We start from the raw sequence: 71,536 nt of genomic DNA, 5'->3' as shown, positions 1-71,536 counted from the left end.
GGTCAGTGAAACTCGGGATAGGGATTAGGAACGATGCTGCGCGAAGCAAGTATTTTGTAGACTCAAGCACTAGGTACAAGATTATTGCAGCAGAGTATCTTGGAGATGGAGTCGTTACAGAACCATGTTGGTTGAATTACATGAGAGAATGGGGTCCAACCATAGTATACGATTCACGATCTGAACTGGATAGGATAATTAATATGCTTCCGTTTTTTGTTCGATTTTCAGTGGAGAACATCTTTGACCTGTTTCCTACGGAACTTTATGGCGAGGAAGGACCAACCGGGCCAAAAGAAAAGGATAATTGGGAAGGTGATGAAAGATGTTAGTTTCAACATATATACATTTACACGCTTGTATAGTCATACTAAAGCACGGTTTTGGTATATTGGAGGACCTCCAAGAGGCAGATTGTAATTTGGTTTCGGAACAGCAATAGTCAAATTCATGTTGCAGATTATCTATGCATGTTGAAAGTAGTTTCCAATGCACCCAGAGCGCTCGATCTCGTTCAGCACATAGATAAAGAAGTCTGAAGTAGTATAAAAACTCTGCAGTTCCCCATACATCCTGGTTGTGCATATATAGCTCCTGTTGTAGTGCTTGTGCTTGTTAAGGGACTTGCGGATTTGCCATGAAATCTTGCAAAATTTGAAAAAGAAAAAGAGTTGAAAGCTCTCAAATTGTATGTAAAATCTGGTGTGTTTGATCAGTTCATGTCTTATTCATCAGTGTAATGAATGGTTTAGATGACTTTGCTGTATATACTCATTACTGGCTATGAATGCAAAAACCTCAATCAAATTAATACCTTCTAATGGTTTATTCATAGGATTGCACTAGATAATGAAAGGACATTCGATTCGTATCATCTGATTTGTTTTTTCGAATTCTTATATTAAATTCTTTAGCATCATAAATCGGGTTCAAGATCTATTATATGTAATTATATGTATAGGTCCGACTCTCGTTATGTTTACAAATTTTAGTTTAATTTATTGGATTTAATCTGAATTATATTAGTAATCGGTTATTTGTACTATAATAATTTGATTTTACTTAATAATTATTCGATAGTCTGATTATAATAATTTAATACTTGAAAGAAAATTATAAAATATTTATAAATAACCCATACTAAGAATATTTTTAGTGACAATTCAAATTACTACCTTTTTTCCATAACCTTAAAATAACTTTTTTTATATAACTCTATTGTATATTAATTTCAAAACTTTTAATAATTAGAAAATTACAGAAGTAATTAAATTAAGAAATAGAGGAAATTAAATTAAATTTCGAACAAAATAAAAGTAATTAGTTTTTTCTTTAGGTTGAATATTCCTCCATTTTCTTTTTTGTAAAATTCAAAAAGAGTTGGCAACTAAAACGATAAAAAAAAAAAGTCTATGGTCAAAAACGACATCGCAAATTGAATAAAACGAAGAATCTTATTCCTCTTCTTCTTCTTCTTCTTCAAAGCTTCTCGTGTTTATCAACCTTTAATTCAATCCTAAAGGGAAAAAAAATTCAAATAAACAAAGTAATTTTATCCTCGAGGAAATCCGGATCATTTTTTCGAGAAAATCGAATACTATGAAATTACCAAAACTCTCGATCCTGTTTCTGCTTCTTTTGATTACTATACAAACAAAGGCGGCGTTGGGGGTTAAAGCTCAATCTTCATCGAAAGAAGCTTATGTGACGCTGCTGTACGGAGATGAGTTCCTCTTAGGGGTTAGGGTTTTAGGGAAATCGATAAGGGACACTGGATCAACTAAAGACATGGTCGTTTTGGTCTCTGATGGCGTCTCTGATTATGCTAAAAAGCTTCTAAAGGTAAAATTAGGCAATCCTTTTGTTTCCCAAATTACTAGCCTCAAAATTAGTTACTTTGGTTTCCTAATCCTATCTATGGTCAGTTATAAGCTTTACATTTAATGATCTATTAGTTTACTGAGGAAGATTAGGCAAGTTTGTCAGTGAGAAATCTTAAGATTTGACGTAGCTTTTAATTCTGTTTTCATTTTTCTGATTTGCTGAATAATTGGGCAGGCTGATGGATGGATAGTGGAGATGATAAGCTTATTGGCAAATCCGAATCAAGTTCGGCCGAAGAGATTTTGGGGTGTTTACACCAAATTGAAAATTTTTAATATGACTAACTACAAGAAAGGTAAACCCTTTTCTGATTGTTTATGGTTCATCTTTGTTGGATATTGAAAATGCATGGTTTAGCTTAAGGATGGATGTAGTTGGTTTAGCTTCAATTTGATGTACCCTCAGTGCAAAACTTATACACTGTCAATGACCATATCATATTGAAAATATTTAAAATTATGAAGTTTATGAAACTAAGTATGGATAAGTTTTTATGCCTGTTTAAAAGTTTGCTTGTAATTAGGTTACAGCTTGGAGTTTACCAATCCGTTGTTCTTTCTATCTCAATGTTTCTTCTGGTGGATTGCATTGTTTCACACTTGGAATTTGCTTTTGTAGTTGTGTATCTTGATGCGGATACTATAGTAGTCAAGAGCATTGAAGATCTCTTTAAATGTCAGAAATTCTGTGCAAATTTGAAGCATTCTGAGAGGTTGAATTCAGGAGTCATGGTAGTGGAACCATCTGAAGCTGTTTTCAATGACATGATGAGCAAAGTCAATACTTTGCCTTCTTATACTGGAGGAGATCAGGGTTTTCTGAATTCTTACTACTCTGATTTCCCAAATGCACATGTTTTTGACCCTAATATACCCGACGAGGTGCTGAAATCCCGTCCTGCTCCTGAGATGGAACGACTCTCTACTCTATACAATGCAGATGTTGGTCTTTACATGCTTGCCAACAAGGTATTACTACATACATTGACATTGACATTAACATTAACATATTGTTTTAAACTTTATCTCATGCTGCTGTACCATTGTCAGTCTTGTTTCACATGCTATATTGTTGTATTCTTAACATAGCAAGAATAAAGTATAGTTTCATTAGTAAAATTGTTTTTGGAAATTGCTTTTCATTCTTTTGAATCCTCATTTTATGCATGCTGTTAACAGACTTTTGTATGCTTTCTCTTGTTTTTAGATCATGAGGGTTTGTTTCAATTCTTTTCTTTGTTTACCTGGAATTCCTTTTTCTCTTATACCATGATGAAACTTATGCTAAAGCCAAAATAAGAGACAAATTTCTGGTTTTGCGTATTATATTCTTATTTCCTGGTTAAGTATCCTTAATTTTTTTGCATTATTTCTTTGCAGTGGATGGTAGATGAGAGTGAACTTCGTGTAATTCACTATACACTTGGCCCCCTTAAACCTTGGGATTGGTGGACATCTTGGCTTTTGAAACCGGTCGATGTCTGGCAGGTATTACTGATCTCTTTGCAAAAATTTATATGAAATCTGTGATATATTTCCAAAATCTTCTGTAGATAGGACGAATGTCAATATAATCTGTTTGCTGTTGCTGCAGAATGTTAGGGAACAGCTTAAAGAGTCCCTTCCTGGAACTGGAGGAGGCAAAAATCCAAATGATGAGCTTCTAGTCAAATTCCTTTTCCTCTTACCTTTCTGTGCTTTACTTTTTTGTTTCTATCGTTCTTTCGTTCAGGTTAGTAGCTATCAATTATTATGCTTTCCTGAAATTAGTGCCTAGATGATTGTTTTCCGGTACTGAAACCATATTACTTTTTGGTGCAGACAGGGGGTTCAGTTTGCAGAACTTCATTATGCAATCAGATCAGACACTTCTACCATATAGTTAGGTCGAGTGGGACAGTTGCTTACACTAGTGTTTCTTCATCTTCTACCATTAACGCAAGCAGTCAGGTTAGTTTCCTCTATTCATCATTTACACTGATCTCTTTCTGGTTTGTCCAATGAAATTGTTGTAAACTAGTTAATTTCTCACTTATATTAGTTGGTGTGATTCTATCCAGTTTCCTAACAGTGCACAGAACAAGGTGCCTGCATACTTGGGTGCAATTTCAGTTTTCGTATGCTTTATGGCTGCTTTGGTGTCCCTTGGAATTTCTATTTCAATTGTGCCTCGACAAGTGATGCCATGGACTGGTTTGCTCTTGATGTATGAGTGGACGTTTTCAATCTTCTTTCTTTCATTCGGAGCATTTCTTCATTTGATTTATCTGTGGGGAAAAAGAGAACCAGGGCCAGTTTCCTCTCGTATGGATCCTATTGATTCGGATTCTAGAAAAGGTTTGTTTGCTTGGAGTAAATGCATAAATCATGCATGGTCATGATAAAATATGACGTCCGTTCCCTTTTTGTATAAATTTAGCATTGGTTGACGATTTTCTTATGATCTTTACAGGTTATCGACAGGCATCCTCTTGCGATATTGTTACTTGGTATTATGGGTTGGGGATGGCTTTTTTGGCTATCGCAGCCCCATCCTTACCATGTATTTTTGGGATCACCGCTCTGTTCATGAGGTAATTTCTACCGAGATGATCTTGTTTTCTCCCGTATTTTTTTGAAATCCAGTTAGATGTTTGAAAGTCCTTGCTCATAGTCGTACTAATTTTCATGGTCCGTGAATTTTACGCGCCAGGTTGGGTCTGATGGTCGTTGGAGGGCTTATATTAGCGGCATTCATGACATATGCTTCGGAACATCTAGCGATTAGGTCATTCTTGAAAGGTCTTGAAGACCGGAACACCACTCGGTCGAGGAGTGCATGTTTCTTATGTTGAAAGAAAACTTCCAAAATGATCATGATTCTTACCAGCACTGCATCATTTTTCCTTCAAATTTGTGTTCTATTTAACATTTAATCACAACAGTTGATCTGTAAAATATTGCAGTCAATTTTGGCTAATTAGAAATGTAATTTTTTTTTTTCCATTAGGCGTCTTTTTGCTACTTTGTTGTGAAAAATACTCAGTTTCCCATATAATACCATCATAATTCACATATTTCTGATCCTTATTTCATCGGGAATGAATTTCCCTTTTAATTTAATTCCTCTAATTTTTATCAATTTTGAAAAGGAGAAATTTATCAGGAGAAACTGAAGTTGATATCTACCGTTTGTTAAAAAAAACCAATCAAAATTTATCACGTCATTATCTTATTAATATTTTATCTTAATATTCATTCAATTCTTTTCTTTCAAATCTCACATTTTAAATCTCAGAAAAGAAAAACCCTTTTTTTTAAACTAAATTTCTTCTTGTTTGATTCATCAGAAATGGCTGAACATGATCTCACTTCATCTCTCCTTTTCACTCGATACTCCGATTAACCCCAAACCGTACTCATCGTCCATGGAGATAAATTTTATTTTATTTAATATTTATATATATATTTTATTTAATATTAATATAAATATTAAAATAAAATTTATATTTAATTATACTTTAATGAGATGATGATATGGTAAAATTTAAGTAGTTGAGATAATATTTTTAACATACTAACAATAAATACCAACTTTAGTAATGAAATCAAAATTTAAATACTTAAATTCAAAATAATAATTTAAGTACCTAATTCAAATAAATTTAATAATTTAGGTAAAATTAATATTTTTTTAAAAATAAGAAAGTTTCTAAATAAAATCTCATCTCTGCATTTTGTCATCCACCAATATAAAAAGCACTTTTCACAAAAGTAAATTTTATAATTAAAGTAAGACCAAAAAAATTATAATTAAAGGCTGCAAAACTGTTTAATTTTCATATATTATTTTTAAAAGTAATACAAAAAGACATGACAACTAGGCAATCCACCCAACTGAAAGGCAATTCAATAAACTATATTTCATATATCATTCATTTTGCCACTATCCACTTCAAAAGTATGAGTGGGAATTAAGCTTAAAAAAAAAAAGGTAATAAAATGTAAATATGATTATTTGTACTTTTATTTTATTTTTAACATAAATAATTAAGTATATATTAATTTAATTTTTATTTCAATAATTTTTTATCAATTGAAGACCGAAATGGTATGCATACCAATCGATACAGTCAATATTGATGAGGTACCAATTAAATAATTTATATCAATTTATTACATAAATTTGTTCAGTGTTTATTTAATTATTTTTATATTTACTGTATATTTTACATTATATAATTTAATTTAAAATAACCAAATTTAATAAAAATGTTATGGGGGTCCTAATATTCTAGAATTGTAATGGACTGTAGTTGAACTAATCCACCATTAATTGTTATAATTAAAAAGAAAATATGATTGTATTAAGCTTTTGGCTGTGAGCCTTTGATGAGTCATTACCGAATACAAAATTCTTAATTAATGGATGATTAATTATTTTCCTTTGCAGCTATGTGTCACTTCCAATTAATTAACACACGTGTCAGCTAAACTTAACTTTAATTATGAAATTAAGTGGAGTTTAGATGAAACATCATACTTATCCTCAAGTACTACTCTAATTAGTATGCCATATATTTCCCTGACCTAAATTGCGGGTATAAAATGTAATTTTACTCAACACTTAAATATAAAAATAAATACGTTTTAGCAAGTTTGAATTGTATTTTTTATATTAATAATAATATTGATGTTAATTAAATTAGGTATAAAAAGATTGAATATATTTGTATTAATTATAATAATTTAATTGACTGAACACATGTATGGAATCCGAATCATTAGATTAATTTAATCAGCATTTCCAGAGATGATTCATGTAATTAATTCCATAAAAATTAAATTAAAAAGAGTGTGTCTTGAATCAGAATTTGAGTAATGTTATCTGTTAACAGTTGAATTTTCTCAGAACTGAAAATTTTAATTTTCCCGAGAAACAATGGAGCTGGAATATTCATTCACCACCTAATTCAAACATCCTTAGACTTTTATAATGTTAATGAAAGATGATATAACTGAATGAAAACAAGGAAGAACAATGAATTAAAAGTAATTTAATGTCTTCACATTCACAAAGTTTTCTCTTACAGTGTCGGAGCATCCAAGAACTCCAAATCAAGAAAAAGAAGAAGAGCTGTTTGGTTACTGAAAGACATACATAGCCTTGAAATCTTATTCATATAGTATCTATCCTCCTCCATTTTCTCAGCAACCAAACATGATAAAAACCACAAAAAAGAAAAAGAAAAAAAAAAGGAGGATAAAAAGCCAAGCATTAGACTTGCCTAGGAGGTTAATAATTCCTCGAAGTCGTCATCAGCATCATCACCTTCTTCTTAATTTGCTGCAAATTTTTTATATAGGCCATGACTCGAATGTAAATTTAAAACTTTCTTCAAAACTTGGCCTTCAAATGATTTTCCAAGTAATTCCATTCTCATCATCTCTCCTCCTCGTTTGAGTTAATAATTAAACCCACCCCCCAAGAAAAGAGTTTGAGAAGAAGAAACCAGAAGCTAATTAGAGAAGAAGGTGAGAATATTCAAGAATGAAGGATGATTCATGTGTGTCTATAAATATACACATATTTATCATAAAAATATGGGGATCCACTTCTATTAAAGTAAAATTAAATTAGTGTTGCATACTTTTCAACTTTATATGCAAATTCTATTTTATATTTTTTCATTTCATTTATGTAAGTTAAAATATTTAATTATTTGTTTGATATAAAAATAATTTTTAAGGGTAAAGATATTAGATCAATTAGCATTAAAAATAAGGGCAATTTACTTAAATAGTCATCTAATTATAAAAAATTTTCATTTTAGGCACCCATGATAAAAAGTTTACAATTTAAACACTCACGTCATATAATTTGATCATTTTGGTCATTTCTATTAAAATCGCAAACAAACAACTAACATGGCAGCTAACATGGCAGTTAAAAAAATCGGTATTATAATAAATTTAACCTTCAATTTTTATATATTATATTGATTTAGTTATAATTTTAAAATATTAACCCTTAAAATTTACAAACATTCTCAATTTAACTTGGATTTATTAAAATTTAAAAAAATATATAAAAAATACATAAATGTTTTAAAAATATATAATAATAAATTTATATTTATATTTATATTAAAAAAAAAAAAAAAAAACCTCTCCACTCCGTCGCTCTCCCCCTTCCGCGCCACCAATGAAATCTAGAATGGCAACAAGTTAAACTAGTTATTAGATAACGATGAGCGAAAGAGAGAAAATAAAACTGAGAAAGAAACATTAGTAAAATGTAGTGGTGGGACTAAACGATGTTAAAATGGAAACCCAACATACAGTAAGGCAAGAAGCAAGAGAAGAGGAAGATTTTTTACCAGACAAATTGCAATGAATTCTAAACAGAGAAAAGAAGGAAAATTTACAAATTTTCCTTTGAGAGAAATTATTAATGAGTCTTAACTCAATTGATATGGGTGTTATTATTAATACAAGAGGATGTGGATTCGAGTACGTTGAAACGCATTATCTTCTTATTTATAAGTTGAAAAGGGACTATAAATAATTATAGATATTGTATTAAAAATAACAGATGTTATAATAGCGTATAGTGAAATTGTTAAAAAATTTATTATGTTTTATTGTTAGGATTTCGTTTATAAATTTATTTATTTTTGTATGATAAGCGTTTTATTATTAATAGTATGTATTTTCATGCATGTTATATAATTAATTTTTTTAAATAGCGAAGAAAAGAAAAGGAAAAATGGTGGGTCACATACATTTGACCATAAAGAAAATTCAACAGAATGAAATCTATCAATCTAAAATATCAGATAAACCAAACTTTTTCAACCTAGAAAACCCTTTTATTTGGGTTTGTTAGATAATTGCTTTAAAAATAATATTTTTTTTCACAAGAAGATCATTATTTTGTATATGTATTAAAAAATTTATAGATTAGCTGATTAAATCTTAATTTAATTGATATAAATATTATTATGAATATAGGAGGCATAGATTCAATATATTGAAATATTAAGAAAAGAATAGATATGATTAGAACCTATAATGAAATTATTTCTCAAATAATTATTGTATATTAAGTAACACCAAAATCCATTACAATAATAATCTTTAATGCACTAATAATCACCCCTAGAATTCAAAAGCTAGTGTTAATCCTACTCAATTAAATATTAAATTAAAGTTTAATTTTAAGAGAAAAATCAGGATTTGCATACAAGTAGACATTGGTCCCTACAGGATCATGATATCCACCAAATAAGATTTTTCTTCACACCTAACTTTTACATTAATTTATTATTATTATTTATTTACTTTCTCAGCACTGGCATAATAAAAGTTACAAAACCACAAACACGAAGGGGTTATTATAAATAAAATAATATTTAAAAAAAAGCAAATTATTATTCTAATCTTTACTTTTGGCTTAAATTAGCAAAAGGAAAATGACAGATTAAGTGGGACATATGAAGGAAAAAAAATAACAATGTCTTATTGAATCCAAATATAGCCATGCTCAACATATTTTTCTTGTGTTTAGCTTTTTAAAAACTTTCTTTTACAAAAATGGAGAAAGAAGTGAGGTTATTTAGGGATAAAAAAAATTTAATAAAAATAGTTTGATTTAAATTTTGAAATATGAAAAATAAAAAGATTAAATTCTTAAAAAAGTACATGAATTTATGGCATAATATTGGGCTTAACTTATTCTGAAATTGATTGGAGATCTTTGTTTGGTTTACTCTTGGAGGATTTGGAAACAAATATGTTGATATGTGTTTTAGGATGTTCTATTCAATAAGGAGTCTATCCTTAACTCTTCATGGAACTTGGTTGGAGCTCTTAGATGCACAGCTAGAAGACCAATTAACTGCAATAGAAGACAAGCTAGGTGTAGTCGCTGGCTTCCACCTTCGACGGGCACCATTAAAATAAATTTTGATGGGGCTCGTGATCTAGTATTGGTTTGGCAGCTTCGACAGCAGTGACGAGAGATGATTTTGGTAATTGAGTTTGTGGGATAGGTAGAAATATTGGTAGATGTGGTGTGAAGCAAGCGAAGCTCTGGGCGATCTATGATAGACTTATTATGGCATGGGATGCCCAATGGCAAGATATCTTTGTGGAAACAGATTGTGCTTTTGCTTTTAAAGAGATCACTGGCAACTTGAAAAGGGGTGTTCAGAGAGATTCGGTCATTAGAATTTGGGAGCTAATAAGTTGTGATTGGAATGTTGTCTTTAAGCAGATCCCATGAGAGGTAAACTTCGTCACACACTCATTGGCTGGTCTGATGAAGAAAGTGTCGATTGGTACTCAAATATTTCATAATGCCCCTCTTTGGTCAGTCATCTTGTCAGGATGGATAGCATGTCTGGGTGTTCGAACCCTGTTATTTCTTGGTAGTTTTTTTAACTCTTTCCTTGTTACAAAAAAAAAAGAAGAAGAAAAAAACAAGTATATATCATATCTATTTAAAAGAAAAACAGTAATTTTTACTCCTATTGATCTCAATGTAAACCATATCTTTTATAAATGACTCCATCTATCATAAACTATCATGGAAATAAATATAATAAATAAGAGAAAATGAAGGTATTAATATAATCCTAACTAGAGGCAATAAAGAATCCCTGTTGCCCTCTTCCAAGGAGTTTCATTCACCATTATCCAACCCTTAAAAAGTTTTTTTTATACGTTATTTCTTTTAACAAAATTTGCATTTATTTTATCAAACTCATTATAGGTTCTAATCATATTTGCTGTAACGGCCCAAATTTTAGTGGTGACGAAATAGTGATTTGAGATCACTAAATCGGACATGTGAGTTTAGATATTAGTAAGTAAAAGTTAAATGTGGTTTTAGAAATATTTTTGAATTAGTGAAATTATGAATTAAAGGAAATTTATAGATTAAATGAGATAAAAATGAGGTATTGAAACCTCAAATTTATAAACCGAGCCATAAATATTTCTAAAAATATTTATGGAGTGTTAATAAGTTAGTATTAAAGTTTCGTTAACAAATTTTACCATTTTGATAGTTAATTGAAGAAAAATGACTAAATTGAATAAAGTACAAAACTATAAAATATGATTAAATAGCTTAAGAGATTTTAATAGAATGAGTTAAAATGTAAATAGACCCAAATTAGATGGGTTGACTGCATGAGTGTGCAGGAAAAATAAAAATCAAGTGTGAACAAGGGGCAAAATTGAAAATAGGGTAAAAATTTAATTGTAAAATATGATATATTAGGTAAATCTAGAGTTTTCTTCATTTTTCTTCATCCTCTCCAGAAAAAACACCATTGAAGGGTTCTTTTAAGCTGGTCTCTTATATTTTTATTACATATCAAGAAAACGAAGTGAATCGTGGAAAGGAGAAATTACAAGAATAGTTCCTGAATTTCTACGACTTTTGCAAATTAGCCCAGATAAGTTCATATGGAAAAGTTCAATATTTTATTATGAAAATCTTATGATTGCTAAGGTATCTTATTATAGACGAATACTATCAAATTGTATTAATTACTAAATAATGTTTAACTAAAAGTACAAATTAGTTGGAACAATGGTTTTGAGTGCTTCCATTTTATGACCATGATGAATTGACGGAAAAGGTGTGACATGTGCACCCGTATAAGACCATAGCTGGGCTATGGCATAGGTGCAATGTGATACGTGTTCCCGTATAAGACCATAGCTGAGCTATAGCGTCGGTGTGATGTGATAATGTGATTCTGTATAAGACCATATCTAGGATATGGCATCGATATTATATGTGATCCGTGTAAGACCATGGCAGGGCTATAGCTTCAGTGTGTGATATGTGACTATGTGAAAGTCCATGGTTTTACCATGGCAACGTGATTGTGAAGCACTCAATTCCATTATTGTTCCCTAATTTGTCAATGGAAGTGAATGAGAAATGGGCCCAAAGGAGTTAAATTGTGAATAGCAACATGGAAATTATTCAAATGAGCTTATTAATGAATTTGTGATTTACAGGATGAATTAGTTAACTTAAAAGATATATGTTTGTGTACCATGTTTGGTAAGATTTATATTTTATGCCTATGAGCTTACTAAGCTTTTATAAGCTTACTTGTGTATGTTATTTGTTTTGTAGATTTATTTATATACAAACAGAGGATCAGCTCTACATCAAGGATCACACTATCCAAATTTAATCTGGTAGATTTTATTAAACAACTTTTTGATTTATATGGCATGTATAGGGGTTGATTTCATAATGTAATTGTAGGAACGATTAAGTATGCAAAGTAAGTTGAATGTGATGTTTTGTGTTTGAGAATGAAATATACATGTTTTGGCTTGAAATGATTGATTGGTTGGATTCTATTAGTGTGTAATTGTGTTTAAGTGCAGGAAATGGATGAAAAGGTGAGAAAAGTGGCTTAAAATGGCCTATTTTCGTCTACACGGGTAGACACACGGGCGTGTGTCTAGGCCGTATGTGACACACGGTAAGCCCATGGGCGTATGATATGACTGTGTATCCCCTGCATCTTTAAATGTGAAGTCAGAATAGTACACAAGACAATGACACGACCATGTGTATTGGTTGTGTGAAGGACACGGGTTTCAAGCACGGTCGTGTATGAAAATGGCTTAAAAATGATGAAAAATAAGTGTACCACACGTCCTAGCCACATGGGCGTGTGCCCAGGTTGTGTGCCCCTCTGATACTTAAGAAATTGCAAGTCAGAATTCCACATGGGCTGGCCACACGGCCATGTCCCAGGCCACATAGGCGTGTGCCCCTATCTCTAAGGAAAAATTTCTAAAGTTTCCAGTTTAATCTTGAACCACGTCTAAAGCATGTATTGGGCCCCGTAGGCCCATATTAGGGACTCTAGGGTGAAATTTGAAAAGAATTGATTTGGAATGTGAATTTTATGACTCAATTTTGCATAAATGATAGTGTATAAGTCTGGTAATGTAGCGTAATCCTATTTCGGTGACAGTTGCGGGTTAGGGGTGTTACATTTAGTGGTATCAGAGTTTCGTTTTAGCCAATTCTTGGAGTGTGTGTGATGTGTATAGTACTTAAAAATACATGCCATATAAATCTGAGATAATGTGATGTGTATGATCCGGTCTAATCCTTGCTTTTATTATAGATTATCTTCGATTTGAAAAGATGTCAGATAGACCAGAACAAATTGAGCAAGAAGAAGTTAACAGCAGAGTACAAATTTCTAAACAATGAACAAGTAGTGAAGTTTCAATTTCATTGATGCGGGAACAAGAACTCAAAAATATGATTTATTGATTTATGAATCAGTGGTATAATGAGAATGTGAGAGAAAGAAATCAGGCTCAGCAACCTCCTCCCCCTATTTCAACAGTAGTAGTACCCCTGGTTGCTTCTCTACCTCCCCCAAAAACGGAATCCAGTAAACGTTCTCCGTTTGAAAAGCTCAGAAAACATGGGGCTGAAGAATTTCAGGGAAGAACAGATGATGATCCTGTCAAAGCTGAGTATTGGTTACAAAGTATAATGAGGGTTTTTAAACAAATGTCATGCTTACCGGATGATTACTTAATATATGTTGTGTCATTATTGAAAGAAGAAGCTTATAACTAGTGAGAAACAATAGCAGCTGTGGTACCAGCTGAGAAAATTACTTGGGAATTTTTCCAGAATGAATTTAAGAAGAAATATGTTGGTAGAAGATATTTGGATAAAAAGAAAAGAGAATTTCTCGACTTGCGACAAGGAAACCAGTCAGTGGCTGAATATGAAAGAGAATTTGTTTATCTGAGCAAATATGCACGAGATATTGTACCCACTGAGGAAGAAATGTGTATCAGATTTGAAGAAGGGCTAAATGATGAGATTAGAATGATGATAGGGGGCACTGAAATACGAGAATTCGTTGTTCTATCATATCATGCTTAGAACTTAAAGAAGTATATAATAAAAAGATGTAACGAGATAGAAGGAACAAAGAATCTTTCAAAAGAAGTGCATCTAAGTCATTTTCTGCTTTACCAGCAAAGAAATCTAAAGAGAAATTTAGTCGAGCCACTTCAGCACCGGAAAGATTAGAAAAGAGTAAACCAAGACAATCTGATTACAAGGCATCTGACAGACCTACTGTTAGCGTGGGTAGTATACAAAATACCCAAAGGCCTAAATGCCAACATTGTGGAAGAAGTCACCTCGGTGAATGTAGAAGTAAGCTAGAGGCTTGTTATAAATGTGGGGCTACTGATCACTTTATTCGTGACTGTTTCCAACTACAAGTAGAAGAAGTTGAACAGAAGGAGAAACAGAAAATTCCTCCTAAAAAAGGAAGATGTTCTGGTCAGAGCAGTGCTACAAGGGCTACTCGTTCTGGTATGAAAGATACTACTAGTCGATCAGAAGTTAGAGTCGCTGCTAGTACTTATGCCATTCGAGCAAGAGAAGAAGCGACAGTTCCGGACTTAATTGCTGGTACTTTCTATCTTTATGATGTTCTTGTGTATGCTTTAATAGACCGTGGGTCTACACATTCATATATTTGTACTATGTTAGCATCTGAAAAGAATTTATTTGTTGAGCCTACTGATTATGATGTATAAGTTACAAATCCATTAGGCCAAAGTGTGGTAGTTAATCTAATATGTCATAACTGTCCACTGAAAGTTAAGGGCCGTGAATTCCCCACTGATTTGATGTTGTTACCCTTCCAAGAATTTGATATTATCTTGGGCATGGACTGGTTAATGAAACATGATGCGGTAGTGAATTGTCGAGAAAAACGAATTAGTTTGAAATGTCAGACAGGTGATATTATTTTGGTTGAGTCTGGAAATTTGGGTGATGCTGTTAGAATGATTTCATTTATTTCTGCTCAGAAATTGTTGCGCAAAGGAAATGAGGCATATTTAGCCTATATTCTTTATACTTGAAATTCTGAATCAAAGTTAGAGCAATTACCAGTTGTGAATAAATTCATGGATGTATTTCCTGAAGAATTAACAGGTTTACCACCTGATAGAGAGGTTGAGTTTGTAATAGATGTACTTCCGGGAACAGCTCACATATCAGTGACGCCATATAGAATGGCTCCAGCAGAATTAAAAGAGTTGAAGACATAGTTACAAGGGTTGTTGGACAAAGGGTTTATCAGACCGAGTATATCACCATGGGGTGCACCTATCTTATTTGTGAAAAAGAAAGACGGTTCATTAAGGATGTGTATAGATTACAGGTAGTTAAATAAGGTAACGATTAAAAATAAATATCATTTGCCTCGTATTGATGATTTATTCGATCAACTTAAGCATGCTGCGGTGTTTTTGAAAATAGATCTCAGATCTGGGTATTATCAGTTAAAGGTAAAGGAATGTGATGTGCCGAAAATAGCTTTTAGAACTCGATATGGTCATTATGAGTTCTTAGTTATGCCATTCGGTTTGACAAATGCTTCTGTTGTTTTTATGGATTTAATGAATCAAAATTTTCAATCTTACCTGGATAGATTTATGGTTGTGTTTATTGACGATATATTGATCTATTCAAAGATAGAATCCGAGCACGCTCAGCACTTGAGAATTATACTACAGATTTTGAGGGAAAAACAATTATATGCAAAATTCAGCAAATGTGAATTTTGGCTTCATGAAGTGGGATTTTTGGGTCACATTGTGTCAGTTGATGGTATACGAGTAGATCTGAGTAAGGTGTCAGCAGTGATTAATTGGAAAACTCTGAAGAATGTTACAGAAGTACAAAGTTTTTTGGATTAACTGGTTACTATCGCCGATTTGTGAAAGATTTTTCAATGATTGCTTCATCGATGACCCGGTTACTACAGAAGAATGTTGAATTTGTATGGTCTGATGAGTGTCAACGAAGTTTTGATCAGTTGAAGAAAATGTTGACTGAGGCTCTAGTGTTAATTCAGCCTGAATCAGGTATGCTGTATGTGGTATATAGTTATGCATCTTTGAATGGTTTAGGCTATGTATTGAAGCAGTCAGGAAAAGTTGTAGCATATGTTTCTCGGCAATTGAAATTACATGAAAAGAACTACCCTGCACATAATCTTGAGCTAGCTGCTATTGTTTTTACTTTAAAAATCTGGAGACTCTACCTATATGGGGAGAAATGTTATGTGTATACAGACCATAAAAGTCTGAAGTATTTAATGTTGCAGAAATAGCTGAACTTGAGACAGAGACGATGGCTAGAGCTATTGAAAGATTACAATCTTGTTATTGACTACCATCCAGAAAAGGAAAATGTAGTGGCAGATGCACTTAGTCGGAAATCATTATTATTTGCTCTTCGAGCGTTAAATACTCATTTGTCTGTTAATGAAGATGGTTCTGTGGTAGCAGAATTAAAGGCAAAACCAGTATTCTTTCTTCGAATTCGGGAGTTACAAGATGAAGACCTGAAGTTAGTGTTGAAACGACAGATTATTCAGGACAACTTGAACTTAGAATATTCTATTGATGATAGTGGTATGTTATACTATCGCAATAGAATTTGTGTTCTGAATAATCCAGATTTGAAAAATGACATTTTATCAGAAGCTCATAGTAGCATGTACACGATTCATCTGGGCAATACGAAGATGTATTGTGATTTGAAGAAAATGTATTGGTGGCTTAGTATGAAGCGAGAAATTTGTGAATTTGTAGCGAAATACTTGATTTGTCAGCAGGTAAAAATAGAACATCAAGTGCCTACGGGTTTGTTACAGCTTATAATGATTCCAGAATTGAAGTGGGAACATGTGACGATGGATTTTGTATCTAGGTTGTCTGTGACTCCTAAGAAGAAAGATTTGATTTGGGTGATAGTGGACAGATTGACTAAGTCAGCGCATTTTATTTAGGTTAGAACAGATTTTTCGCTTGAAAAATTAGTGGAATTATATGTGTTAGAAATTGTGAGATTACATGGAGTGCCAACGTCAATTATTTCTTATCGAGATCCAAGGTTTACTTCGAGATTTTGGAGTAAACTACAAGAATCTTTAGGTACTAAGTTAAAATTTAGTACAGTTTTTCATCCTCAGACCGACGGGCAATCAGAGCGAGTGATTCAGATTTTGAAAGATATGTTGAGGTGCTGTATACTCGAGTTCTGTGGTAGCTGGGAAAGGTATTTAACTTTAGCTGAATTTGCTTATAATAATAGTTATCAAGCTAGTATCAAAATGGCACCGTTTGAAGCTCTGTATGGAAGGAAGTGTAAAACGTCATTGTATTGGTCAGAATTAAGTGAATCAAAATTAGTGGGAGTGGATTTAATTCAAGAAACTGAAGAGAAAGTTCAGATTATTATAGAAAGTTTGAAAGCTACTTCCAATCGTCAGAAGTCGTATGCAAATTTCAAAAGAAGAAATATAGAGTTCAATGTGGGCGATCGTGTGTTCTTCAAAGTTTCCCCGTGGAAGAAAGTTCTACAGTTTGGTAGAAAGGGAAAGCTTAGTCCACGATTTATCGGGTCATATGAGGTCATTGATAGGATTGGTCCAGTAGCTTATAGATTGGCCTTGCCTTTGGAACTTGAGAAAATTAATAATGTATTTCATGTATCTATGTTGAAATGATATATATCAGACACTTCACATGTGATTCCTCATACTGAGATAGAGCTACAATCAGATATGACTTATTCGCAGGAACCAGTGAAAATTCTAGCTCAGGAAGTTAAAGAGCTACGGAATAAACGAGTACCATTAGTAAAAGTATTATGGCATCGATATGGATTGGAGGAGGCAACCTGGGAAACGGAGGAATCAATAAGATCACAATATTCGCATTTGTTTTCAGGTACGAAATTTTGAGGACAAAATTTTCTAAGAGGGGAGAGTTGTAACGGCCCAAATTTCAGTAGTGTCGGAATAGTGATTTGAGATAACTAAATCCGACATGTGAGTTTAGATATTAGTAAGTAAAAGTTACATGTGGTTTTAGAAATATTTTTGAATTAGTGAAATTATGAATTAAAGGAAATTTATAGATTAAATGAGATAAAAACGAGGTATCGAAACCTCGAATTTATAAACTGAGCCATAAATATTTTTAAAAATATTTATGGAGTATTTATAAGTTATTATTAAAGTTTCGTTAAGAAAATTTACCATTTTGATAGTTAATTGAAGAAAAAGGACTGAATTGAATAAAGTACAAAACTATAAAATATGATTAAATAGCTTGAGAGATTTTAATAGAAGGAGTTAAAATGTAAATAGACCCAAATTAGATGGGTTGACTGCATGAGTGTGCAGGAAAAATAAAAATCAAGTGTGAACAATGGGCAAAATTGAAAATAGGGTAAAAATTTAATTGTAAAATATGATATATTAGGTAAATCTAGAGTTTTCTTCATTTTTCTTCATCCTCTCCAGTAAAAACACCATTAAAGGGTTCTTTTAAGTTGGTCTCTTATATTTTTATTACATATCAAGAAAACGAAATGAATCGTGGAAAGGAGAAATTACAAGAATAGTTCCTGAATTTCTACGACTTTTGCAAATTAGCCCAGGTAAGTTCATATGCCAAAGTTCAATATTTTATTATGAAAATCTTATGATTGCTAAGGTATCTTATTATAGACGAATACTATCAAATTGTATTAATTACTAAATAATGTTTAACTAAAAGTATAAATTAATTGGAACAATGGTTTTGAGTGTTTTCATTTTATGACCATGATGAATTAAAAGAAAAGATGTGATATGTACACCCATATAAGACCATAGCTGGGCTATGGCATCGATGCAATGTGAAACGTGTTCTCGTATAAAACCATAGCTGGGCTATGGCGTCGGTGTGATGTGATAATGTGATTCCGTAGAAGACCATATCTGGAAAATGGCATCGGTATTATATGTGATCCGTTTAAGACCATGGTAGGGCTATGGCTTCTGTGTGTGATATGTGACTATGTGCAAGTCCATGGTTTTACCATGGCAATGCGATTGTGAAGCACTCAATTCTATTATTGTTCCCTAATTTGTCAATGGAAGTGAATGAAAAATGGGCCCAAAGAAGTTAAATTGTGAATAGCAACATGGAAATTATTCAAATGAGCTTATTAATGAATTTGTGATTTACAGGATGAATTAGTTAACTTAAAAGATATATGTTTGTGTACCATGTTCGGTAAGATTTATATTTTATGCCTATGAGCTTACTAAGCTTTTATAAGCTTACTTGTGTATGTTATTTGTTTTGTAGATTGATTTATATACAAACGGAGCATCGGATCTACATGAAGGATCACACTATCAAGATTTAATCCGGTAGATTTTGTGAAACAACTTTTTGATTTATATGGCATGTATAGGGATTGATTTGATAATGTAATTGTAGGAACGATTAAGTATGCAAAGTAAGTTGAATGTGATATTTTGTGTTTGAGAATGAGATATACATGTTTTGGCTTGAAATGATTGATTGGTTGGATTCTATTAGTGTGTAATTGTGTTTAAGTGCAAGAAATGGATGAAAGGGTGAGAAAAGTGGCCTAAAATGGCCTATTTTCGTCCACACGGTAAGCCCACGAGCGTGTGATATGACCGTGTGTCCTCTGCATTCTTAAATGTGAAGTCAGGATAGTACACGGGACAAAGACACGACCGTGTGTATTGGTTGTGTAAAGGACACGGGTTTCAAGCACGGTCGTGCGTCAAAATCGTGTGAAAATGGCTTAAAAATGGTGAAAAATAAGTGTACCACACGGCCTAGCCACATGGGCATGTGCCCAGGCCATGTGCCCCTCTGATATGTAAGAAATTGCAAGTCAAAATTCCACACGGGCTGGCTACACGGCCATGTGATCCCCACGGGCTGGCCACACGGACGTGTGCCCCTATCTCCAAGGAAAAATTTCTAAAGTTTCCAGTTTAGTCCCGAACCATTTCTAAAGCATGTATTGGGCTCCATAGGCCCATATTAAGGACTTTAGGGTGAAATTTGAAATGAATTGATTTTGAATGCAAATTTTATGACTCGGTTTTGTATAAATGATAGTGTATAATCCGGTAATTCCTCGTAACCCTATTCCGGTGACAGTTGCAGGTTAGGGGTGTTACATTTGCTCTTTTTAACACAATTTCTAAAACTACTATAGTACCTCCCCAACCCATAAATAGGAGAATAATATGTTTTAACGCACTCAAACCTATGTCCTCCTGCATTGACAACAATACTCATACCAATCGAGATAAGACTTAATTGGCATCTACAATATTATAATACGATTAGACACAAAATAATATAACATAAATATACAAACTTATTTAAAAATAAACATAATAAAAAATAATGTTGAAAAGTTTTTTTTTTCTTATACAAAATATCTGGTAAGTTATACAAATACAATACATGATAAATACAATTAAAACAAAAAATGTTACCCAAACATAAATGGAATGGATTCGGGTCTATTTAGTATTGTTTTTAATAAACACTTTTGGGACAAAAATATTCTTAAATAAGCTGCTTTTTGAGAGAAAAAATGTTTCTCTTAATCCAAAAATTGGCCCAAAAGTACTTTTTTCAGAAGCTAATAATTTTAGTTTCTCCCCATAAGTGAAAAGCACTTTTGATAAGTATTCCTAAATTAGACCTTCGTGAGATAAGATATGAGTAGTCCACTCTCCTTAGGCTAAAACTCAATGTAATCACAATAGTTATATCTGCTCTTGTTTAGCAAACAAAACAAATGGCCTACCTAGTCACCTATATTAACACACATTATATCTTTCTTGCTAGATATCATTGAACACTTGAGGGTAGGTAGGAGATTGTACTTTCCCAATGTTGATCAAGATGAAGGAATCTTGAAAAATAACTTCATTTAGGTGATGGAGTTTCCATTTGTGTTAGCCTTTAGGGGATAAATGAGATGCGCCTACGACTCTTAGAGAGAATATGTAACTGAAGAAAAATCTCCTAGTAAGGAAAAACGACATGGATTTCACCTTAGGGTTTAGACCCGTAAGTGCCCCAAACTAGATTTTTTCCTTCAAAGTCTACAAATACGAATATAAAATAATCACAAATACAATATATATATATATAAGTATAAATGATCAAATTAATATAAAGTACAAATGATCGAGCAAGTGAAATATAATCAAACAAAACTCACACAAGAGTAGCATCAAGAGGTTGGCAAGGGCTTTAACCCCTTAAAATGTAAAATCTCATTTTTAACCTTTTAAAATTTATGAAATTTTAAGTTAGTACAAGGTAAAAATTCACTTTGATTCTCAAAATGATAAAATTTTGATTTAATCTTTTAAAATTTAAAAAAACATAAGCTATTAAAATGATAAAATTGTATTTTTAGCTCTTATTAAAAGATACAATTTAATTTTGCCCCCCACAAAAATTTCCTAAAATCACCCGTGAACCCACATATACCAACTGAGCGTGGTGGAACTAGAGACCCATGCATGTAAAGATGAATTTGGGGGGTGGCAGGGGCCTCCCCTCTAATTTTGTAAAATTTCTTTTAAGTCCCTTTAAGTTTTAAAATATTTTATTTTGATATTATAATTAGTGTCTAGGAAAAGGAAAAATTTGTGTTTGGCAAAATTTTTAAATTTGATTTCTTTTATAGAATTTATATTTTTAATGATAAATTTGGTAATTTTTGGTTTAATTTAGTAAACTAATGCAAAGTAGTATCTAAATATTAATTAAGTAAAAAATAAACTTAAATAATTATAATATCTCATACAAATTGAGCATTTAACTTTTACTTTTCTTAAGTTTTGATAATCAAGATTATCTTAAATTTAAAAATACATTATTAAAAGTAGGTCAGACCCTTCTTTGAACATATATATTTTATAAAAATATCCTAATTGCATGTAATAACACTCGAACCTTGTAGGATTACCCTCCTTCTTATTTGCACTTTTCTCAAAAGCAGAGTTTTTCTACTTCTACTGATTTCTCTGCGTATTGTTTCATACTCTTCTGTGTATTGATGAATTCCTTGGACGACATCCGAACATTCCGGTTGGTTCAGATCGGATTTTGGGGCTGTTCCAATCGATATCTCTCATGAAATGGCAATTGAATCAGCAAAATAGCATAAGATAATCAGAGGACAGTAGTGGGCTAAGCATAGAAGTAGACTAATACATATCAAGTTTCACAAGGACCAAAAATTTCATAACCTAGCACACTATATGATTGGACAGAAAGAAAAAGGGAAACCTATCTATCAATGGATGTGATTAAAGAATTCAATAGATAACAAGTAAATGGAAGACATGATGAAGACTGATTCCTTTGCATCATCATTTGCACTATGTGGTGAAGAGGGTCCTCTTATGCTCCATGTTTCGCATCTGATAAAGTCGGGGGGCTTGGTGCTGATTTTGTTAGGTTGGAACCAGAACAACATGTGCTTCATTTTCATGGCTTGACCACGGCAAGTAACAAACACTGTTAAGGTTAGTGGCCGTTACCAAGTTAGATGGTGACGATGATAATATCTAGTAGGATAGGTTCATCATCAACCATGAGTTCCAATTGAATAAGGGCTCTAATGGAGCGAAGGCCATGGAGGTGATTATTGATACTTCTCAATAGCAATTTCGTGGAGAAGACATTTGCTACTTTACTCCATGTAGTATAAAAAATGGGTGCATACCATGGGGTTGCAAATGAAATTGATTTGTAAAATAAAAATCAAGTTAAAAAACAATAAATTTTAATCCAAAGTTACTAAAATTATTATGATTTTTTTATTTTTGCATATAATTTTTGTTACACATAAGATAACTTTAATACTCTATATATAATGAGGAAAGTGTCTTATTCAAAAACTACTCATTAGGATAAAAAGAATGCATCAAATTGAGTAACTAAATTATTAGGATACATAATTTTTTTAGACTTGACACGCACTCTGCAATTAATAAGATTAGTAGTTAAATTATAGTAATAAAAACATGATTAAGTTAATTAACCTAGACTAATTAATAATTAAACATGTATAAAAGGAAAAAAAATGCGGGAATTCATCTTTTCTTTCTTTCCATCGTCCATTATAGGTGAGAGCTTAAAAAACCTTTAAAAATTCTCCTAAGCATTCGACCATTAATTAGTAAGTGAATTCAAATCCTTTTTTGTAATTTTTATGAATTTGAGGTTATGAGAGCTTTGATTTAACTAGCCTAAGTATCAATTTGTAAAACTGTTAAAATTTTAAAAAATTGTCATTATTGATTCTTTGAAATATTTAGTTCGGATCAATAACTTACATCAACAAAGCCTTATCTAAAGCATGAATCCATTATATATACTTCAACGATACAAGTTTTGTTAACCAACCCAATCTACCCAAGCTCACCAAAGATTAATGTTGCAACCACAAAGATTATACAGTTTGTATGCACTCACTCTCAATTCAAACTTTCTTATCGAAAACCGGTAAGCACACTAAAAAATATGTACAATAAGTTTTCACAAAAGACAAAAAAAAAAAAGTCTCTGAAAGTAAAATATTAGTGCTCACAAAATAATAATTCTATTTCACGTCTGTCGAAACCTTTTTTTTTGAAAAAATAAGAATCGACTTTATTTAAAAATAAAAATTAAAACGGGAGTCGCCACCAATTCTTTTTTGTTTAGGTGTGATCGGATTACCTAGAAATTTGGTCATTTTAATAAAACATTTTGATTTACTAAAACAACGATTTTGGTCTACGAATTTTGAGAGGACGGGTTCGGGAGTCAATTATGTACGAGGAAGGATTAGCACCCTCGTAACGCCCAAAATTGGTACCTAACTAATTAATTAATGTCTTAATGTCGAAATTTAAAAACTCGAAAAGAATTTAGAATATGATCCCTTTTTGTGAATGCTCATTTTAAAACGTCTAACTATGTTGAAACGAGCATCAAAGGCTTACTTGTCCCAAGATAGTAAGGTGTCATATCCAGTAAGTTAGGACGCGACGTTTAAATCTTTGAGAGCAAGTTTGCCTTTAATCTTTATCGAAAGCTTGTGTATTTTGAAATCTAAAAGGATATTTGACTTTTTAGGTTTAACAAGAAAATCGAAACCCAGTAAGTTAGGGCACGATTCCTCGAATTTCCTAAAACGCGAAATATTGCCTCATTTGAAATATATTATTTTTTAGTAATAGCGAATACAACATTTAAAGGCATGCACTTATTTTGTTTGAAGTACAATAAAGCGATCTAAATTGGATAAATATGTTGGGGTTTACTACACAATATGATTTGAGCTAAGTAAAACAAAAGTGTAAAATAGAGCATGGAGTAATGAAACACGAATTAGATACAATATTAATGAATGTCACAATATGAAGATAAATAATTTCTAGTACATGTAATGGCAATATTCACAATGTATATTACTTTTAATACTCATCAATAATCAAAGACAAACGAAGTATAATAACATGCGAAAAATGATTCAAAGTAAATAGGATAAAATTTTAAAATTGATAACAAATGAAATAATTGAGATTTAAAACTTATAATACCAAAGAATGGTTCAAAATAAATGGCGTATGAAAAAGATTTAACATGAATAAAATATAAAACAATTTGAAATAAAATAATATATAAAGCAAATTTCAAATAAATAATATGTTAAATAAATTAAGATAAATAATTCACAAAGTAAAATAAAAAGGACCCTTTCATATAAAAGAGCTTAAAATAAATAATGTATAAATGAAAATTTTAAAATAAACAACGTACAAAAACAGTTTAAATAAAAATTTATATATAAATGTAATCCAAAGTAAAATTTAAGATAAAAAAATTTTAAAATAAGAATTTTAAAATAAGTAATATATAGGAAGTTTAAAACAAATATTCATAAAAGAATTTAGAATCATTAACATATAAAAGATATATACAAAAGTTTAATATAAATAACATATGAAATTTTAAAATTAATAATAGTAGAAAGGTTTATAATAAATAATAAGGAGAATTTAACACAATTATCATATAAAGCGATACAACTAAATAATATATAACAATATTTTTTTAAAAATAATATGTATATATATAATAATTTAAAATACAAAGATACATATAAAAATTTCAAAATAAATAATATGTATAATAGTTTAAAAGAAATAATATATGTAAAATATTTAAAATTGATAATAATCTAAAATACATGATATGTTCAAAAATAATAATAATAATAATAATAATAATAAACATAAATAGAAATACAATACATAGAAATATAAAAACAATAGAAGTATAAATAGATAAATAAAATTAGATAAATAGTAATAGTGATGAATAGGAAAATGTATGGAAACGTAGTAGTAATAATAATAATAATAATAATAATAATAATAATAATAATAAATATACTAGTAGAAGATGAAATGACGAATATTGAAAATGAAATAACAACAGATATTTAGAAAATAAGTATTAAAATCCCTAATATATATATATATATATATATAATTATATATGTTTGAGGGATGTATAATATATAAAAATAGATGAATAAATAAAATGCTAATAATAACAGTAATGACGAAGGAAAGAAAAAAAGGCATAAAAATACATAATGCAAATAAAATGAAAATAATGATAATTTAAAAAATCAAAGAAGACGAACAAATAAAGAAACAAAATAAGCAGAACAATCATATATATGGAATAAGCTTGAAGTTAAATAAATAAAGGATTAGGTTGGGATTAAAATAAAATTTAGTGTCTAAATCATAATAAAATAAATGAATAATAAAAAAAGGACTAAATTGAGTGTTAAAATAAGTACTTGGGGTAAATCTAAACTAAAATAAAAGGGAAGGGTCAAATTGTAACGCGTGCATTCATGAAAGGATCAAATGAGAAAATAATCCCTCCCCATTTGCGCAGCGTTTAAAAAGGACCAAAATAAAACTTTTCAAGTTTAGCGGGGTGAATTTAAGAATATAAAAGAAAAGGAAACATGACAAATTTGCAACAACTGTACAAGGCAGGAGACCAAAGGGATAAATATCCCCAAAAGAGCAGAACGCGCGGATCCCCCTGGAGCGGGTCGGGTCGCGCGCGAATTTGCTCTAAACGACGCCGTTTCGGCGCTAGGGCATTGGGTGCAAAACGGCACCGTTTTTGTGCCTTTATAAAAATCAAATTTTTTTTCTAAAATTCATTCCCACTGCCACTTTTTAAAAAAAAATTCTGGAACTCTCCCTTCTTTTCTCTGCTAGGGTTTTGAACCCTAGCCTTTGCACCGCTGTTATGCCTCCATCGTGGCCCACAGCGTGCGGTGGTCGTGGTCGCGCAAAGAGGGGATTTTAGCCCTCATTTGGAACGCGTCTAGAGGTCGAACCTTCTCAACCCAAAAGCCGAAAGAAAGGTCCTTGGCTTCCCTTTAAGCCCGAGTTTGACGCCAGGAGAGAAGTTCCCGACGACGACATCGCAGGGTCGTTCAGGTAAGTCTCCTTTTCCTTTTATTTTTGTTTTAAAATGGATTTGAAACCAAAAATAAATAAATAAAAAAGGATCGAAAAGAAAAAAAGAAAAAAGAATAGAATCCAAAAACAACCTTTTTCTTATTTTTACTCTTGATTTCCCCGATCTCCTGTAATACAACGTTTTTTGTATCCGAAAACCCCCTAAAATCATCCCCCCCTTTTTTCATAGCCGAATGCCTATTTATTTTGCTACCCTTTTTCTATTTGTTGCTTCTGTTTTTCTCTTTACTTTGCGTGTCTCTCTGCACTTTTTCTTGTTTCGTTTGCAGGTCTAGACGGAAGTAATAGGACGGGGTTGGCGCAAAGACGAGTAGAGGTGGTCAGGCCTCGGGGCCAGGCGTGGGCGATATGCTCGAGGCAAATGGGTGAGCGGAAGGTGGAGGCTGCTGGTCAAGGGCAAGGGTTCTGTTCAGTTTAAAATTTTGGGTCAGTTAGGCCTTTAGGGTTTTCTAATTATTGGGTTATTTTGGGTTTTGGTTTAGGTTAGGGATTTGGGCTTGTTGAGTCTGGGCCGGGCAAATTTGGGCCTGTACAACGTATATGGAAAACTATTCTTTTATAGGTGTGTAGCATGATTGTAGAGAATTGATAATACTTTAGTAAAATTTTAGAATAATCCTCCATAATATCTTGAAATATTTCTTAATCAAAGTCAAAGGATGATCATAAAAGAAAAGAGATAAAATCTGACTCCTGTATCTCCATAATTAGCCTAGTTTTATCTTAAAAAAACTTCTATTCTTTTGCATAAAATCGTGATAAATATCACTTAATAAATATTTTCTTACAAATTAAAAATAATCAACACATAATATGAAAACTATTTAAGCGTAAAAAGTAAATAGAAAGCATGTTGCAATATATCTTGTAACTCCAAAATATGACGAACAAAGTTCTAACCTCAGTATCATAGATTATTCACTTCTGCTCGTTTAAAAACTAATGGCCTTCCTTCCCTGCAAAATATGACTTGACCCTTAATGCCATCGTCAGGGACGAAGTTAGAAGTTAGAAGCTTGAAGTTAGGGTGAAGACTCTTACTTGCCCTTGGTTTCCTCATCGGCTATTGTAAAAGGTCAAGCATAGTCCAAACTATGCTTTTGATCATTATCAAATATATAGGCCCGACTTTGGGAGTAGTTTGAGAGTGTATTTTTTTCAGCTTTTAATGTCGGAAAAAATCTTTAACTTTTTAAGTTTTTTGATCAACGCTTCATTGAAGACAAGAAAAAAAAAGAAAATAAATTAAAAGGAGCCTTAAATTCTTCGCCTTCATGTCCAACTCCTTGACTTCTCCAAACCTCCTCTAGTTCCCAAATTCCAACTCCTAACGTTAAAACTAATGAAGAATTTCAACTTTTCCCAAAAAATTCAATGGTTACTAGAATTCAACCTTCTCTATTTTCCTATAACCATGGTAATAGAAGAAATTTTTTACAAGTTAAATAAGGTCAAATTTCATTTAAGTAATACATCATCCATTAACATAATCAATTGAAGTTATTAGTTTTACTTTATATATGAGAGATTGAGACTTTGAGATTCTAAAATAATTTTTTCGCTGGTTGTTGTCGGCTTTGGTGCGATAATCCTTCTCTCTTCTGTCATCCTGCGTGGTTGTGCGGGCTGCAGGTATTCAACTAACCGCTGCGCCTGCTTGCTGCCCATGGTGACTCCCATTCGTGGTCTGCTGAATCTAGTATTGCTGCCCATGCTGACTCCCATTCATTTAAGTAATACATCATCCATTAACATAATCAATTGAAGTTATTAGTTTTACTTTATATATGAGAGATTGAGACTTTGAGATTCTAAAATAATTTTTTCGATGGTTGTTGTCGGCTTTGGTGCGATAATCCTTCTCTCTTCTGTCATCCTGCGTGGTTGTGTGGGCTGCAGGTATTCAACTAACCGCTGCGCCTGCTTGCTGCCCATGGTGACTCCCATTCGTGGTCTGCTGAATCTACTATTGTTGTAAATATAATTCTACCTCCTTCCTCTTCTTTCTTGTAATCTTTTTATTCTTAATTTGACGATATCTTTGGGTTTTAATTAATAAAGTCATTTAAGTCAACTTTATATTCAGTTTCTCCCTGTAATATACTACTGCATACTTTTTCTTTATGACTTTATGTGATTGAATGAAAATGTTTTTTTTTAAATTATGTTAGAAAATATCTTATTCGCTTAATGTAATAAAATGTATTATTTTAATGAAATTACTAGTATATTTTTTTATTTTATTGTATTATATTTTATAATTTTTTAAAAGAGTCTCAATTTATTGTTTTGTCTTAGACTCAAAAATATAAAAAATAAATCTATAGATATAACCTAACATTCTTTGGACTCGTATTTGAATGCGATCCAAACTAAAGAAGGGACTTTTGTTGAGATAAATTCACAATCTTTTTGTTGGAGAAGGGAAATCCTCCTCACAACTCATCCTTCCAAAATAGAAACCATTTAATACAGCTCAAAAGTTTGAAATCTATGACACATCCTCAGTCAACTTTGATAGAGCACTCTTTGAAAAATTTTGAATGATAGGCATCTTTAATAATTAATTATATATATAAAAAAACACATCTCTAGTACGAATGTCTCCACATATTATTATCTCACTATACTCCTCCTTATCATTCACAAAATGATTGAAATTATACATTTTAAATTAAGTTAAAAAGACAATTAGGAGACATCTAATAATTAATTATCAAATATAATTAGTGATTTGGAAAAGAAAATAAATTATTTTAATAATATTATCAAAAACTGTATAATATGTTTTTTATTTTTATTTATAAAAGAGGGAAAAATATAACAATAATATTTAGGAATTTCAAAACATAAATGTAAACAAAGATACGTGACTATTTTTGTAATTTTACCTAATATTTGAGCTTGGCCTTTAGCCTCCAATCGCTTCCTCTTCTTCCTTCTTTTATGCCTTTGGATTTATAAAAACCTCAATTTGCTTCACATATTTTCTTCTTCACAGCCTCAACCAGCCGCGCCGGATTTCCCTACTTACCCAGCTGGCACTTCCTTTTCTTTGTCATCTTCTCCCGAATCACAGCCTCGTTACTATAATTCCATCACCCAACTTTGGTAATTTCTTTCGATAATTATGAAATTTCTAGGGTTTTAAAAAATTTCTCTTCAACTTCCTCCTTTCTCAATTTTATTTTCTTGAAAACTTTCGGTTGACCCATAAAATTTTAGGTGCTCATTCCTAAAATTGCTGGTTTGTTTCTCTTTTCCTTTTCCTTTTCGTTTTTTTTTCTCTTATAAATGAGCCATTGAGATCTGAAAAGAAAAGCAAAACATGTTTTATAGTTTGCATGTAAAGGAAATAATGAAAGAAGTTTCTTCTTCTTTTTTTAAAACTTTTTTTAGTTTAGTTAAATTTAGAAGTGCATTAAAGAAAGAGATATATTTTGCAAGGATGAGAAGTGATCTGGGAACTTAAACAATTTGATTTCAGCTTTATTTGGTATTAAATTGATCTTCTTGTTGTCTCTTTATTATTTGATATTCGTTACGGTTGGTTACCTTTATTACTTTCATTTGTGGAGATCTGCTTCTCAATGTTTGGGAAAATTGGGTTATATTATCTTGGTTTTATGGACTCACTAGTTGACTTATTTTCTCTGTAAGTGCTTGATTGAGTTACCTATTTGTTTTTTCTTCTGCTTCTTCTGCTGCTCTATGCCTTGTTTATGATATCAAACTTGGATGTGACTTGTTTTATATTTTCTGGGGATTGGAATGGGATTTAGTTCTTATGGGTGTTTTGATATCTGTTTTTGCAGTGTGACTTGCATCCTTCAATCCTCTACAAGTCCAAATTAGTAGATCATGAATGAAAGGTTAGTAGTGCAAAAACTAGACTCCTTCATTTTATTTAACCTTTATAGGTTGTCTTCTTCATTTATATCCAATTTTATTGCATTATTTGTTGTTTTATTTAAGGGAGTAAATAATTGAACAACCACTTTTTTGAAGAGAAAAAGAATTTCACTCGTGATTTTGAATTTACTGATGACAAAATAATGTTTCATGATAACAGATTGCTTATGAATTTTAAGAAGAAAATAATAGAAGACCTGAACTCTTCCTTACTAAAAACTATTCCAAATACAAAACTCTAAATACATATATGGGTCCAAAGCACTGAAAATAATTCGTCTTTTGATTCATGATAGTAGCTGGTTATGTGTTGATTACATTGTAATTTGCTAATAAGGGCTCATGTTATGCAGTAATACAAGTGTGGGAGGTCAGGATTTCATCACCCTTCCTGCGTCTAGTAATTCTATGTCTGGAAGTGAAAGTGGTGAACTTCGGGATGTGGATGATGGACTTCATCAAGTAGATTCTCAACCTAATAATGCAGAGGCTAAAGATGGTGAAGTGAAAGCTGAGATCCTGCAGCTGAATGAAGGAGATATTAGAAATCCTCAGAACAATTTAATTGTGGAAGCAAAGGTAGACAACACTCTTGCTGGTGATTCATCTGACATGGAAATAAGTGATGAAATAACTGAAGTTCTTAGAGTTGAAAAGAAACTGGATGAGGTTAGCTCTGGAGCTCATTCTGAATCATTTAAGGTTGAAGAGAAATTGGATGGCTCTTCAATGTCTACCAAAAAGCGGTGTCTTGATCTCGAAAATGGAAGTCCCATCCAGAACCACACAATGGATGGTATTTGTATCCTGCTTCTCAGTTGTTATTGTTGCTTTCTTTCTTGTGTATTAGCTGACTCTCATATAAGAGCTTTGCTTCTGTATTTGTATGTTTCATAAGCTCAATTCCGTATAATGTTAGTAAATATTTCCGTAGAGCCTATGGCATGATGATTTTTGTTTTCCATAATTCAATGTGTCAGCTGTTGTTAAGAGACCTCGGATGACATTTGATGACCAGCAACCTTCTATTCGTATTGTGTATAATTTCTTAACAAGGTTAGGGCCGGAGATTAATTCTGAAAATCAAAGAATGAAAAGTTTCATGTTTTTATTCCTTTTCTTGAAGTTCTGTTTAATAGACAGAAATATGATTAATTAAGATAGAGTGTGTTTGGGTTATATTTTACATTCTTTTAGGTTATATTCCTTATTGTTATCTCCCCCTTACTTTTTTCCAGAGCTAGTAAACAGAAGCTTGAGGAGCTTTTGCAGAAGTGGTCAGAATGGCAAGCTGAACATGGTTCATCATTGCAAGTATGTCTGGTTAAATTCTTGGTTTTTAATTTTCTATCTCCATTCATCATATTTAAATCCTTTGTCTAATTTAGAACTGAGGATATAGGTTGGATTTATCATTCATAATTCCCTATCTCCAGATTGTATGTTTTAGTTTTTTTCCTTGAGGGTATCATATTCTTCCTTTTTTGAGAATATAATGGCAATTATTGTTTTACAGTACCTGCATTTTAGATTGAATTAGGTATTTTATGAACTTGTGGTGTTCGTTTGGACCATCTAGTACTTCTAAGTGCGTTCATTTGTTTGAATTTTGAATTTAATCATTAACTGTAACTTTCAGAGAGATGTTATATCTCAATCGGTGTCTCCTACTGAAATCTGTGGTGATAGATGGATGGGTGCATTTATATTTGTCTGACTGTGTCTGTTTTGATGGAAGGATGGTGTGTCAATAGGTATGCATTTAAGTGAATATGCATATGCAGATGGATTAATGTCTGAGCATGTGGGTGCATAAGCATGTGTATGCATCTGCACCTTATATTGTTACATAGTGCAGTATTTTTATCCTTCACATTAAATGAAACTGAATGTAATCCAATCTGGTCAGGAAAATGAACTTACAGAATCAGGAGAAAAGACCTACTTTCCTGCTCTACGTGTTGGTGCAGATAAGCTCTCTGCCGTGGTAAGCTTGTCTTTAATCCCCTAGACTTCCATGTTCTGTGCCTGATGTATGTATTTTGATTTTTGTTATTGGAATGGTTGTTATTAGAGGTACAGTTTTGTACCTTTTATCCTTCCCTTTCTTTAATGTCATTGGCAATCTGTTATTGTGTAATTAATTCTTCATTATCTGAATTCTAAATCATGAGCAAATTCCTTTCTCTTGAAAAAGGGATCTGACATTTCAATCCTAATAATTATAAATTTTATGCACATTAAAGTTTCTTGAGATCTGCAATTTCTGTTTTAAAAGGGCTGATTCTTGCGCTAGAGTTTATTGTATTCTCTCAATATATTAGTTTTGTTTTTTATTGGATTTGTAGTCATTCTGGATTGACGATCAAAGAAGGAATCTGCATGATATGGAGTTCATCCCTCTGGATGGTAATATTGTGCCACTTTATGATCGTGGGTTTGCAATGGGTTTGACTTCAGCAGATGCTTCAAGTAATTTGGAAGGGTAAGTATCATTTGTGTTTTTTGTAATATTGTTCGCCATATAAATGGATAATGACATGCTAGTTTGTTATAAGATTGAAGGGCCTATTTTATGCGCTTGCACTTTCATGACTGCTCTTTTATAGTTCACAATAGCATCCAAAACAATTGTGTGCTTAGAATAGATGCATGCATACAAACTCTTCCAAAAAAATTGCATGCAAGTTGCCATTTATTTCATTGTTTCGACTTATCTATGCTCTTGCTCATTCTTATTGTTGCTTTATTGCATGTGCAATGCTGACTCATTTAGCAGCTGTATTTTTTATCCCAAAGTATGTGAATGTTTGGTTGGTCAGATTGATACATTGGATGTGGGTTTTGGAAATCAGAGTCAACTTTAACTGCTTTAGCAAGTTCCTCTTGTTTTTGTTAGTAAATTTTGTTTTGTTCAGTTATGGCAATCTAAATGCAGCAATCTCCATTGCACAAATAAATATAGCAGTGGTATGTTGACAGTTTAATCAGTTAATATACTGATCACCAGTTGTAATTATTAAATACAAAATAGAAATCGTAGCAAGGAAACCTTTTTCTTGCCAATAAATTATATTAAATTTTCCAAAAAAAGTAGTCTGTTAGTTTGGTTGATGTTACTATAAGCATGGTGCAGCTTGTGGCCTGCGTGGCTCTCCTACTTCTATGTTTGCCCTTCCACCTTAAATGTTCAATGTTCTCTTACCTGTTAATGTTGCAACTTGTAGAGGCCTGGAGATAAAAGACGAGGCTTCCCGTTGTTTCAACTGTGGTTCTTATAGTCATTCCCTGAAGCAATGCCCAAAGCCTCGTGACAATGTTGCTGTCAACAATGCTCGAAAGCAACACCAAAAGTCCAAACGTAATCAGAGTGCTGCTTCTCGCAATGCAACTCGCTATTATCAGAACTCTCAAGGTGGAAAGTATGATGATCTAAAGCCTGGTGTTCTTGGTGCTGAAACACGACAACTATTAGGCCTTGGGGTAATACTCTCCTTCCATTCCATGACAACTCCCCCTGCCCCCTTTTTGTGGTACCTAATGATAGACCCAAATATATTGGAAATCAACTTGATTTTGAGCCCAGTGCTGAAGTTCCAAAAGTTTTTTCTCTTGCTTTCGTTTTATTTTCTCAATTGTATGATTAGCATTAATACCAAGCATGTTGACTCCATTAACTTGTGCCAAGTATTAGCTAATGAACATATTCTGCCTTTTCCTTTTGTTCTTAATCTACATCACTAACAAACACATTCTCTCTTGTTGCGCATAATGGGCATGGACTATTGGCTTATTTCTACACAGCTAACAAAAAACATTCTCTCCTTTGATGGAAAAGCAGAAACTTTCTGGCTAAACATGAAATATTGCCATATCTCTAGTTATGCCTTTATGTTTAATTCGATAGTAATAACTGTTTAAGTTGTTTCTCTTTTTTGTTAATATATTCATCCATAGATAATGATGGAATTGGGACTGCCTTTTCCCTTGAGAATTAAAATTCCTTATTCATTTGCTTCCACAGGAGTTCGACCCTCCACCGTGGCTTAATAGAATGCGAGAAATTGGGTACCCACCGGGATATCTAGGTAACTAAACACATCTGATCTATAGACTTTCAACCATATTTGAAGTTGTTGCCTTGAAACGTTATTGGTAAATAATCACGATTGGAAGAAATTGCAGTCTGCTTTCTCTTAAGGGCCATGCCATTTGCCCCAACTGTTTCAGTTGTCTTGTGTGATAAATAGTTTGAGATACATAATGTGTCATGGTTTAGAGATAAAGATGAGGGGTTGACCAATAAACATTTACTAGTTGCTGCAAATAATTAGGACAACGTCCTAAGGGCCCCACATCTTAAGCATCAAGAAAATAAAATATGGAAGCAAAGTGTTTGGTAGAGGAAAAGACGCGAAGTCTACAAATTTTATTGAATTCCAGGCCACAAATAAAAATGGCTTCCCCTTATAGTTTGCTCTTAAATTCGCATCTTCTGATCTCTAACCACCGTATCTAGATTGAACCATTGTATGCCAATTTAAATTATGCGTTAGCAGCTTAAACATTGACTTATTATTTTCTCATGCTACTTTAAATTGACCATCTCTAAAATTTTCAGCCCCTGACGAGGATGAGCCATCTGGAATTACAATATATGCTGATGCCGAAGTCGATGAAGGACAGGAAGATGGAGAAATTGCTGAGATGGTGCAGCAGCCTGAACCACGGATGAAAATGACAGTTGAATTTCCAGGCATAAATGCACCAATCCCTGTTGAGGCAGATGAAAAACTTTGGGCTCCTAGTCGAAGTTCTGAATCATTCAAGAGTAGGTCACAGTCGCACCATAGAGTGAACCATTCTTCTGAATCTGGCAGCAGAGGGCTGGAACGAAGGTATTTTAGTGATTATGAAGATGAAGGCGTTCCCGGAGTTGACTCCAGAGTTAGTTCATCCTATCCCCCAAGGTATGGTAATTATGATTCACCATACGGTTTTAACAGTCCAAGAGATCCTATTCCAAGGCCACGAAGCCCCACCTCGGGAAGGTCGTATTATGAGAGGGGTAGAAGGAGCCCCTTGGTATATGAAGATTTTGGTAGTCATGGCTCCTACGGTTCAAGATATTCTCCAAGAGCTCATGGATTTGAATATGAGACCGATGAAAGATGGGACAACAGCTACCTGGATTATTCATCTCGGTATAGTAGCCATCGATATCACAGCCGGTGGTGAATGGCACTGTTGTAACTTTCAATTTTGTCAGTAGATATGATTGTTTAGCACCCCCTGTGGCCCACATAACTTGTAAAGATTTCTAGACAAAGGGTGGATGCATTGATAGTTTTAGCAACAGTGAAGTGGGAAGATCATTGTACAATGATTTAGATAGATAGGCCTAAGATTAATTTAAATGGTTTGTTTACCGTAGATGTATTAGTCATCTTGCTCTTATTATAATCTCTTCTTTCTTGGGGATGATAGTCGGGTGGATATTACTAATGTTTGAAAGATCCTAATTTTTGAACTCAATTTATCTAATATCTCAATTCATTATCTGCTTGTTACTATTTCGATTTGCATCTACTTTAGATGGTAACATCTGCACTCAAGTCCCAATATTAAACCAAAGACCCTTACAAATAATATCCAAATAAAGTAGGCTAATAGAGAGTTATTCTACAAGTTAAAATCGAACTGTGAGAAACATTGGCAGCTTATATGCCAAAATCTCTTTTGTTGACGTGGAAATGTATAACCCAGATGACTAACCAGAAATCAGCAACAAGTTGGAATCTGGTAATTTTGAAGGACAGGCCGAATAGCAGCCTTCCTGATCCTTGATGCCATTATTCCTGGTGGAAGCTCATTGTCAAGTCTAGCCAACTCACAAGTAAAATTGGTGCAAGAAAGCTTGAAGAAGGTTACTTTCCCTCGGACTTTAGTTGTCTTCCAAGTAAGAGAAGTCCAATGGTGGTGAAAACGGACAAGATTGTGGATGAATAGAAAACTGCAAGTAGTGCTCCTCTTAATGACTGCATCATAGAGTTTCAAGTTTTAGTATCAATAGCAACAGTTTAACTGTTACGAGAGAGTTTTCAGGCACCTTAGCTAGAAGCAGAGCATTGTCATTTGCATATTCCAATGAACTCTCCGGAATGCTTTGGATGCCCTGAGCTATTTGCCATGAAAGATTCCTGGAATTTTCAATTTGTAAGAGCTGTTATTTAACATTGTTTTAGGATATATTTAATAGAAATTACAGCATGAATGAGATGTTTACCCGAAAACGAAACCTATTGCAGCTCCAATGTTAGCTTTCTCCGATGTTACCTCAACCTGAAGTTCTCCAAACTGCAAGTGGAAAACAACTTCTACTCAATAATTACTTTAGGTGCATTCAACTGAATATATGTTCTAGAACAAGTGGAGAAATTCCATCTACCTTAAACATTCTAGTTTCCGTTTTTGGTTGTTCTTCAGTTGTTGCAGACATTGAACTTGCAGACAGAAGTTTTCCAGCTGCATTCATTGCTTTTGCTATCTACAATGGTTCAATGTGAATCTTATTCAAATTTTAAGACAATATAAGAGTTTTCTAGGGTTGGGGTTAAAAATCTCAAGAAAACTTTTTGACATGGGACTCGTGATCTGAGTTGAGGTTGAGGTCCTCTGTGCAATTTCCTTGTTTCTTGATCTTGAGCTACAATAAATAGTTCAGTATCTCTTCAATCTGTATGAAAATAAGTTAGAATGTGCATGACTATGTTCCATAGACTCGGTACCAGATACAGGTAATATGGAATTTTTCGAAGCTTTCCTTACATTTAGAGGATCATACCTCCAAATCTACATTCGTTGGAAATGGAAGTTTTCAAGGAAAATGAAGAATTGGAATAATATAGGCTCATAAAATTGACAACGATACAACAAAAGGTATCTATTTCCGGGTTACTCGAAATACCTTTTGAAGTTCGCCTTGACCATACTGTCCCATAGCCTGGAACCTTCTTCCAGCAGCTACCAATCGCCTTCCAAATGCTAAAAGCAGCAAATAGTTGGAAACAAACAAGATTTCAGAAATAAATTTATCTAAGATTGATATTTTGATGTCATTTGCAGATGCCTTTTTCTTACCTGATTTTGCGCTGTCAGTCAAAGAGTTGGCAAGCAACGGGACCTTGCTTGCTAATGCATACGAAGTTGATGTATCAGCTGACTCCCAAGCTCTTGAGAGATTTAATAATGTTTTTCCCAACTCCATACCACACTGAAAAAGATCATTCAAAAAGATAAGTTCCTTATGACCGGTTTTATTCTGGTTCGTAACAAAAAGGTTATCAACAACACTGTATAGTCGATATCGAAACTTGTACAAGCCACTAAAAAAAATTCCTATCGTTGATTGAACATTTTGTACAATTCCTGAAAGCAAGATAGAGAATAAGGATTGTTCCCCAAATTGGTTCAGGCATCAAATTATGTGAACTTAGACTTAGTAATGGTGGATATCTACAAATGAGGGATGTCATGAACTAGAAATGACACATCAGTGTTAAGCATTCAACCTAAAACCGTGTTTTAGTCTACAATTTAAAACCAATTGGCAAAAAAGGTAGATAGGCACAGTCTGAATACAAGATCACATAGGCACAGTCTGAATACAAGATCACAGGCAACCCAGGACATAATAGATGTGATATAACATTTCTCTCGTGTAAATTAACAAGAGCGATGATGGCCTATACGCTAACAACCTCACATGAATTCAGACAGGAAGAACATAACACACAGAACTCGAATACATGACCTTGGGAAATCTAAGAATTAATCGACGTGGGACAAGATCATTAACAAGAAGATAACTAGATAAGAAGCCATTGTTTGCATCCTATGTATATGATACACAATTGGAGTCATTAACAATGAGACTCTCAATAAGGAAACAACACCCATTTCTCAAAACCATATTCCAGAATCCTTTCTAGCAAAGCATATATGGTTTAATCTTTCTATATAATCCTGCAATTCATCCTTTTTCAAATAATCTCAAAAGAATTTTGAAGACTGAAATTTTAATTGAAGAAATTAAGCAACCAAAACAAAGAGTAAAGATAACTAACCTCATCAATCACAGGTCCATTTGAAAGATCAAAAGCAGCATCATTCAACTAAAACACACATTTACAACACCCACAAACACCATCAATTTTTTTACCTGCTTTAAAAAACCCATAACCCCCCACCAAAAAGAAACATTGTTAATTATATCCAAAAGGGTCATCAAAATTCATCTTACGTCTAAACGAAGATCGTTCGGCAACTGGGAAAAGTAATCCGATGGAAGATCAAAGCTATCCTGTAACCATCCAAAATGGCATTACGAAAACAAATGCAAAGAACAAAATTCGATAAAAAAAAAAGGCAATGAATTTAGCACATACAGCAAGTTGTTGGAGAAGGGTTTGAAGGTCGGGTTGAAGGGACTTGGGAGAGTCGGATTCAGTGAGAGCAAATGGAATGGTTAGACGCTTTGAGAGGTGGAGAGTTTTGGAGTGGTTGGAAGTGGTTTTGAAGGGGATGTAGATGGGATTGTTGTGAAATAGAAGGGCAGGAGAGGGGCATGGAGTTGAAGGAAAGGTTAGAGGTTTAAGCAAAGAAAAAGAAGATGATGAACAAGAAGACATGTTTCAAAGTTTTTGAGTTGTTCAAAGCCAGAAGCTGTTGGGATTTTTCGATCGTTTTGGAAGTTAGCTTCTTCCACTTAATTTTTATACCTTTCTTTTAAAAATAAATTAGTTTTCTTATGGATATGGGTTGGGGTTTTATTATGATTGCAGTCCCACATTTGATTTTTTTCATCTTTTGGATAATCTTTTAACTCATTTGTATATGAAATAAATCTTTTTTATACTTAAGATCTATTTTTATCTCCTTTACTACTATTTCATTTCCGTTTTACGATCCATTCTCGAATACAGGTGAGCATTTGATTGAATCGAATAAAAATATTTTGAGTTAATCGAGTTGACGAATCATATTTTATCATCCTAACTCAATTTGAAATTTTCTTGAATCGAGTCGAGTGAAATAAAATTCGAATTGAAATAAATAGAATATATTTGTTCGAGTTAAATTAAAAAAAATATTTTGAGTGCTTGTAATCACTGTCACCCACTGTAATTAAATTTGTCCACCATAATCAAATTAAAAAATATATTAGAAAATACTTCTTTATACTTCTTTACTTGCTTAATTGCTTTAATTATTTTATTATTTTGTCACTATGTATTTTGAAATTTAAAATATATTAATTGTAAAAATAGGATTTTTAATAAAATTATCTTAAAGATAAAATATAAAATTGATACCAAAATAAAATTTTAACACAAATATTTTATGGTATCACTAATAATTCAATTTTAGCAAAAATTATAAAGATTCAATATGATAAAACAATTCAATAATATAAATAATACAAAATGTGAAATTTAATTTAACAATATAAATAGTAAATATAAATAAAATTATTATTATTTAGGTTTAGGACTTTTTTTCTTGATGATTTTAATTTTTATTTAGGGGTAAAAGGTGAGAAATAAAAGTTTAGGGAAAAATAAAAAAATTTTAGAGGTTGAAGGACTAAAATTTTGGAAGGGAAATATTTAAAAAAAATGGGGGGATGGGTTTAGGATAGAAGGGGATAGGATGGGAGGAGAGCAAAAGTGTGAAGAAGTACAAATTTTTAGAGGAAAGTGAAGAGCTTTAAGAGTTTGGGGTAATAATATAAATTATTATAGTTTGATATTTAGTTTATTCGAATTATTCGAATTTGAAAACCAAACTCAATTCGATCTCAAAATTCGAAAAAGAATTCGAATTGACTCGAATAACTCGATTCGTTTAACTAAAAATTTAATTTTTTTCTATTTTTTTTAGTTGAATCGAGTTTTACTCACTCCTATTTTCGGATACTAACATTATGCACACCATGAAAATTTTCTTTTTGGTTCAACATGAAATTTATGTAGCCATACCATATTACAAGTAAAAACCAAAGGAATTTTCCTTTCTGAAAAATAAAAGGAATATCATTCAATAAGTCAAACACAAAGAAAACATGTTTCAAATTCTCCAGCAATATATAGTTCAACAAAACGGAACAAGAAAGTTAAAACCTAAAAATATAGGTACATATAAGGGAGGGAAGGGCTTTGTGATACAAAATTGCCTAAAACCATGTTTCACAAATAGCCAAAACTTGAAATTGAGTACATTTGAGGCTGTTACTAGCTTAGCTTGACATCAGTTGGGTTAGTTAACGACCTTCGCCACCTTCCTTAGCTCGATTTGGCCAGTCAATGGGCACTGCATCTCAGTCCAACTTATCGGAACCATTGTTGCACCTATAGTATACAATGGAAACAGAAGTCGAGTAGTCATTGAACACAATACTGGATGCATACAGTAGGAAGCCAATAGGACTAATAAGAAACATCTATGGTTCGGGCCAAAGTTAAAAAGAAAAGAAAAGGAAGAGCAATCTTACCAGCTGAGCTTTCAGCAGACACGACGCCCAATTCGTTCTTAGCCGTGGATAGGTAATAAGCCCGTGCATCTCCAAGAGACAGCTTAATAAAGGAGCAATGTTAAGGAAAACCATTTGCATAAACAAAACGAAATACATTGCAATACATTTCACTAAAATAACAACTGACTGGATGAAATGTTACGATTCATGAATAAGACATCCTATAACATGAAGGATACCACTACTGCTCTGACAATATCGCCAGGACGAAATGACAAATGCATATCCACTTTGTCAATTTCAGTAGCTCTAACATCCTGTTGCCTGTTAAAATAAACAGTCTTTCAATGAATACATACCTTTTGCAACATCTAGCCAGAAGTATATAAATTTATCAAACATTAGAATGGACGAAATGACAAATGCATATCCACTTTGTCAATTTCAGTAGCTCTAACATCCTGTTGCCTGTTAAAATAAACAGTCTTTCAATGAATACATACCTTTTGCAACATCTAGCCAGAAGTATATAAATTTATCAAACATTAGAATATCTCATGGACTCTATACAACTCAAAAGTGATGGGAAAATGGCATTTTTTAAACTTATAATAGACAGTACACACTATCAATGGGACAATATATCCATATCGAGAAAAAGACAGATGCGGCGAGGATATGCTAAACAAGGAGAATTTCATCAATCAATTTAAGGTTTGAATACCTGGTTGCATGGAACCGTTAGCTGCCTAACATAATTTTTATTAAATGAATCATGGGCTACAAGGAAAAACGAATTTCCCAAAAACAAATGGGTATACAGCCTTTGGATCATAGAACCAAAGTAAACCATGTGATTCTAAAGGAAAGAAAAAGAATTTCCCAAAAACAAATGGGTATACAGCCTTTGGATCATAGAACCAAAGTAAACCATGTGATTCTAAAGGAAAGAAAAGAGTTCTTTCATGTTAGAACAAGAGGGGAGAAGGTATATATAAAGTTTGCAGGTAACAAATTCAACAAGAGGGGAGAAGGTATATATAAAGTTTGCAGGTAACAAGTTCAACAAGGATATATTTAACATTTAACAATCATTATCGGCAAACCGGTTCCCGGGTAATTGTGACTGAAATCGATATCTGAATGTTAAACAATTACATTATTTTCAAAGAAGAGAACTCCGAGCTTAGTCCTAATAAAAGAGAAAAGAAGATCATGTACCTAATTATACCAGTGAATTTTTCTCTCACAGATTTCGGACCAACACACATAATATCAGCTGATGCTGTCCTAGCCATCACCTTTGTAACCTATTATTCAAATAAAAAAAACATTTTGATATCACAAAGTAAATAAATGCTTGCAACATATAAAGAAGCACAAGCAATCAACATCATACATTCAACCAAAAACTTAAGTGTGATTTTATGTCAAAATGCTTCTTTGGCAACATGAATCTAGAACTTACTCGGGCAATGACAACCGAACCAGGTTCTGGAACAGGACCATGGGCTTTGTGACCAGTTACTTCCACAGTTGGTCTCTGTAAATGAGTACGATAAAATTATTATCAGTACAAATGTCCAAAATAGTAACACATTCTATAACATTAATTTTGATTCTCAAAGCACTGATTCAATTAAAAGTCTAAAAGTATGAATTATACCTACCTAAACTTATAAGAATATATTCCATCCCAATGTGGGGTTGGGGGCGGGGGGAAGAGAGAATAATTCATCAAACCTAAATAATAAAGCTAAAACCTTCGACATTATTTGTAAGAATATCGTAATTAAAAGTGGGCAAAAATTGTTCAAAGTAGTCTAAACTAAAACCCCACAAATTACTTTGAGAAACAACTTATGACCAGACGAGGAAAAACAATAATGGGTCATATTTATTTAAGCTAAAACCCTCTAATAAATCTAAAACCCAGAATTTTTATTAATGGATGAACATAAAAATAACAAGAAAAATAAAAAAAGACCCAAAACCTTGTCATTGGAAGCGGGAGGAGGGGCCTGGATGCGGCGGAAGCCGGTAAGGGAAGCGTAGATGGTGTTGTTGTGAGAGGCGGCATACGCTCCTTTCCCTGCTTTCAGATCAGTGGCTTTTCCTAATACCTCTCCTGGCGTAACCATCTCATCTGCTTCTTCCATTTTTTTATTTTGCAATGAATTGAGCCCAAACTCTGCCCTTGCTTGCTGCTTCCTTCTTGGTCGGAGGCTGCCTTTTGCTTACCTATACTCTTCTTAACTCAAATTGGTTTCATTTAATTGAATTGATAAATAAAAGGGAGAATATTTCATAAATAATAATGCGAGATTTAATTATTAAATAAAATTAAAAAATAGTGGATGATATATAAATAAATATTAATATTTTTATTTAAACATAATTAAATAATAATTAATTATAAGTCAATATTAAAATTTTATTTTTATATTTAAAATTTTAAATCTTATGCTCGAGATTTAAGAATCTAAACCTTTAAACTTAAAAGATTTTAAATTTTAGAGTTATTTATATTTATTTATAATATTTGATTATATTTAAATAAAATTATTAATATTTATTTATAAGTTGTTTATATTTTTATTTAATTTAATGATAATGTATCATGTTATTATTCATTAATGGTGTATGAGACTTATATATTAACAATACATTAAATATTATATATAATTTTTAATTTTATTATTCTATTTAAAGTATTTTTATTTTTATAAGCATCCAAATTAATTTTAAATAAAATGGTTTCTAATGTATTTTGGGCCATTTTAAAAACAAATATTTGAATGTCAAAATATGTTTCAAAACTTTATATTTGAAATATAATTTCTGCTTTTATTTTAGGATTTTATTTTTTTATTTTTCAAATTTAAAAATTTAAATCTAATTATTATCACCATTAAAATTTTTCTGTTAAATTTATTACAGTAACATTTTGACATTAAAAAAATCAACTATATAATATAAAATTGACATTGCAAACGTTGGCATCTATTTTTCTTAAAATCACCTATCCAATATCAATACTTTAATCAGTATAATCAAAATATTAATTATTTAAATTAAAATAATGAAATTGTAAAAATAAAAAAATTAAAACTTAAATTTGTGAACTATTCTTTAAAAAAAAAAGCAAATGGGCAGGCATGTTTCAGGGCATTCAAATTAATTATAGGAGAATAGATTTACGGTGGAAAATATTTTCAATATATAATAAATACAAAATTATTTATGCAAAAAAGTCAGATACATTTTAAAATTAATAATAATGTTAAACTAATGAATTGAGTCACTAGACTAGATTCGTGATATAAAATTTAATATTAATATTTTTTGAGACAAAAAAAAATATTAAATTAAATTTTGAAAATTTCTTTAATTGAATTATGTAATTTACGGGCATTTAGTAATATGGTTTTGTCGTTTCATTTGGGTTTTAGAAGGATAAAATCGACTGTCCCTAGTTTGTGCACCACCAATCTAAAATCAACACGTGGAATAATTTTGATAATTAACGTTTATTCAACGTCTTCTTGTAAAATGAAGTGCTGCTTTGTTTTGGAGTTCAAGATTGCTCCCTTCCAATCATAAAAAAAAAAAAAAAAAAAAAAGAAGGTCTATCACTCATCTCAGGCAACCATTGGAGTGATTTGAAGAAAAGCAAAACTTGTGATTAGAACTAAGTTCTAGTGTGCGTTATCAACAAAGATTCAAACACTTGGGAGTTATATATGATTGAATGAAGTGTTTCTACGGCTACTTCCCCCATGGAAACATCACAAGTGAAGAGATATGGCCAACAAATAGCCATTATAATAAACTGTAAGAGAAAAGCTTCAAGTTTCTTAGCACCCAAATCCAAATTGTGGAATAGGACTAAAAACCCGTAAAAGAAAAGACATTTTATCTTATTTTCTGAAAAACCCGGATAAAAAAGCTGAGAATTTTGAAATGCTTAGAAGTAAAGGTAGAAGAAGAGAAAAGAAATCAAGATTATGCTAATTAAGGGTGCCTTGTGCAGTGTTTGCAAATCATTTGTCTGACAAAACCTTCATTTTTTGCCGAAGGTGTAATGGTGAAGAGCATGGTTTCATTGGTCACGACTAGCATGTAAATTATGTGTATAACAAAATTCTCTTCAGAAGTAGATTTAAAATGATATTATTTGTATAATAAATAATTTTAAAAAGGAAACATTTTCTATTATTTAAAATTTGTTTGTGGAGTTTTTAATAATGAACAAAATAATTATTGAATATATAATATTATTTGATGTTTAGAATAATGATAAATGTTTTAAATAAATTTAAAAATATATTATTTGGAGATTTTATTCTCAATTAGCGATATAGTGTTTGTAAGCTTCTAGAAAGCTTTGTTGGCCATCACATGTCATAAACTAAAAACCTTTAAAAATTCCACAAATTATTTAATCCCATCAAAGGAGGTCAGAGTTTAACTCCAAATTGAAATTTGGACCATTAGATTAATCATTTAAGAAAAAAATCATTCATATGACTTACTACTTGAAGGAAACAGTTGAATCTAATTTTAGATAATCTCTTTAGTGTATAATATTAATAGATAAGGTTAGAAAAGGAGAGATTAGAGATGGTACAGAAGATGGTAGAATTTATGAGGAAGAAGAAGAAGCAAATTTATAGTGTTTATCAATAGAGACGGTGACATCCCAAGTACAACTAAGACCCTGAGGGATGGTGACAAGATCACCTGCTCCAAACTCTACATATTCAGACGACCCTTTTGGATACACCTTCACTTTCCCTTTCACCAAATAACATGTCTCTTCGGCCTCAAATTTCAGCATATATTTCCCTGGTGGACATCCCCATCTACCATAACCACAAACACCCATCATCATCAATTACTTACAAAACACATATATAGGAATGAAAACACACTTACTTAGGCCATGACTGAATCCCCAGTTCAGATAGTCTTGAATCGGAAGGATTGCTTTCCACTGTTATACTCAAATTTGAAGATGAATCTGGTTGTGGCGTTGATGTTGTTGCCATCGCACACAGAACAGGGTTCGGAACTGAACTGAATTGAATAGAATAGAATAAATAAAAGAGTTGGCTAAGTAGACAACAAGATTAACAAATATGCTCGTTGGCTTTGCCTTTATATATTTATATATATAATAAGGTTGGCTTAGCTGCCTGCCAGGACATGGAGGAATCTTTCCGTGATGAGAAAACTTGTTACTTACTGCAAATTTTTATCACCATACGAATCAATGCCCCCCATTTTACATTTTGTTTTATTTTATTTTATTATTTAATTCTAATTATTATATTACTATTTCCAACGTTTTCGTATTAGTCTAAAACATGTGTGGATAAAGAAGATTGGAAACGTTTGGGCGGCAGCTTCTAGCTTTACCATTCGTATTTTTGGTTAGGTATAGAGATGTCCATTACCATACAATCAACCTCAATTCCACTAATAATTTTGGGTTCAAGAAGAGGTGCAGAAAGAGAGATGAGTGAAATCTAGTCTAATTTTACTGCCAAAAATACAAACAAACAAAAGAAATACATTAGCAGTCTTATGTACTTCGAACATGATCAAACATCTTTTACATAATATATATATGTAATATTTTTTTAAATTTATTCAATAATAAATATAAGTAAAGTAGTAGCAATTTTATATTTTAATATTATTAAAGAATGTTGAAATCTTAAAATTTTATTTTTAACTTTTTTCATTTAAAGATTATATAAAAATATGAAAAGGAAATAATAATAATATTAATTATAATTTAAAAAATAATATTTCTATAATTTCATAAATTAGATTATGTTATGAAATATTTATGTGGATGTCATTATTAACCCCATAAGTTATAAAACTCTTCCTATACCCCATAAGTTATGAGACTTTTCCTATACCCCATTAATATGGGAGATAAAAGGTCATGACCCTTTACATGCCCTATAATAATTAGAGAGTTACTTTTAACCCCTATATATATAGGGCTCATGTACTCATGAAAAATAATATATAAAAAGAAGATACACTCTCTCTTCTACATTCTCTCTACACTCTTTCTTCTATCACATTTTAGTTTATTCTTTCTTTATTATTTCACAACACGTTATCAGCACGAGTCTCTAATACAAGAAATCAAGGCTAACAATTTTTTCTTTAAAGATTATCGAAGGACGCTTAGGTGAAGTAAGGGTAACAAGTTGATCTATTTCATTTGCGTATGTGTTATTTCATTTGCATATTAACATGCTTTATTTTACATTATTGACTTGTATATTTTGTCTTATAGTTTTATAATGTCAAATCTTATAAAACTCGAATTTGTGGCTCTGGACATCACTGGAAATAACTATTTATCATGGGTACTAGATGCTGAAATTCACTTAGATGCAAAGGGTCTTGGTGAGACTATGGAAGGAAATGAAGAAAGTACACAAGATAAGGCCAAGGCCATGATTTTCCTTCGCCATCACCTCTATGAAGGTCTAAAGACCGAATATTTGACTGTTAAGGACCCTTAAATTCTTTGGGCCAATCTAAAGGAAAGATATGACCACCAGAAAACTGTGATTTTGCCTAAAGCTCGTTATGAATGGCTGAATTTAAGATTGCAAGACTTTAAGTCTGTTAGTGATTATAACTCGGCCATGTTCAGAATCACTTCACAATTGAATTTATGTGGAGAGAAGATTACTGATGCAGAAATGTTAGAAAAAACATACTCAACTTTCCATGCAAATAATGTTATCCTGCAGACACAATATCGAGAAAAAGGCTTCTAGAAATATTCTGAATTAATTTCTTGTCTCCTAGTGGCGGAGCAAAACAATGAGCTGCTAATGAAAAACCATGAATTACGCCCAACTGGCTCTGCTCCATTCCCTGAAGCGAATGTGAGTTTACACAATGGGCAAGAATTAAAAGAAACACACCATGTAAATAGTAGTATGCGTGGCCGTAGTCGTGGCCGAGGGCGTGGGCGTAGCTGCGGACATAGATATGGATATGGTCGAGGTGGTCGTTTTAAAAATTCACATTCCTACCAGAAGTAGTGTAACACCCCTATCCCGTATTCGTCGCCGGAATAGGTAAAGGGGCATTACCGGACTTGAAACTCATATCAGAACAGTAAAAATTTTGAAATTTTTTTTTTTGAAATAAAGAACATTCCTTTAGATAAATACTAAAGACAGCTAGGGATACAATTTAAACTTCTATAAGTACACATTCAAAAGACGCCATTTTCGCATGGCTTATATACATTAACCAAAATATTCTTCTGCTACTGGTCTATTCTACACATGCCATAAAATAACCCAAAACATAACAGTACAAAGCAGTGGATATTGATAGTGTAACAAGTTGCTGACGATCCCCGAGTCTGTAGCTTCCAAATGAGATCTATAAAACAGAGGAAACAAAGTAAACGGAGTAAGCATTACAATGCTTAGTAAGTTTTAAGCAGTGTCAACAGATAACAATCAAATTATAACATGGTTGTTCGTATTTTTATTTCACTCTTCCTTTGGGTATATCATCCCTTTACTGAATATGCACATCTCATCATATACAATAGGCAAATAAACTTTCACATAAAAGTGAGCTCATGTAACATAGATATATTGTATAATTTCACATAACCTTTCACACTGATCCGATGCCACATAATCATAGGAATAGTCTCATAGATTGCTCACGTATGCATCACATAACTACCTTATGATTTAGTTCAAATCAAGCTCACATATAAACTCGGAGTACATACCTGTTTAACCTTTCGCATTGAATATATTTATAAGCAATTCTTATTGTGAAGTCTTATAGCTTTAAACTCTACTCGGATTATCGGCGAGGCCTTTAGCTCGATGAAATCTCCAGATTAAGTCACCGGTCTTAACCGGACATAGTCACCACATATAGTCATCGGGTCTTAAATCCGGATTTACATCACAAAGTTTCATGCATATTTATTCACATGTTACAGCATTCACATCGACTATCATATTTGTAATTCATTTGCCTCATCAAATATCTAATAAAACACACCTTCCACAGTTTGTCATTTGGCCACAATATATATATACACTTTCACGTTCATCACATTGGCCATTCTACCTTATCTCATATATACACATTCACATTCATCACATAAAATTCTGAATCAAAATATAAATTTTCATATATTCACATCACAATTATCCAAATATACTTCATATACCACATAAACTTTCATGTATACACTTTGTCTTGGCTGAATCTACATCTATCATTTTCCAATGAATAATTCAATTTCAAGCCATACTATCATTTCATATTCGAATACTTATAAACTTACAATTTCACAATTTTAATATCAAAGATCCATCTAACACTTATATATCATTTTATAATGTCACAAATTAGAATTCACGTATGGGTTTAATCAATAGCTTATGAGCAACTAAAACAAGTTTTATCAATGTTTACAACATAATCACATATTCTCTACAAGCTGTTTTCCTGAGCAACAGTCGTTAAATTATTTGTAACTGGAGCTACGAAACTCCAAATGATGTGCCGTTAATTTTCCATGAAAGTAGACTCGTATATCTTCTATCCACAAAATTTTCAGAATTTTTTTTTGGCTAATCAATACCAGATTTTTCTTAAATTTTCCCCTATTTTACTGCTTCACTATTCTGACTACTCTTCACTAAGAATTGAATTTCTCATTGTACAGAATTCAAAATATGTTTTCGTTTATTTTGTTTGAAACTAGACTCATTAAGGAGTCTAAGTATATAAATCTTATCTTATAATCATTTTTGTACGATTTATAATGATTTTCCAAATACTGGACAGGGGATTTCGGAGCCATTCTGACTCTGTCTCATACAACTTAAAAAATCTCATTATCGGCAACCCTTTACTTACACGATTTCTTTTATACTGAAACTAGACGCATCAAGCTTTAATTACGTAATCTATTCAGCCTTTAACTCAATTTCCACAATTTATGGTAATTTTTCCAAAACACACTACTTTGTTGTCCCAAGCAGATTTATACAAATTTACTCAGAAAGTTCTCATTCACATATTTAAAACATAATATCATATATGCCATCATTTAGAAAAGTCATTGACCTTAACGTATATACTTAATTCATATTCATCCCATTTAAAACTTAAAACTTACAAAGGAATCAAACTCAAATACTTAAGAACTTACCTCGGAAGTTGTCGAACGATTCTGATCGACTATTCGGTTAGGTAGCTTTTTCTCTTATCCGAATTAGACTCCCTAAGCTCTTGAGCTTGAATAAACAAATTTAATCTATTACAAACCAATTATACAAACTCATGGCCGAATATAACAATAAGACTAACTAGATTCTACTAGCCACTCATTGCTCTATTATTAACCTTACTTAATTATAAACACATTCGACAACTACCTCAACCTTATTTAATACAATTAACACCGAATTCCTCATGTAAAAAGTACCATTGCCGAATATCATTTAGTTCACAAGGTCCTAATTTCAAAAATTTGACAAGCTCATACCCATTTCCTACTAATTCTATCATTTTAACACATGTACGCGAAAGCTAAATTCCATTCTTCCATTAGTTTGCATTTAACTAAATCATGCCTTAATGTTAAGCACATTCGACAATGGTGCAAACATCAATTAACAAACAAACATTATCAACCCATTTTTATTACACGTTTTCCCCAATTTAACACCCCCAAATTATCAAACTTTAACAAGTTTAAAACTCATCTAATGACCATTTATAAACTAAAGCATCAACCATTCAAATTCAACTCATCACAACATGGCCGAATACACATTTCTCCTACTTTCATTCTAAATAAAATTTTATCAAGCTTCCATCTTCATTTAACTATGTACCATTTAGAACTATCAATACTTTACACCCTTTAACAAATTATAATCAATTGCCAAATGCATCTTTGACAATTTAAACCACACAACTTAAATTCTTACAATTTAAGCTTAGAAATTTCTATTCATGTAAATTTTAGCAACATGGAGTCCATTAAACACTCCAAATTCCATTTCTAGTACAGCTTTCACATTCAAAACTCCCCCTATAACCGAATGTTCCCAAGACATCACTTTCAAAGATAAAATAAGTAGAAACATGGGTCAAGGAGGGTACCAAGCAAGAAACTCAATTCATCAAGATGAAGCTCAAATAATCAAGAAATTACCTTGAATTTTAGACCTCCATGGTCGATTATCCAAAGCCTTCTTTCCTTAGTTTCTTTCTTTATTCTCGGCAAAGGTGAGAAAAAATAACATATAGCTTTGTTTTATCACCATGTGTTCATTATAATATTTATATTCATTTCATATTATAAAACCAATTATCATTATTTTACTAATTTAAAAAGCACAAAGATACAAATTTCCCTTCATCATTGCCGTCCACTAAAATAAAAGGGGTCTAATTGACATGCAAACCCCACATTTTAGTCATGTTAACAATTGGCCACTTTAAGAAAAAGACTTCTAAAATTTTCCTTTATACAATCAAATCCCAACTAAATAAGTTAGCATCCAATTAACTAAATTAGACCACCCAACTTTCACAATAGGTAATTCACATAACAAAAACACTGAAATTAATATTTTACAAAATTTTTAACTAGGTTTTGTGGTCCCGAAACCACTTCCCGACTAGGGTCAATTTAGGACTGTCACAAGTGGGATCGGAAAAATGGTAACAGGGAAGAGAAAGAAAAAAGTGAAAATGTGACTAATGTATGCTATCGTTGTGGAGGAAAAGGACATTGGTCTCGTGTGTGTCGCACACAAAAGCATCTAGTTGATCTTTATCAGCAGTCCATAAAACAGAAGGGAAAGAAAGTAGAAACCAATCTTGTGTATAAAGATGGCGAAGGTGATTTTGATGATGGCAATGCAACCCACTTAGAAGTGGCTGATTTTCTTTCTACCCCTGAAGGAAATTATTAAGGCCACAAATTTCGATAAATAATAAAATAAACCTCTACTACTCTATGTTTCATTTAGCAACTTTAATAATGATGTTATGACCTTTACTAGTGCTATGTTTTATGTGATAATTTTGTTTTATAGACCTTTTAGTAATTTGAACTTTGAATACCTGTTTTCACCATTATGTGTGACATTTTGTGGTTATTTTGTTTCTTTGAAGTACATTATCTCGCAAAAGCAATCAGCTATGAATGGTGAAAATATATGTCTAGCGATGTGCAACTACTCACACCATATTGAAAGACAAGAGATATTTTTCTCATTTAATAATGAAAGAAGAAAGTGTGAGCACTATATCCGTAGTACAACTATTATAGAAGGCTCGAAAGAGCAATTATTTTATTACCAAGGGGAACAAAAATTGAAATTATTAATGCATTATACTCCCCTAAGTCTCAAAGAAATTTATTGAGTTTTAAAGATATTCGCCAAAATGGATATCATATTGAGACTTTAAACGAAGGAAATTGTGAATTCCTTTAAATTACGAGTATTGTTCAAGGCAATAAACAAATTGTTGAGAAATTGCCTGCATTCTTTACTGGTTTGTACTACACAAAGATCAGTTCTATAGAAACACATGCTATAGTAAACCAGAAGTTTACTAATGACTTTGTTCTTTGGCATGACCGGTTAGGCCATCCCGGTTCAATAATGATGCGAAAAATAATTGAAAATTCATGTGAAAATTCATTAAAGAGCCAGCAGATTCTTCAAAACATTACATGTGCTGCATGTTCACTGGGGAAAATAATAATCCGACCATCACCAGCTAAGATAAATAACGAACCACTTAATTTTCTTGAGTGAATTCAAGGGGATATATGTGGGCCTGTACATCCCCCATGTGGACCATTTAGGTACTTTATGGATTTAATCGATGCATCGAGTAGATGGTCTCATGTATCTTTGTTATCAACTCGCAACCTGACGTTTGCGAGATTGCTTGCTCAATTGATTCAATTACGAGCCCATTTCCCAAATTTTCCTATTAAGACCATCCGTCTTGATAATACTGGTGAATTTACTTCTCAGTCTTTTAATAACTATTGCATGTCCATTGGAATAAGTGTTGAACATCCTGTAGCTCATGTTCACACACAAAATGGTCTAGCAGAATCTTTAATAAAACGACTTCAATTGATAGCAAGGTTATTACTTATGAAGTCAAAACTCCCAATCACTGCTTGGGGGCATGCAATTTTACATGCAACTGCATTAATTCGCATCAGGCCAACAAGTTATCATAAAGTCTCCCCCTTACAAATAGTTCATGGTCAGGAACCAAATATTTCCCATCTAAGAACATTTGGATGTGCCGTATATGTTCCAATTGCTCTACCACATAGAACTAAGATGGGACCTCAAAGAAGGTTGGGTATATATGTTGGATTTGAATCCCTATCCATAATTAAATATCTAGAACCATCTACAGGGAATCTATTTACGGCTCGTTTTACAGATTGTCATTTTGACAAGTCAATTTTTCCAACATTAGGGGGAGAAATCAAACAGCTGGATAAGAAAATTAGTTGGAAAGAGTTGTCATTAGCTCATCTTGATCCTCGAACTAAGCAATGTGATTTAGAAGTTCAAAAGATTATTTATTTACAAAGTTTAGCTAATGAATTGCCAGACGCATTTTCTGACCCAAAGAAAGTGACTAAGTCACATATACCAGCTGTGAATGCTCCAATAAAACTTGATGTCCCGAAGGACAAAATCTAGTTGCTACTGAGTCTAATACACGCCTGAAGCGTGGTAAACCAATTAGTTCCAAAGATAAGAATCCTCGAAAAAAGAAAGGAGAAAAGATTAATGATGGCAAAATCAAAGAAAAAATAATTATACCGGGATCTCCTGAAGAGACTATAGACATGATTGGAAGAATAGTTTTAGAAGAAAATCAGGTACTTGACAATGAAGAGATCTCTATTGATTATGTCATGTCCGGTATAAAATGGAACTGAAATCAAATTGACGTCGATGATATTTTTGCATGCAATGTAGCACTAGATTTTATAAATAATAAAGAGGATTATGAACCAAAATCGATTGAGGAATGTAAACAAAGAGATGATTGGCCAAAATGGAAAGAAGCAATTGAAAATGAATTGAAATCGCTAGCGAAAAGAGAAGTGTTTGGACCTGTAGTCCGTATACCTACAGGTGTGAAACCAGTGGGATATAAATGGGTTTTTATGCGTAAAAGAAATGAAAAGAGTGAAATTGTAAGGTATAAAGCACGTTTAGTTGCACAAGAATTCTCACAAAGACTTGGAATTGATTATGAGGAGACATATTCTCCTGTGGTGGATGCAACTACATTTAGATTTTTGATAAGTCTGGCTATAAGAGAAGGGCTTGATTTACGCTTAATGGATGTAGTAACAACTTATTTGTATGGCCCACTGGATACTAACATTTATATGAAACTCCCTGAAGGATTTAAACTGCTTGAAGTAGTGAGTTCAGGTTCTAGAGAACATTATTCGATCAAATTACACAAATCCCTTTATGGATTGAAACAATCCGGACGCATGTGGTATAATCGCCTAAGCGAGTATTTGTTGAAAGAAGGATACAAGAATGATCCAATTTGCCCATGCATTTTTATTAAGAAGTTTGGATCTGGATATGTAATTATTGTAGTATATGTTGATGATTTGAATATCATTAGAACTCCTGAAGAGATCCAAAAGACTGTTGATGCTTGAAGAAAGAATTTGAAATGAAAGACCTTGGAAGAACGAAATTTTATTTGGGGTTACAAATTAAGCACCTAAAAAAAAGAATCCTTGTGCATCAATCAACGTATATTGAAAAGGTGCTAAAGAGATTTTATATGGATAAGGCACATCCCATAACTACCCCGATGATTGTAAGATCACTTGATCTAAGTAAAGACCTTTTCCGTCATCGGGAAGATAGTGAAGATTTTCTTGGTCCTGAAGTGTCATACCTCAATGCAATTGGGGCATTAATGTATCTTGCTAGCCATATCGGACCTGATATATCTTTTTTTGTAAATTTGCTAGCAAGATTTAACTCATGCCCAACTCGGAGACATTGGAATGGAGTAAAACAGATATTTCGTTATCTCCAAGGCACAAAGAATATGGGTCTATTTTTCCCTAATAAATCAAAGATAGAGTTGATTGGTTTTGTAGATGCAGGATTTATGTCAGATCCTCATAATGAAAAATCACAAACTGGATATGTTTTTACATATGGAGGTACTGCAATCTCTTGGCGCTCAATGAAGCAAACAATTGCAGCAACCTCGTCTAATCATGCAGAAATCTTAGCAATCTATGAAGCAAGTCGTGAATGTGTATGGCTAAGATCTATGATCTAGCATATAAGGAATAATTGTGGTTTATCATCTGGAAAGGAAGCTACAACTGTCTTGTTTGAAGACAACACAGTATGCATTGATCAGCTCGATAGTGGATACATCAAAGGTGACAGAACAAAACACATTGCACCAAAATTCTTCTTCACTCATGACCTCTAGAAGATTAAGGAGATAAAAGTTAAGCAGATCAGTTCAAGTGAGAATTTAGCAGATTTATTCACTAAGGCACTTCCTACATCAGTGTTTCAAGAGCTTGTTTACTACATTGGAATGCGTCACCTTCGAGATCTCAAGTGATGTAGCCATTAGGGGAGTTAATATGCGCTGTACTCTTTTTACCTTAACCTTGGTTTTATCCTTTGGGTTTTCGGTAAGGTTTTTAATGAGGCACATATCAAGCGTATAATTATGTACTTTTTTCCTTCACTAAATTTTTGTCCTCTGGGTTTTTCTTAGTAAGGTTTTAACGAGGCATAATTAGATAATGAACATCCAAGGGGGAGTGTTATGAAATATTTATGTGGATGTCATTATCAACCCCAAAAGTTATAAAACTCTTCCTATACCCCATAAGTTATTTCCTATACCCCATTAATATGGGAAATAAAAGGTCATGACCCTTTACATGCCCTATAATAATTAGAGAGTTACTTTTAACCCCTATATATATGGGGCTCATGTACTCATGAATAATAATATATAAAAAGAAGATACACTCTCTCTTCTACATTCTCTCTATACTCTTTCTTCTATCACATTTTAGTTTATTCTTTCTTTATTATTTCACAACAGATTAAGGATAATACCAACTTACTTAAACATAGTATAGAAGATAGATATACAAAAATTTCATGAACTAAATGGATCAAATTCAAAGCCCAGTAGTGGCTTATTGCATTTAGAGCCCAATTCGATTAAAGCTAAAAACTCAGGTGGTCATGGTTGGGCTTCAACATAATTTTAGATTCGTTTTTTAGGTTTAGGCTTAGGTTCAGCTCATCTAAAAAATGAGTTTACAATTTTATCCAATCCTGGCTTGAATAAAAATGTTAAAACTCGAGTTCAATCCATCCCGTTCGTATTAAATATATTTATATTATTATTTTATATAAAAAGAAATTTAAAAATTATAATACATTAAATACACTAAAACATTAAAATAAATGTTTCTCAATAAATTAAAAATAAATTTAAAAAAAATTAATATTTATGCTTAAATAACATTAAGATATGTGCAATTTAACAAGCAAATGCCTCAAAACAATGGCAAAATTAACAATAAAATAAAAGTAATACAATATTCAAATAAGAACAACAAAATAATAGTAATATAATAGTGAAATAACCAAAGCATAACCAAAACAATGGAAACAACATTATCTTTTTTTTGGCAAGTTTGAGTCGGGCTGGGCTAAGATAAAAAAGTTTACTCAAGGCCCGATATATTTAAAAAATAAGTTTTATTCTTAAATTTATATTTTTATTCAAATTCTCGATCATTCAAATTAAGTTGAGTGGCACAACACATGATAAGATCTAGTTATGAGAAAAATCCATTAATGCTACCACAACAAACAAAGAAACATGCCTTGCGGCTTCATTCGGTTTCTTCCTTCTTCCTCTCACAGAAACAAGATTCCACACAGTCAGCAGAGCATGCAAAGAAGCAGGAACGGTTGATGATCGTAAAACAACCACAGTACATTTTTTATTGCTCAATGGGTAACTCGGAGTAGCTTCGGTTGAGAATGACAAAATATTTACCACAAAACATATATATATATGGTACAAAACTTAATTAAAATAAAATTTTATAACATGTCCATTAAATTTTTTTAAATTTTAAAATTAGTTCATATGCATACATAACTATATATAAACTAATCGTACATATCTATATATATTAACCAATTAATAATAAGTATATTATCACCATATGCTTACATATCTATACATGTATTGAAAAACATGTTTACATCAATTAATTATCATCAAGAGGAAGAAGCATGATTACATTGACAACATTATGAAGAAGCATGTGTTAATCCCATAATGAAAGAAAAGCATTAATGTGATGAATCACCAAGTCCATTCATGTAATTATGTAAATTGTAAACACAATTTGAACCATATTTTCTGAATGTTTAACAACTACTAAATATTTGATTGCAAACACAAAAATGGATAATCTTGTGCTAATAGTTGTTACTAACAGGTTTCATTGGAACCAGGAATTTTTTTTTTTAAAAAAAGAGCAATATTTATTCATTTTTAAGATGAAAACTATAAACTAAATAAGCAGGCTCAATTCCCAACATCAAACATTGAATGACATTGAATAGGATGCTACTTCACTCAACTGCCTGCCTTCATTTCCTCAAATCCATTTGACTCCACTCAATATGCTGCCTTACTATTTTTATATTTCTTGGGAATAACATGCTCCTTCCTTCTTGCACTTTGCCCATTTTTTAATTGCCCTAACCATTTAGAATGAAAGATTTATTTATTTTTTAATATTAAAAGAGAGAGATTGATTTATTTAAAGTGTTTAGGGGTTTTGGTTTTGAGTTTGGGTACAAATTAAAATTTAAGAGTTTATTTGTGTGATAAAAATATTGGAGTTTATCTATATAAAATAGTAAATATTTGTTTTTAAATAATTTCATTTTAAGTTTTGATTATATCTATTTTTTGATACAATACTTAGAATTATTCATAACTCCTCTCGAACCAATAAATAGGAAGATAATAGCTTCAGCGCACTCAAACTCGCATTGACAACAATACCCATGCCAATCGAATTAAAATTCAATCAACTTCTTTTTTTTTAGTATAAATAGATTGTAACAGACAAAAATTATAAATATTAAATTTAATCATTAATTCATTTTTATTTTTCTAATTGAAAAGCTTAGACTTTAGCTTAGCAATAAACATTTGGGTCTACAACAATGAAACTGTACTATAAATGTTACAATCGAGGAAAAATTCACATTAAACCATACCCTATTCCCAAAATATTGCTACTCCCATGCCTGTTTATGCAATTTGCCTTTAGTCTTTCTTTCACTAATAATACACATTTCCTTCCTCACCAAATCAAGGCTAACCAAAATTAGCAAAATTCCAAGACTGGGAATAGCATAATTCATACTTACACAAATAAAGAATATTTTGACAATAATTTCTTTTTACGTTATCTTAAAAATCATTTCTTGCCATAAAGTCGATCGGACGGTGATGCTCAAGGGCACTGTGGATTGTTCCCAGGCCCTCCGTAGTAGAAATATGTTCCCCATTCATTGTTGTAAGAATTCTTGATATTGTAACAATTTGTATTCTCAGCTAGGGTTGATATGTCATGGACCGAACTCAAGCTATTATCGGCATCAACAAGCTCCAAGTTTCGGAAATAGCTCGATTTTCCAAACCCATCTTCAGCAAAGTGACCGGAGCCCATTTCAGTCGACGTGTGCTTGCCGTTGGCCCTTGAGTTCACTACTTCACCACCCCATTCCACCATGGTGGCATGGTCTGCTAGGTGAGTAAATAGCTCTGCTGGCCAATAACCTACCAGGTTATTATCACCAAACCCCATCCACCAATTTCCTACCTTAGGATCCTAAAATTGAGAAAAAAAAATCTTAGATTGAAACACCGACCTTATATTAAGTTAAATATTTGCAGTTTTTTATTAGAAAGTAAGTGATTTACTTTCCAAATGAGGATGGTAATATCATATTGATTAGCATCATATTGTGAGACAGGAGAAATGGCAGCCCCAATGGCAATTCTACTATTTGTTTGCACAAAGCCTGCACAGAGAAGGTTGTAGCATCCAGTTGCTTGATAGGAATCAGACTGTAAAAAAGATATTGTTAATTAATAATTGAATTAACAATTCAAATAATTGTATTCCTTGTAATATTTTTTCTAATGCTTAATTACGTATACAACTAGATAAGCTTATTTCTAATCGTGACGGATTTTGATATTAAATTTCGAGGGGGATAAAGTTTCTTAAACTACCATAACGATCCGCCTCCGATCGAAAAAAGATTTAGCTAAGCCGGAACTATTATTTAAATAATAAAAAATAAAATCCACCCAACCATTAAAAAGAAAACTAATTAATTTTCACCTCAGTTATGAAAGTGACAACTTACATGAGATTCACTAATAATAAATATCCACATCTTACTGAAATAATTAATGTTGACTTCATATTATATGAAAATAAATATATTCTCCTTAACAAACAAATGCCAAATTCCATCAATCTACTAATTATAGCGTATCAATAATACTTAAACAAATCCTAGAAGCATTCATTATTGAAAATTCATGTAGATATATGTATGTGTAAACTAAAAAAAAGAAAATTGTTTGGAAGAAACCCAGAAAGTTAATTTAAAGAATCCGCAACAATAATGAAGCTTTTGTTGGTTGGTTTAATTTAATTATTGGACACAATTTCTTTTGCATTTTGGTAATGAGTGTTTTTAACATTTTAATTGGTTATGATTAGTGGAATTTTATAATAATAAAAAATAAATATGGAGAACTCACCGTCCAATATGTGAAGAGTCTTGGCCTGCTGTCACCATAAAGCTCCGGACTGACCTGACTAGTAGAATTATCAAAACTTCAGAATACTCTACAACCTAAATTTTCCATTCTTTATATTTATAAAATTAAATTATTCTTTCTTTTTTTAAAAAAATTTCAACTTGTTTATTTAAATAAAATACATAATTAATAAATGGATGTATTTATTAGATTTAATAGATTAGTAATATCCACAATCAAAGAAGAATCTTGAAGTGAAGAATAATGATAGTGTGCATGCAAGGACAGGAAATGGAAGGAGTACCTGCCATCCAGCTTCGATGCTGTTGAGATCAGAGCCGTCGAATGACCCCGAAAGAATCCAAATCTGTGATAGGCTGAATTCGTTGACCTCTTGTATGGATGGGTCCCACACGTTTATCGTAGCCTTTGCTCCATATACCTCTTGGGATGTTCCCGTATATGCAATCGCATGCTGCAAACGTGCACATGCATCCATCACCATCCAATTCTTATTACTTCTTGACTTTATTCAAGAACTTGAGTTGTCAATAGTGAATTAATATTTTGGGACCTTTTTAAAAATAAGCTATGATAAATATGAACAATATATTGAGCTTTTTACAGTTGTTTCTTGATGCTTTTAGAGTTGATTGGTGTACGTTAATTAAGGAATAAAGTATGTGATTAATTGAAAGAAGGTTAAAAATTCCAATTTCATTTTGGAAAGGTCAATAGCCCATTTTCAAGAAGGTGTTCAATCACATGTTTTCCAGTTTTTCTTTTAATTAAAAATTTCATCCACTAATTTTGGTGTCATTACACTTTTCAATAACCCAAAAGCATGAAACCCTAGTAAGTCAATGCCCTTTTTTATATACTACATGTTGTTTATCAAATTTTAATTTTCCTCATTTTCATTGATTATAACTAATAATTTTATTGATTGAATAAATTAAAATAAATTGATGTACCTCATGTCCGTTACTGCTAACGACGTCGGGAGCGTCGGCACGGCGAGTAGGGTTGATGGTGGTAGATTGTTTCTTGCCGAAGTGAAACAAAGACTTGGCTCTCAAAACATCACGAGTTGTGCTCCGCCGTATTGGAACAGTTCCTTTGGGGCATCTTGTCCCATTCCTATGCCACATTTGCCATATTAAATCTTCTCCTTCTTTCCTCTTTGAGTCTCCACTTCCTTCATCTCTTTTCAACGTTTTCACTTTTGGCATCTCCGGTGCAACTCTCTGTTACACATTTCACCATTCAAAGCTTTCAAAATTCAAAGACTAGACTCAAATTTCGTGCTAAATGTATCTGTTTAATTGAAAATGATCAAACCCCTTTTTGGGGTATTTACCTGAATCTTATGTTTTTTCAGAAGAGGGTGATCCAAAGCTGGCTGTTTTCTTTTATGAACACAATCTATGATATCTCCATCTGGGCTCTGAAAAACAAGAAAATAAAAAAAACCCCATGAGAAAGATGAAAGAAAATTATGTACATAGTTTAGGGTGCAATATATATATATACCTCAATGGTGATGACAGCAGGCTTGTTGATCTTTTCCAAGTGTTTTTGAATTCTTTGAAGCCTCAAGTTACTCACTTTCCTAGTATACTTGGTGTAATTTAGAGCCGAAACAATATCGAATTTCCCGATGAAAAAGAGAGAGAAAAGAAGAAGAAGAAGAGGAAGATGGGGTTGACGATGAGGATGAGACGAAACGGCTCTCTTATTAGCAATAATGTAAGCGTTAGAAGCCATTATTATCTCATTCAGTGCCAAAGGAAAGTGATGAAATTGGAGAAGCTAGCAATGCATTACTATAAAAATAAAACAATAGCTAAAAACAAACAACACTTTATCTCCCCTTGGATCTTTTGTACCAGAGAAACAAAGGAATTAAATGAATGAAAATTGACTCTTTTTTTTTCTTTCAGAAGCTTTAATGGCGGAGACAAGAGAGGTGGTTGAAAGGGTTTAATTATCCCTGAAACAGTGAACACAAGAGAGACAAACGCAATGGCAAAGGGAAAGGCTAGCTTTCTATTTCACTATCAAAATCATGATTGCCTGCAATTGCATTGGTTTCATATAATGAACTAAAAATATTCATATTTTTATCGAAACCCCATTTTTTTTTAAATATTTGTTTGCGTTGTTAAATTTGCACCAAAAGCAAAGAAATGAGGAAGGAAGAAGAAGAAGGAAGAAAGAAGAGAGTTGAAGGCAATTAATAAAATCCCTGACCTACCCAACTAAACAGGTCCCCCTTTTATTTCAATTGCAGTTCTCCTTCAATGTGTGTATCTGCCACCTTATACTTAGCCATTAATATTTCTTTTCTCTCTCTATCTCTTACAGCTAAGAATTTTATATTAGAAACATCAAGCTAAACTATATTAAATTACTAATTTTTAAGGATAAAAATAATTATTTTTATATAAAAAGTATTAAAAATTAAATTTGAAAAATAATCGTAAATTTTATATAGACTAACTAAATACATTTAACTAAAATTTGAAGAGGTATACTAAAACTCTAATTAATCTAAACAAGAATTAGTTTTAAACTAAATTTTATTAAAACAAAATTCCTAAACAACTTAAAATACTTAAATAATATTCAATATTTTAAAATAAATAAATAATAAAATAATAAAATCTACAAAATACAATATTAGGCTAATATATAATAAAAATGAAGTCTAAAAACTGAACCAAATATGATTTAAACTCAAATTAAAAGTCCAAAACTCGTAATTTCTGAAATAATCCCGTCCAGAAATTCTGTTCGCGTAATCTTCACTAAAATAGTCATAACTTGAGCTTCTGACCTCGAAATCGAATGATTCAATGTGTGTTTCAAAACTAAGAGATATATCTTCAAATACTATGTAGACATCTAAGCCCATAAATGTTTGGATTTCATCCAAAATTTCATCGCAAGTTGACTAATCTTTTCAATTTGAAAATTGACAGTTTGGTTAAATAGACTTTAATAAATTTCACCCATTTCGTGCATGTATCATTCCACATTTTTTCAAAAAGATTCATCATCATATATTGTCTTTGATCGAATCTTGGTTTGATTTACTTGACTTTAAACTTTATTATTGGACTTTGTAAGCCAATCACATCCATAAGTCTGAAATTGGGTCTGGAGACTCACATAATTTAAAATATGTATTTTTATGAAAGCTAAAATATAATTTTTTCATTGCATTATTTTATATTTTTATAATTTTTAAATGATAAAATTAAGAGTTTATTATTTTAGGGACAAAATACAATTTGACTATTTGTTAACTTATAATTTTATAAAATTGAAAGGGTAAAAGTATTATGCTCCCGTTTTAAGTGCCCTGGGTAGCCCCTATTGGCACCAACCTTAAAAGCAAGATTGTTGGATTCAAACAGTTGAATTAATTAATTTATAAATTGATATAAATTGATTCATCAGATGATTGAATTGATTTTCTTTCTAATTTAAAATAATATTTAATTAAATCTAATTAAACAATTGTACTAATAATCGAAGAATTAATCAATTTAACTATTAATTTAATTAAAAAAATATTGAGAATGAAACCCTAGCTTTCTCCCTACTCTCCTACTCATGGGCACCGATTAAACATTATTTAATTATTTTTATTCATGCATTAATTTTTTCTTATTTATAAATATCATATTAAAATTTTTAAAATATATATATATTTTTAAAAATATATACACAACTTTTCAGGTTGTTCTACCTTTAGCTTTTCTTTACTTCACAGTCTCTCCATTTCTTTTGGTTTTTACCTTTTATTGAACTCCAAGTAGCACTCAATTGGTATTATCTTTTTTATCCACCCTTTAAGGCCACCGCATGTCCATGCCTTCTCATCAACATTTCCTCACACCTAATTTCTAGGTATAATTATTTTTGCCATTTTCTTTGAATATGAAACCTTACCATATTCTTCATCCCCATTCCTCAATTTTCACTATATAATATAAATATATAGTTTTGGTTAATTTCAATTATTAATTGTCATGACATGTTTGATTGTTTTGGACCACAATGACAATTAAATATAGTAATTTTCATTAATATATTGATAATAAATAAAAAATTACAATTATCATATTTAATATAATAACATTTTTGTTATAAAGTAGTATATTAAACACTAATAAGTAATTATGTATAATGGTAAGACACGTTGCATTTTTAAAGAGAGAATATAAATTGTCTCTTGGAGATAGCATTATTGAGAAAAATAATTATAAAATTCGAACATAAATTATAAAACAAACATGTGTTTGGGATTTGAGATTAAAGAAACTCAAGGAAAATAAAAAGGAGTGTTGTTTATTGAAATTTCAACATATTGGGGAGGCTTCTACGCTTGTAATTTTCTTTCTTTTTCCTTTTATAATAAGTTTAGATTAAACTATTTTTTTTTTGGGTAATGTAAAATGGAAGCAATCCAACCCCTTGAAATGTGCTGCAAAACACTCATCTCTATGTGGGGAGATGCCATCTAGAAATACATTAAATCAATGTGAGGGAGTAAATCGATAAAATGAATTATTTAAGTTTAAAATAATTTAAAATTTATGGTTTGCATATCTTTTTACTATTTTATTTAGAAAAATAAAAAAATAATGAATAATTTTAACGAATATTGAATGCAATTGAAGAAAATGAATGTAGGTATTTAATATGGGGTGAGATGAAATTAAATGAAGATTGCAATGCTTCTATTCTGGAATCTCGAATTCTTCACTTTTCATTCAAACTACATAAAATAATTAAATATATATATATATTGTTTGTTTGTTTTTTGTCAGCCTCCTTAACTCCATCAACCTGGAACTATGGTTTTGACTGAAATAAATTACAAATGAAAAATAAATTAAATAATGTTTTCATGAAAGAACCTATATGCCCCTATTTATAATTTATTTATTTTTTATCCTGTGTAGATAAGATTATTGTTGTTATCATTTTAGATAAACTAATTCATCTTAATTTTAGGGTTTCAATTCTATAGTCATTAAAATTTTAAATTCATTGATAGCATATAAAATTAAAATATAACAAAATTTAAAACATAAAATTAGATATAAAATTATAGATAGCAAAGGTTTAAATTCAGACTTAAGGTGAATTTAGATGGACAATGCATTTATTTACGATTAGTGTAAAAACAGTGATAATGATGCGATTAGATATCATAAAAACCCACTACATCACACTCCAATACCCCTCCAAACACATACTTAAGCAACATTGGATGTTTTAAGAGTTAATTCAAATGGTTATGTTTAGCGTGAATTGTTGTAAAATTGAGATTCATATTTTATAATGTTTATAATAATTTTTATTAGATGTTTATGTTTAGCGTGAAATGTTGTGAAATTGAGATTTAAATTTTATAATATTTTTATTAGATGTCAAAAGTGTTAATTATATTCTAAAGTCGTAGTATCTATTTACAAGTCGTGTTTATGTGCTAATTTAAATAAGTGTGGATACAGGCGTGTGAGTTTTAAATTCTATTGTACCAAAGACAAAAAAATTGAATTGGATCCAACTAAGCTGAAATAGAAAGAAATTGCTTGCCTAGGTTTGACTTGTTCAATTCGTAATAGATATTATTTGATACTCGAATTTAATTTTTTTTTTAAAAATTTATCATTTGAATTTTTTGACTTAATATAAACTTAACACTTTTTCCTAATTTGGTACTTCAGCTTTTTTGGGTTTAATTGATATCTAAACTTGCCAAATATTTACTAATGTTGGAAAAATATGATTTTTGGAATCTTTGAGGCATATTTTCGATTGGTAAATGAGGAGTTTTGAATCATAAAATTATGATTTTATGTTCTACCCCATAAGACCTTTACAACATGATATCATATGCTCAAAATGATTGAGTGATAAATTAGAAATTGATGCTCAAAATAAGCTACTTGTGAATTATGTTGAGGAAAATGAAAAGCATTAGTCCCACATTGATTGGGAATCAAGTGTGGAACTTGTATATATATGTAAACCAACTTAGTGGTTATTGAAAGACCAAATTAATGTTTTCCCTCAGCGCAAAGGGGAGGTGCAAATCCATCGGTGTAACGCCCCAAAATTTTGATTTTTAATTTCATGTATGTGTGACACATAAGTGTGTATTTCCTTCAGTGGTTAAGTGTTCTAGGTGTGTGTGTGAGGTCTCAAGTTCAAGCCTTACTTGGGCAAATTTTGATATTTTTATAAATAAAGCTTTAATATTGTGCAAAGGGCTTAAGTTTAATTGTTGGTAAGTTTATATTAGAATGGGCTTGTTGGTTTGGAGGTCTTGTGTTCAATTCTCTTTGATGGTGTGGAGATAGTATTTTTACTCCAATTTGAGGTTATCAGCAAATAATCTGATATCTTTTTGTTGCAAAATAATAATAATAATAATAATAATAATAGAGTTTCGATTTTCTCTCCAATTCCCCAAACTTTTTCTAACGTTTTCTTCTTATTCTTTTCTCTCCTCTACCGATTCTTTCCCCTAGTTGTTGCTGTAATTTCCATTATTTTTCCCCTTCCGTTTCTTTCTTTTTTCTCCAATTGATTCGGTTGTTCATCGTTGGTTGCGCGTGTTTGGTAAGTAAAGGTTTTGTCTATTATTAATCGTTCTTGGTTAATCTCTAAAAGGAGAATTCCTTTTTGGTGTTTAGGAGTTAATCAAGGGCTTGGTGGTTTTGAATCGACGCTATGATTGTGCGAAGTCGTGGTTACTCAAGTGAGGTAAGGGTTTTGTTAGGTTTTTAGTCAAGTTCCTTCCGAAATTGGTTGATTAAAAATGAACTAAGTGATTAATCTAGAGATATGTTGGTCGATTTTTACGTTCTGGAGGCTTAGAAGTGCTTACGCATCATAAAAGATACCAGGTGTGTACCCGAAACGCAAAAAACGGGATCGATGAAAAGCCAAAATTGCTTGTGTCAAGAAATAAGAGAAATAAGAGAAAATGATGCGAAAAAAATTGTAGATAAAGGAAATAAGGGTGTTATAAACTTGGAAATCAACATTTTGCACTAAAATAATTTTGGACAGCAGCAATAGCAATAGTCTAACTTTGAAAAATCATTAAAAATAGTTGAAGTTGTCAAACAGTAGAATAGGGATAAATTTGAAGATTTTACTGTACTTATTTGATAAACTATAAATTCTGAAAATTTTATGGTAGAAAGGTATTTTAGTCTAGTTTCAAAAACATCAAGCGGATCTTAATTTGGAATTCTATAGCTCAAGATATAAATAATTTAGTGATAATAACTCAAGTAGACAGCTTTGAATGAACATATAAGTAAATAGTGAAAACATATATGAATATTTAGCTAGCATGGGTTACATTAAAAATGGATCACACGGTCAAGGCCAATTTGGGCCGAGTGGGCCACAAGGGCAGATCACATGGGCGTGTGAGCCCATTTTTACCGAAATTTTTCTAAGGTTGCACGGGTCACCCAAGTCGACTGTGAACCTACTGTAAGGTCAGTGAGCGCTACTTAGACCCCTAAATGTGTGAAATTGATTGAATGATATCTGTACTAAGCATGTTAATATCTGAACTGAATATATGTACTGAAATTGCGTAATAGCATATCATCCATTGTATGTTGCATTGCATTGGGTTGGGGGTTGTTATTTTGAGGAAGTGTACTGAAAGGCTTTAAGCCTAATTCTTGGCACTCATTTGCAAACTCTTTATTTTGTGCCGCATTCGGTACTACTTGGAGTGTAGGGGTGGGTGGGTTGATTATATCCCCACATGGAGTGTAGGGTTAGATGGAGATGGTGTGTAGATGCTGTTAGGTAGGTTTTTGCTAATGCATAACTGTTACTGCTACTAATATTGTGATAGGCTAAGGCCCTACTGCATTTTTGACACTGTACTGAGATGGGCAAAGACCCAAACTGTCACTAATACTGAAAAGGGCTTAGGCCCAAGACTATTCAACTATGCACTGTAAATACTGATTGTTTGTTTGTTTCTGCGGGATTACACATTGAGTTTACGTAAACTCACCCTTTTTGTTTAATGTGTACAGGTAATCCCCAGATTTAAACAGATCGGTGCAACGGAGGACTTAGCGGTGACCACAATAATTTTTAGACTTCATGGTTTTTAATTTACAATTTATAATTTGATTATTATTGATTATTTGGGTTGTAATTTAAGGACCCTCTGAGACTTTGGTTTTAAATTTGGGTTTTTATTTATTTGTTTTACTTTATGGATTTATACCTGCTAGTTGTAGAAAATTCGATTTTCAAAAAGTTAAAGTTCATGTTTCGTCGTAACAACGAGGTTTCAAAAACACTATCGTGTGATATTGCCAAATACGACCATAACGTCTAGGCTGAGCTTGGGGTGTTACAATCGGGATTAGGGTGCCACCTGCACGACGTGGGCGATGTAAAATGTCTAGACTGGTTGAGCCATTCTAGCCTTGCGAATATTTTTATTCATGGAAATTTTCAAAATTCCTCCATATTGAATGCCTAAAAGCTTGAGACACACAAGTTTGTCATTGATCACTACAGAGGTATGGTTTTTCAGATATGATGTTTTAAATAAATATAATTATTTGTTTAGATCTTGTATTTAATATAAATATTTATATTTATATTTGTTCACTAACGTGTTTTGTCCAACAACAAATTACCCCAAAACACTAACGATGTTATGTTTTATGGAACAAAAATAGCTAATATATGACTTACATGTGACAGATGACATGGAATATAATGGTAGGAATGAATACATTTATTTGGAATTTTCTATATTTTGATAAACGTTATGCTCAAATTTTACTTTTCATTGAGGTTAAGATTGTTTTGACCGTTAATGGAAAGAATGATTCAAGAGAGACTGCATACTTAAAGCATAGTTTGGTCTTCACAAAGCTCTCAATTCTTTTAAAATATCGATAGTATTAGAGGAAATTTGTATTAAATTTGTTTTGTATTGAGCTATACTTAACGAATTAATATTAAATAAAAAACAAGAGTTTTAAAACCCAAAATAAAATAAGTTATGTTATAAAATAAAGAGAGATAGAGAGTCTAAAGAACAAAGAAAATATAGGAAGCAATAGAAAATGTATTTTATTGATCGATAGGATGATTACAATGCTTTATCAGAGTATCTATTTATAGACATAAGAAGTATAAAAGAAGAAGAAATCTAATTCTAATAATTATTAGAATTTAAAGTACATCAAAACTTTATCTTAATCATGATAGACATCCACTTAATAAGATATTCATATGTCAATTTGTAGATAATGTGCCTCATTAAAACCTTATTAGGAAAATCCTGTGGGATAAAAACCTAATGAAGAAAAAAGAGTACACAATCTTCTATTACAGGTTGCCTTATTAAAAACCTTTACCATGAAGACCCAATGGGACAAAACCTTGGTTAAAGGAAAAGTGTACAACCTGTTTTAGACTCCTCCTAATGGTAGCATTACATTACATCTTTAAGTTGACGCATTCTAATTTTGTGCAATAGGCTTTCAAAAGTTGAAGCTGGCAATGCCTTAGCAAAAAGATCTGTTAAATTATCACTAGAACAAATTTGTTGAACATTTATATCACCTTTTTTCTCAAGATCATGAGTGAAGAATAATTTTGGGGAAATATGTTTCGTTCTATCACCTATGATGTAACCACCCTTCAATTGAGCTGTACATACTGCATTATCTTCATATAAAATAGTTGGCATCTTTTCCTATAAAGACAAATTACATATCTTCTAGATATGTTGGATCAATAACCTTAGCCAAGCACACCCTCAACTTCCCTCATGCATTGCAGTTATTTCTACATGATTTAAAGAAGCAGCGTCTGATGCTTGCTTTGTCGAACACCATGATATGATAGTACCCTCACATATAAATAAATATCATGTTTAAGATCGACCTTTATTGTAACACCCCTTACCCGAGACCGTCTCTGGAGTCGAGCACAAGGCACTACTAAACTTATTTGAGCACTTAACCAAATTCAGATAATTTATATCATACTTTTCAAACAAGCTGTCCAACTACGTCATAGTTGCTAAAAAAAATCATATCTTGAGTTATAAAACTCGAAATCCAAATCCATAAATTTTCCCCAAATTTAGACTCATATATCTACTTCCCAATTTTTTATATAATTTTTGGTTGGTCCAATTAGTACAGTTTATTAGTTAAATTCTCCCCTATTTCAGGGTTTGGCTACTTTGACCCCTGTTCACTACGAACCAAATTTCTCCCTGTACAGAATTCAAATAACCATGCCGTTTGTTTTGTCTTAAAAATATACCCAATAAGGAATCCATACATATACAGTATCACTCATAATTATTTTTGTGCAATTTTTAATGATTTTTACAAATTAGAACAAGGGAACTCGAAGTCATTCAAACTCTGTCTCACAACAATTTAAATATCTCATAACATAAAATCCAATTGCATGCACCGTTTCCTCTATATGAAACTAGACTCATTAGGCTTTAATCTCATTTTTTTCTCAGCCCTTAACTCAATTTTCACAATTATGGTGAATTTTCAAAGTCAAACTACTGCTACTTACCAAAAATTGTTTTAGTACAAATATTGTTAACTAGTTTATAACATCTTTACTTCAATTCATTCAAACTCTATACATGCCATATAAATCTTTAAACATAAAACAAAAACTACCGGAATTGATCTAAATAGTGTGCCTTGTTGTGTTGATCCGATCTACCAACTTCTCTTTAATTCAATCTACAAAAGAAATTATCAAACACACACAAGTAAGCTTATTGAAGCTTAGTAAGCTCATAGGCATAAAAACACAAATCTTATCAAATATTGTACACAATCATATATCTATTAGTTTAACTATTTCATCCTCCAAATCACAATTTCATTAATAACTCATTTGAATAATTTCCATATGGCTACTCACAATTTAACTCCCTTAGGCCCATTTCTCATTTACTTCATTGTCAAATTAGGGAACAATAAGGAATTGGGTGCTTCATTATCACATTGCCATAGTAAACTATGGACTTTCACATTATTACGCATCACACACGAAGCCATAGCCTTGCCATGGTCTTACGGTTCACATATCATCTGAAAGCCATATCCAGACATGGTCTTATACGGAATCACATTATCACATTATACTGATGCCATAGCCCACTATGGTCTTATCTGAGTCACATTATCACATTGCACCGATGCCATAGCCCAGCTATGGTATTAAACAGCGCACTTATCACATATTTTTCGTCAATTCATCGAGGTCACGAATAGAAGCACTCAAATCCATTGTTCCTCCTAATTTGTACTTTTAGTTACACATTATTTATTAGTTAATGCAAATTGATAGTATTCATCAACAATAAAATACTTTAACAATCATAAGATTTTCATAACAAAACATTGAACTTTTCCATATGAACTTACGGACTAATTTGCAAAAGTCGTAGAAATTGGGGACTATTCTTGAATTTTCTCCTTTCCACGATTCGATTCGTTTTCTTGATCTATAATTATAAAATCATTCCTTCATTAGCATCCATTTCAATTCTATTCTATTTCACAATTTATGCCCTTAAATTTTCAAAATTACACAATTACCTTAAACTTTTTAATTTTTACAATTTAGTCCTGCTCAATTTA

General features: G+C 31.9%; 7 protein-coding genes and 1 long non-coding RNA gene across 10 annotated transcripts in view; 4 read left to right on the top strand and 4 right to left on the bottom strand.

Annotated features, from left to right (window-relative positions):
* LOC108464303 (hypothetical protein At1g04090-like) overlaps window positions 1-811 on the top strand; it is a 2,970-nt gene extending 2,159 nt beyond the window's left edge. The window contains exon 2 of the mRNA XM_017764529.2: window positions 1-811. This exon is cut by the window's left edge and continues 1,260 nt beyond it. Within this exon, the coding sequence (XP_017620018.1) occupies window positions 1-332 (332 nt within the window). The 3' untranslated portion in view covers window positions 333-811.
* A 573-nt stretch (window positions 812-1,384) lies between these two features.
* LOC108461362 (inositol phosphorylceramide glucuronosyltransferase 1) lies at window positions 1,385-4,939 on the top strand. The gene is made up of 9 exons (XM_017761193.2): window positions 1,385-1,842; window positions 2,059-2,179; window positions 2,503-2,852; window positions 3,264-3,371; window positions 3,478-3,615; window positions 3,705-3,833; window positions 3,944-4,220; window positions 4,336-4,456; window positions 4,576-4,939. Exons 1-9 carry the CDS (start codon window positions 1,600-1,602, stop codon window positions 4,715-4,717), a joined length of 1,629 nt encoding a protein of 542 aa, XP_017616682.1. The 5' UTR covers window positions 1,385-1,599; the 3' UTR covers window positions 4,718-4,939.
* Window positions 4,940-26,066: 21,127 nt separating this feature from the next.
* LOC128286397 (uncharacterized) lies at window positions 26,067-27,012 on the top strand. Its single transcript, XR_008276938.1, has 2 exons — window positions 26,067-26,344; window positions 26,656-27,012. It is a non-coding gene; the product is annotated as an uncharacterized LOC128286397 (long non-coding RNA).
* A 2,270-nt stretch (window positions 27,013-29,282) lies between these two features.
* Window positions 29,283-35,857, top strand: LOC108463877 (uncharacterized). Of its 2 annotated transcripts, none has more exons than XM_017763859.2 (10): window positions 29,283-29,497; window positions 30,202-30,258; window positions 30,652-31,094; window positions 31,279-31,354; window positions 31,537-31,612; window positions 32,208-32,285; window positions 32,647-32,783; window positions 33,526-33,781; window positions 34,323-34,386; window positions 34,920-35,857. In XM_017763859.2, the coding sequence occupies exons 2-10, from the start codon at window positions 30,248-30,250 to the stop codon at window positions 35,534-35,536; spliced, it is 1,758 nt and encodes a 585-aa protein (XP_017619348.1). In that variant the 5' UTR covers window positions 29,283-29,497; window positions 30,202-30,247; the 3' UTR covers window positions 35,537-35,857. The 2 variants fall into 2 exon arrangements, with proteins under 2 accessions (XP_017619348.1, XP_017619346.1); XM_017763857.2 differs by having other exon boundaries at window positions 29,284-29,497; window positions 30,652-31,100.
* Window positions 35,858-35,904: 47 nt separating this feature from the next.
* Window positions 35,905-39,092, bottom strand: LOC108462592 (uncharacterized). 2 transcript variants are annotated; one of them, XM_053023949.1, is made up of 10 exons: window positions 38,746-39,092; window positions 38,601-38,660; window positions 38,425-38,472; window positions 37,439-37,571; window positions 37,266-37,342; window positions 36,939-37,004; window positions 36,747-36,845; window positions 36,585-36,655; window positions 36,408-36,498; window positions 35,905-36,336 (listed from the first exon to the last, which is right to left on the bottom strand). In XM_053023949.1, exons 1-10 carry the CDS (start codon window positions 38,986-38,988, stop codon window positions 36,226-36,228), a joined length of 999 nt encoding a protein of 332 aa, XP_052879909.1. In that variant the 5' UTR covers window positions 38,989-39,092; the 3' UTR covers window positions 35,905-36,225. The 2 variants fall into 2 exon arrangements, with proteins under 2 accessions (XP_052879909.1, XP_017618013.2); XM_017762524.2 differs by lacking the exon at window positions 36,939-37,004.
* Window positions 39,093-40,364: 1,272 nt separating this feature from the next.
* Window positions 40,365-43,126, bottom strand: LOC128286634 (uncharacterized). Its single transcript, XM_053023950.1, has 6 exons — window positions 42,827-43,126; window positions 42,301-42,375; window positions 42,054-42,142; window positions 41,072-41,156; window positions 40,851-40,932; window positions 40,365-40,707 (listed from the first exon to the last, which is right to left on the bottom strand). The coding sequence occupies exons 1-6, from the start codon at window positions 42,989-42,991 to the stop codon at window positions 40,616-40,618; spliced, it is 588 nt and encodes a 195-aa protein (XP_052879910.1). The 5' UTR covers window positions 42,992-43,126; the 3' UTR covers window positions 40,365-40,615.
* Window positions 43,127-45,393: 2,267 nt separating this feature from the next.
* Window positions 45,394-46,112, bottom strand: LOC108463367 (uncharacterized). Its single transcript, XM_017763312.2, has 2 exons — window positions 45,771-46,112; window positions 45,394-45,697 (listed from the first exon to the last, which is right to left on the bottom strand). The coding sequence occupies exons 1-2, from the start codon at window positions 45,881-45,883 to the stop codon at window positions 45,478-45,480; spliced, it is 333 nt and encodes a 110-aa protein (XP_017618801.1). The 5' UTR covers window positions 45,884-46,112; the 3' UTR covers window positions 45,394-45,477.
* An 11,998-nt stretch (window positions 46,113-58,110) lies between these two features.
* LOC108461145 (uncharacterized) lies at window positions 58,111-62,147 on the bottom strand. The gene is made up of 7 exons (XM_017760866.2): window positions 61,356-62,147; window positions 61,183-61,269; window positions 60,797-61,069; window positions 60,127-60,297; window positions 59,823-59,876; window positions 58,968-59,114; window positions 58,111-58,875 (listed from the first exon to the last, which is right to left on the bottom strand). The coding sequence occupies exons 1-7, from the start codon at window positions 61,587-61,589 to the stop codon at window positions 58,498-58,500; spliced, it is 1,344 nt and encodes a 447-aa protein (XP_017616355.1). The 5' UTR covers window positions 61,590-62,147; the 3' UTR covers window positions 58,111-58,497.
* Window positions 62,148-71,536: the final 9,389 nt, after the last annotated feature.

Source organism: Gossypium arboreum, chromosome 13 (assembly GCF_025698485.1).
Source record: "Gossypium arboreum isolate Shixiya-1 chromosome 13, ASM2569848v2, whole genome shotgun sequence".
Classification (NCBI taxonomy): domain Eukaryota; kingdom Viridiplantae; phylum Streptophyta; class Magnoliopsida; order Malvales; family Malvaceae; genus Gossypium; species Gossypium arboreum.
The sequence above is the reverse complement of the archived record's forward strand: the minus strand, read 5'-3'. Positions and strand labels throughout refer to the sequence as shown.

Coding starts and splice junctions, on each gene's coding strand:
- LOC108462592 (XM_053023949.1), bottom strand. CDS start 38,988: ATGTCTTCTTGTTCATCATCTTCTTTTTCTTTGCTTAAACCTCTAACC. Junction 38,473..38,600: donor CGAACGATCTTCGTTTAGAC/GTAAGATGAATT, acceptor TGTGTGTTTTAG/TTGAATGATGCTGCTTTTGA. Junction 37,572..38,424: donor ATGGACCTGTGATTGATGAG/GTTAGTTATCTT, acceptor GATCTTTTTCAG/TGTGGTATGGAGTTGGGAAA.
- LOC108463877 (XM_017763857.2), top strand. Junction 31,355..31,536: donor GTGTATAATTTCTTAACAAG/GTTAGGGCCGGA, acceptor ACTTTTTTCCAG/AGCTAGTAAACAGAAGCTTG. Junction 33,782..34,322: donor GACAACTATTAGGCCTTGGG/GTAATACTCTCC, acceptor TTGCTTCCACAG/GAGTTCGACCCTCCACCGTG.
- LOC108463367 (XM_017763312.2), bottom strand. CDS start 45,883: ATGGCAACAACATCAACGCCACAACCAGATTCATCTTCAAATTTGAGT. Junction 45,698..45,770: donor GGGATTCAGTCATGGCCTAA/GTAAGTGTGTTT, acceptor TGGTTATGGTAG/ATGGGGATGTCCACCAGGGA.
- LOC128286634 (XM_053023950.1), bottom strand. CDS start 42,991: ATGGAAGAAGCAGATGAGATGGTTACGCCAGGAGAGGTATTAGGAAAA. Junction 42,376..42,826: donor CTCCCGCTTCCAATGACAAG/GTTTTGGGTCTT, acceptor ACTCATTTACAG/AGACCAACTGTGGAAGTAAC. Junction 41,157..42,053: donor AAATTCACTGGTATAATTAG/GTACATGATCTT, acceptor TTATTTTAACAG/GCAACAGGATGTTAGAGCTA.
- LOC108461145 (XM_017760866.2), bottom strand. CDS start 61,589: ATGGCTTCTAACGCTTACATTATTGCTAATAAGAGAGCCGTTTCGTCT. Junction 61,270..61,355: donor CTGCTGTCATCACCATTGAG/GTATATATATAT, acceptor CTTGTTTTTCAG/AGCCCAGATGGAGATATCAT. Junction 59,115..59,822: donor GACTCTTCACATATTGGACG/GTGAGTTCTCCA, acceptor TCTTTTTTACAG/TCTGATTCCTATCAAGCAAC.
- LOC108461362 (XM_017761193.2), top strand. CDS start 1,600: ATGAAATTACCAAAACTCTCGATCCTGTTTCTGCTTCTTTTGATTACT. Junction 3,616..3,704: donor TCTATCGTTCTTTCGTTCAG/GTTAGTAGCTAT, acceptor TTTTTGGTGCAG/ACAGGGGGTTCAGTTTGCAG. Junction 4,221..4,335: donor TGATTCGGATTCTAGAAAAG/GTTTGTTTGCTT, acceptor TGATCTTTACAG/GTTATCGACAGGCATCCTCT.